Consider the following 51,890-nt stretch of genomic DNA (forward strand, 5'->3'; position numbering starts at 1 on the left):
GTGGTGTCAGCACGCAGCACTACAGCTAGAGCATCCACAGAGGTGATCACGGGGGCTTCTTTGGGAGCGATACAGAATAAAAGTGAGAGTGTCGGCAGCGCTTGCTAAAACCTTTAACTTCCTGACTTCCCAACTGGCAGAAGTAAGTTTTTTAAAGTTCAGCATAGCTTAAAATTCCTTCCTTACGGCAGCCCGAACACCTGATCCGCGGTCGCCCGTGTTCCCCTCCGCCCTGCCCGGGCACCGGCAGAGGAGAGAGCGGAGGGATGGAGGGAGATAAGGAGCAGGCGCTTCCCTGGGAGCCGGGCAGGACGCGGTGTCCCGGGCCGGGATTGCCGTGGCAGAGCGGCGCCCCGAGCCGGGATAGAGCTGTGCTCCGACCCGGGATTACCCGGTGACAGCAGCGCTCCGAGCGCGGCTCCGGCCGTAAACAGGAAACCCTGGGCGGGCCGGGCCGAGGCGGCGCCAGGCACGGCCGCCTCCCCCTGTCCGTCCGTCCGTCCGTCCCTCCCCCGGCCCGTCCCTCCCGCGCAGCCCGGGGCCGCTCGGCTCCGCTCGGCTCGGCCCGGCCCGCGGCGGGCGCAGCGCAGCGCGGCGCGTCCCACCAGGCGCCCGGGAAGCCGCCGAGGATGAAATTGCTGTGGAGAGCGAAAATGGTAACCGGCTGTCCTGCCCCCTGCCCTGCCGCGCTCCCATCCCGCTGCCCAGCGATGCCCGGTCCCGGCGATGCTGTGCCCGTCCGGTGCCAGCGGTGCCGTGCCCGGTCCCGGCGATGCTGTGCCCGTCCGGTGCCAGCGGTGCCGTGCCCGGTCCCGGCGATGCTGTGCCCGTCCGGTGCCAGCGGTGCCGTGCCCGGTCCCGGCGATGCTGTGCCCGTCCGGTGCCAGCGGTGCCGTGCCCGGTCCCGGCGATGCTGTGCCCGTCCGGTGCCAGCGGTGCCGTGCCCGGTCCCGGCGATGCTGTGCCCGTCCGGTGCCAGCGGTGTCGTGCCCGGTCCCGGCGATGCTGTGCCCGTCCGGTGCCAGCGGTGCCGTGCCCGGTCCTGGCGATGCTGTGCCCGGTCCGGTGCCAGCGGTGCCGTGCCCGGTCCTGGCGATGCTGTGCCCGTCCGGTGCCGGCGGTGCCGTGCCCGGTCCCGGCTGCCTCGCCCAGCGATGCTGTGCTGGTACCGGGATATGCCGTGCGCAGCGATGCCCTGCCCGGTTCCGAGCGGAGCCCCTACATCACACGTTCGCTGGAAATTCGGGAGACATTGCACTCTGCTTTATTCTTCTCGGCTTTTTATTTACGAGTTTTCACCGCTCTCTCTCCCCCTCTCTCCTCCTCTCTAAAGCTGCTTGGGTTTTCTTCTTGTTCTTGAAATAATAGGTTTTTGGAAGAGCAGATCACAAGCGCTTCGGATCCCTCCTTCTCAAGGGAATTAAAATGTAGCTGTGTTTTAAATGCCCTGTAGCTTCAAAGACTCAAGGCTGGCGAAGTAATTCAGCAGTTTAAAAGTGCGAATCCTTCCCTAAGTGAAAGCCAAAGAGATTAATTGCTGTAGAAAAGGAGAGAGGAAAGAGACGACTGCTAATCAAAACCAAACTCTTTCCTTAGAAGACTTTATGCAACTATTTAAAATATGTGCTAGTCTGGGAAAAATAGTTAAATGGAAAGTCAGGGTACCTCGATACCACAGGAAAGGACAGCTTGCCAAGAATATCTCCAGAGTTCCCTCAACCTAAGGGTATCCTGGATTGCTCTGATTGCTGTGTTTACTTTGTGCTGCCCACCTCCTCTGCTCTGTCTGGAGCAGCAGAGCACCTGGGATAGATTGCGGTCAGCAGGAGGGGGAAAACAGTCCTTTTCATCTTATTTCTCTTTCTCCTTTTCCTGGCAGACCACATTTCAGGATGGGGGTGAAGAGGTAGAAGATGGAGCTGTCTACAATGTCACCCTTAAAAAGGTGCAGATTCAGCAGGCTGCCAACAAAGGAGCGAGGTGGCTGGGGGTAAGTGAGGCTAGCTGGGGAACTGGGAGGGCTCATGGACTTCGGAGCCGTCTCCAGGCAGCTGAATTCCACGGGAATTGTTACAATATTAACTTTTAGCACTGACTGCTCTCATTATTAAAAAAAAAAAAAAAAAAAACAAAAAACAAAAAGAGCAAACCAAACACTGAGCTCGTCTGCCTGGGTCATCTGAAATAACATTCTCCTTGTGTTGACTCTTCCTCTTTTCTTGACCTGTAAAAACAATTTGACCAGCTGTGGCCTTGTATCAGGTGATTCTTGGTGCAGAAATAAGGATCCTAGTTTATGGCCCGAATAGCTGAACATTTAACAGTTATTTCAGACTTGTTATGGCTCGTTTCTGCTGTTAGGAACCTATCTCAGGTCTTCAAACAAATAGTTATGTTATTTTGACTGGTGAAAGTCCCTCAAAGTCAGCAGAACTTCCTCTGAACTTAAGGGAGTATTGACTTGGGTCTTATTTCTGTATTGCTTCCTTAGCTAGATGAGAAATTAATTGTGTTTCTGCAAGAATTACAGCAATGTACTGTTTTTCAAAGCATGAAGGCTTTAATGGTGAGTAAAATGACCTCAAATGCACAGAGTTCATTTGACATGCTGCTGAGTGCCTTCACCTTTATCAGGCCAAGTCCCCAGCTGATAAAAAATGTCCTCACTTCATTGGAAGCAGTGCAGCTGTGGCACTTGGGGCCAGGTCTGCAGGAGATGCCTATAACTTTCATGGTGTTTTGTTATGTTTATTATTTTTTTCTTTGGGATCAAAGGCAGTAATATAAGAAGTTGGCTTGATGTAGTAACCATGTGGGTATTTTAAAGGCTTTTAAAACTGCCCTGAGATTTATGTCCAGTCATTTTCTTGTGAAGCTCCTGTGACATGAAGCAGTACAGCAGAGATGAAACCAGAGTTGGGAAAAATAAGCAAATTCTGTCCTGCATACAGATAGTGCTTAGAGTCTCCCCTTCCCATGTTTCCAAGAGGTACACAGAGTACTAATCAGAACAGATAATTTCAAATGTGCTTCGAGTGGCAGATTTCCCATTTCTGCCTCCTGTTTTTACCAGGAAAAATACTACCAAGTATATTTGAGCTCCTGCAACTTTCCCAGCTGGTTTTGTGTAATAGGTGAAGATGATTTTGAATACGTCTGTCCCATAAACATAGTTTAGAAAAGTAGAATTTTTTTCCTGCTTGGGCTGTGTTGTTCCTTGTAATAGAAGGAGTTTTCCAGGCCTTGGTCCTGTTCTCAAAGGAGGGGAACATGCATGTTCCTGTGGTCATCCTCCCAGCTGATGCTGCCTGTCCCCATAGGAGGACCAGGGACTGCAAGGTCAGGGCAGGGACTGTCAGGTTCCTGTGGCTGTTGTTGATTTCAGGTTAGAATGTTTCTGGAGAGGGAGACAATGTGTCAGAAATCCACACCTGTTCTGGGCATAAATCTGTGACTTTGGCTTCCAGTTGTCCTCTTTCATGAGCAAAAAAACCAAATCTTATGTATTTTATTTAGAAATATTTTGGAACATATGGGCTGTTTGTTTCCCTTAAACTCTTCAGAACATAAAGTATTTTAAGCTCTTCTTGTGATCTTGTTTTATTAATGGCTTTTTTGTGGTCCTGAAATCAATAAATAGCCTCTAACCCAGAGCATTATTTATGAAGAGCCATCCTTGCCCCCAGCACTTTGGCTTTGAAAAGCTGAATTGTCTTTTTTAGAACTGTCATCAGGTGACCTTTTTTTTGTTTATTTGCTTTTTAATCTGAAGTTCATAAGGGTTTATGATTTTTTTTCTGTGCTTTGAAACTCATTAGCACTAAATTAACAGGGTGTTGGATTTAGCAATGTTGGTCTTAATTTTTTTGATGGTGATCTAAGTCAGGCTTAGGTGGAAGACTCAAGGTCAACAACCTATTTGTACATCAGCAATTATTGAGCCTTCACTAACAAACATAGTAACTCTTATCGATCATATGCATGCCTGAATTTACTTTTTAAAAAACTTTTTCTCAGTGTCAGTTTGCATCCTGTAAAAGTCTACTTACCTTACCCTTCTGAGGCACTGAGCTTCTCCTGGTTTGTTGTGGCAGGTCAAGTCTAATAAACCTTCCTTAAAATTCTCCATCCTAAGAATCCATCCAGGGTCACTGAATGGTTGGCCCTGTAGTGAGAGAATGGATTGTTTAAAGGCCAATCATAAGATTCCAACTCAAGCATCATAAACACTTGCCTTCTGAAACACAGAAGTGTCTTTCTTGTGTTCCAAACTTCTACATCTAACAAAAGGAGAAGAGAAACAGGCTGCACTTGAGCAGGCATCAGCAGTTCTGAAACTTTCAGAAGTGTGAGGCTGTTGGATAATCACTGAATTTCTTAGCTTTAAATTTAATATTAGACATCAAAGGATGTCAATAATAGCCCCTGCTTTTGTCACCACATACTTAGTCACTAAATATTTAGTGAAGCTTAAGACTTTAAGCACTGGAGTATTAAGGAATATTAAAAGCTCTAGTGGGAGCTCAGTATTGTCAGAGATGCTGCACTAAATCACTGTTTTGACTTAAAAGAATGTGCAGACGTGGTATTTAAAGAGGATTGTCTGTACATATGTCTTAGATGATAATTGGTGTCAAAGCTTCAAAAATCATGTGTACCTTCTTAGAAATATTGAGGGAGAATCCCTCCCAAACACAATGGATTCAACCAGAGAAAGCATGAAGGCATTTTTTAAAAAACAAAGTGGGTTTTGGTGTCTTCAGGATAGATTTTGAGAGGTCTCCAGGGTCCTGGAGAGAGAGGAACAAGCTGCAAAAGCCATGGAAGCTGAGATACATGGCCTGACACCTTTATGACACAAAAGGTTGGAGAAGTAGAGTTTTGTACATATGGAGGGCACACGCTCAGAAGTGGGGATGAGGAGGATTTGGGGTGGACAATCGTCATCAGTTTGAATGGCATTATGTCAGATTGATGAAAAAGGCAAATTGGTAACTGGAAGGGAAGGTTTGGGAGAGCAACAAGGAATTTGATGTGGTTAGAAAGAGAATGCTGTGTTTTAAAACTTTATTTTCAGAAAAAGCCTGGAAATTCAGAGAGCCTGGGATTCAGCGTTCCCTGAGGATGTGAATGCAGCCCATAGGGAGGCTGGATGTCAAAGAGGATGGTGCTATTGTGAAGAAAAGGCACCAAAGCATCAGAGACAAATGTTCTGGAGGGATTTTGATCTTGAACTGAGAGCCAGGTGCCCGTGAAATGAAACAGGGATCAGTTGAGTCATACTGTAGCCAGAAGTAGGTAAGAACAGCCAAACAGTGGATGTAAAAGCAGATCAGCCGCTAAATACCTGAATTTCTGTGGCCAGGAGCAGCGTGCTGACAGTGCAGTGGAATGGCACGGGCAGGTGGTGACCTATGGGAAACTGTAAACAGTCCAGGAGAAGGGAAAAGCAGCGGGTGGAGAAGTGCTGGGGGAGCGGGAGGAGTGGTGCAGGAAGAATAGAGACAGGGGTGTGGTGTAGGCAGATGGGCAAGACTGCTAAAATAAAAGCAAACGAGGTTTGAAAATGCTGTGAAGTGACTGTTGTGAGCCCCCTGTTGAGCAGCTGGAGTGCTTTATCTCCCCTTGCAGGAGTTAGGGAGGGATGGGCCACCGCCCAGCCCTGGGAGAGGAGGAATGGTGAGGAATGAACCCCTCAGACACGAGGGGCTCCTGAGTACCTGCAAATGTCTTTCCTATAGAGTCCTCCAGCTGGGAAGGAGTGAGGAAGAGACCTACAATGAATGGTGTGAGTATTTAGTGGGGCAGGTCCCAGGAAATGCAGCCAGGAGCTGGAGTTCTCCAAGCCAAGTGGTGATTCTCCACTCCTGAAATGATTGCTGAGCTTTGAGAGTCCATCCTCACCATCAAGGGTCTTGCTTTACTGATGGATGACAAGGACTCCTCTTCCTTTGGGTCTTAAATATCCAAATAACAGATAAATAGTCTGCTCACTTCTGGCCAGCCTGCCTGGCTTCATTAGGCATGGATTACACATCTAGAGATTTTAGGAACTCCTTTTGGCTACAGCTGAACTTCTGTCTCTGGGGTTTGTTCAGGCAGAGATGGATGCAAAATATAGCTTGTCTTAAAATGTCCTTAATATTATAATGCTGGGTGTATAGCAGAACATGTTCTTCCAAAATTGTCAACGAACTGCTGTTAGAAGGGTGCTTTTCAGTTCCTTAAAATGCTAAAAGAGGGAAAAGCTGAAAAGTAGCAAATCTGTCACTTAATATTTGTGTTTTCTTAGCACTGCTGTTATTTGATAATTACCTTTTCTGGGAATTAATTTTGTGGTGTTTTAAAATTAAATTTTGTGATGTTTTAAAATTAAATTTTTAATTTTTAAAAATTATATATATATATATTTATTTTTTTTTTAATTTAGTGTGAGTGATTTCCTTTCACGTAAAACTGCATGTGACCACAAGCTTGGCTTCTAAACACTTCCACTGTCACATACATTGGCAGGAAATTTGTGCTGGAGAGTTCAGACAGAAAAACATTGCAAAAACTTGTGGCTAACTAATGTGTATCCCAGTTGGGAGCTGGGACACAACCATCTCTCTGCCTTCATCAATCTGTCAGAAAAGAAGCTTTAGTCTGGATTTCTTTCTTTCCAGCACAGGCCTCGTAACTATGGGTTGAGATTTAAGTGGTGCCTGGAATCATCAACATTTAGGAAGAAGAAAAACCTCACATTTTCTCTGAGCCTGCTCCTGCCCTCCCACATACCCTTCAGAGCCAGCTCTGTGATTTCTTTCTCATCTTACCCTTAGATCCCAGATGTTCTGGTCGAGTGCAGTTTCCTGTGGAAGCAGCAGCCAAGGGCTTGGCTGATCATTGTCCTTGCTGCAGCTTGCTGCTTTGTCTCTTGATTTAGAGCCTGTGTTGGTCACTTTTGGCTAAAGCACTCTTTAATCAGGCTCCCTCAGCCTGTCCTGACTGTCCAGACCAAGGCCAGGGTATAGTTCTGGTCATATATTGGGCAGAAGTAGAAAAGGAGTGACAGGCTTCCTATGGAAACTGAGCTGTGCTGTGTCCTCTCCAGTGTCTGAGGGGCTGTCTTGGAGAAGGAAGAAGGATGGGGTGTGCTCACACTGGTCTTGCTTGGGGGAAGATGGACACCCACAAAGTAGCGTATTCAGAGAGAACTGGATGATTTTACCTGTAGACATTTACACAGTTACCCAAAAGAAAGCTTTGGCATCTCACTCAGCTTGTCTTCTGGTTTGGAGGAGGCTCTTTCCTCCTGTCCTTCCTTCAGTTGTGGGTGTAATAGTACCATGGTACTATTCACAGCCCTTATTAATGACTTCTCATGGAGTATTTTTCTCCTTGCTTCCTGGTTTAGGCTCCAGGGATATCCTAAGTAGCAGACTTGGATATAGTCATCAGCTGGTTAATAGAGTCTGTGTGTGCAACAGACACTCAAAAATGGAAACTGAGCCTATTAAGAGGTTTAAAAAGGAAGCCTGAACGATTACTGTCCATTACTTTCCCAGTTCCAAATCCAAAATGCATAATTAGAAGGGTGACTGGCTTTGTGGCACAGTGTTATGCTCTCAGTTGAGTGTAAAACCTCCCAATCCAAGCTGCCAAAGGGTGGCAGTGCTTTAATCCTGGGGTGTTACAAAGGCTGAGTTTAGGGCTGGGATACCCTGGCACAGCCATGAAGAGCTAGGGAGAGACAGGACAGCTTCCCTTCCTGGGCCTGTGCAGGGGCACCTCTTGCTAATGATTCTTACATGAAGTGGAATAATAAGAGTTAAGGGAGCCTCTTGAGTAAAGCTGCTGGAGACTGTTCTGTTGCTGCACTGGTTGTGTGTATCTGCATTTTGGATATCTCCCAGCCAGCCTGCTCATGGGCAAAACTTGCCCTTGGCATTTACCTGTGACATGCAGGATTAGAATGACATCCTGTGCTGTAATTGCTTTTCCCTGGGAATTCCTCTGACAGCCAGGATGACTGTTTTTTTAAACTCTGCTACTTGGATGCTACAGGTTCTCCCTAAATTCCAGTGCCTTAAGGTCTTGCTGCTGACATCACTGAATGTTATCTTGCTTGCTTTTTAAAGCAGTAAGGGAAAGGAATAACCCCCAAATTTTGCTTGCTCTGCAAAGGAACTGGCACTTTATTTCTGACTGCTAGATCTAGGTCACTTGTTTGGTTAAGGAAGAGTTGGCAAGGAATGTAGCTATGTGTCATTGGAAGGCCTGTGAGATGCAGCACATGAACTGGACTGAGATGTTGTACAGAGAACAGCCTGGAGAAACCATTAGTTTCACTGTTTGGGTTCTGATGCCTTCATTTAAGGAACAGGCTGAAGCATTTCAAGTACGTTAGTCACACTTGGATTTAAATTTAACCTTGGTAAAGCTAATTAAAAATATGTGTGTAAATGCATTGCTTTGAACTTTGCATCTTTGGCTACTGCCGTTTTTTAAACATATAATTTCCTTCAGCCAGCACTGTAAGGGGGTGCACCTGTGTGAAGAAGCCAGCACAAAGTAGCCAGATCATGGCTTAGCCCCCTGGAGAAAACAGGGTTATTTTGTGTAACAGGGTAAATAAATGCTAACTTGGTGTGGCTCCTGCTCTTGCTTTTCTTTGTGTAGTCACTGTGTAGTGTCTTGTAAAGCAGGGACAAAAGGTGTGTGATGTCTTAGTGTTAATACCACATTAAGATAGTATCAGAGATTGTAAAAGACGATTCCTAAAGGGAATTGGAACCTCATTACTGAAGCATTGAGCAGCTCACCAGCAGTTGTCTCTGGGAAGGTGTCACAGTTTGCTCCTGCAGTCTCCCAAAAGTACTTTTGCCCTTGATTCACCCAAAAATGTATGTTCAGTGGCCATACAAGCTCTTCAGAAGTGACTTGTAATTCTTCCTGGGTGGTGCATGTAGGGCTCAAGTACAAAGTCTGTTTTAAGTTTTTGTACCTTATGAAATAAGAATTTTATTGATATATGAGGATGTGTGGTTTGTGGGTTTTTTTTTGTTTGTTTGTTTGTTTTTAATTTAAATAAAGTTTTAAAGCCATAGTGAGGAATTACATGTTTTGGACAATCCATGCCACCACTTGGTGACAATTTAGGGACTGCAAGGAAAGCAGAAACATATCCAAGTGAAGTGATAATGGTCTTGCATTCTTACAGCACCTTTCACCCGGATAACTTTCAAAGCATGGCTGCAGATTTTCTCCAGACTGACTATGTTGGATGTTGTAATGCAACACAGCACCAAAGTAGGGTTTGGGTAGGGATTAAAACTCAGCCTCAGTGCTGTGACCTGGGTTTGGGAGATTCCCCTTTCATTGGGAAGGTGGGAAGGAGATGGGGGAAAAAAGTGTTTCTGGGACAATGTGACTTCAAAAAGACTGGGGTTTTGAGGCTGCTGGAGGGTTTGAACCATTAAAAAAGTTGGGGGAGATGGATTAGCTGTCAGAGCTGCGTGGTAATATTTATTTAGTGGCTTCATAGTGTTATCACATGTTATCTTCTTCACATGTGAAACATGCAGCAAGGAGCAGCTGCTTAGCAAGGCACAGCAGCACATGGAAACAATTTAGGACCAGAAGTGAGTTAATTCAAACCACCTGGGGAGAAGACCTGGCCTTCTGAGAGTCCAGGGTTCTGTGGAAGCATTTGCCCCCCATGCAACAGCAGTTGTGAAAGGAAGCTCAGATATTAAGTTACAGCAAGGAACAGGAGAGTGAAGGGAACCTTAGAAAATACTGTTAGGGAGATGACAGTAACTCCTCACTAGTTCCTGGTGCTTGTTCCCTCATCTCAAAGGTGGGAAAACTGGAATCTATGGGTGGAAAGGGATTTGAGAACACCAAAAATGTGAGGACTGTTATATTTGTGTCTTGGTGCAACTGGTGTTGATGTGTGAGTTTAACAATAAATCCTCACAGAACTGAGGCTCCATTCTGGCAATGAATAGGAAGATATAGGAAAAGCCTTCAAAATGGTGAGTAGAGAAGGGACCAGAGTGGTTTTGAAAACAAGGGGGGAAAGAAATTAGTGATTTGACATTGTGTGTAATTAACCTGAAGGGACTTGCTGCTGGCAGAAGTAATTTTGTGTCCAACCAAGTCCAGAAGGATTCAGAGAGGATCGAATGTTTAAATAATGAGAACAAATGCATGAGATTCAAAACACAAGACATTAATTTTTGTGATTTAGGGATAAAACAAACATATCCTGAAGCTAAGTATGGCCTTTTCCTTTAGACTTGTTATTCTGGATGTTATGGGTGTGTTATTTCTTCACCTTCCTCTCTAGCATCTGGCCATTGTTAGAGGAGGGAAAACCTCTAGTATAGTTTAAAATGACAATGATTATGTGTGGCTGTTTATAAAGTTCTGGTTTCAATTTATTTGCAGCAAATGTTTGATGAGGGACAATAAGATTGAACACAGGTACTTATCAAAAGAATCTTGAGGATTTTAATGTCCAGGAGGTGTCAGGGCCATATTGCCACATGGTCCAGGAGTTTGGTGTGGGTTTGTTTTCCAGCAGCCCTGCAACCTCCTCCTGGTTAAGGAGAACTCTGGGTGCTCAGATCTTGCTCTTTTTTATGTGTATAAAGCAAAAGTTTGCATCTGTGTAGTTTTAGACTCTGCAAAAGTAGGGATTGTGTGGGTTGCCCTTTGCTTTACCCCATTCAGCTTCACAGTCCCTGCTTTAAAAAGGAGGCAGCTTGAGCAGAACATGGTACTCTACGTGTGGGCTCCTCAGACTTTTTTGTGTGTGTGTTTTGTGTTTGTGTTTGCTTTTTGTTGTCACTTCCAAGCATTGTGCTGAAATATGTAATGTTCTACCTACTGTAAGCCTTCAGGTCTTTTCTTGGATCTCTGTGTCACAGTGGGACCTCTGAGAGTGGGACTTTCAGCAGACTTTTTTTCTGGCCTCACATTTATCCCCATTTAATTGCATAAGCCATCTGTTGTACATCAGAGCATATCTCACCTTCAGCAGCTTTGGCAATCAAAATGAGATTTTGGCAGCTCCACCTCAGCTGTGAAGCTTTGTGCCACTTTGCATGGTGACATTCACTAACCTTTTGATCTGCTGGGTTGCAGACTGATGGAGTTCTGACTTTTTCCTCTGTGCCACCTCCATGGCTGTGACAGCAGCCACCAGTGCTGCCCCTGGGTCACAATGGCACTAAGGAGGTGTAGGCATTTCAAGTGGACTAATCCTGTTATTATAGTGTATTTCATCTATTTCTTCTCTTATGTTCTTTCCACCTTTCTTGGTCTGAAAGCAATTTAAAGCATTATTTTCTTTTCTCCCACCCCTTCACCTGATTTGTACTGCCTTTCTCACTATGGAGACTCAACCTTTCTTCCAGTCAGTAGCTATTTCTTCCTTTCTGGGGAGTCCATGGGCTCTTTGTGCAAGTAAAACAACATGTTTTTATTACTAAGTGGCATTTCCCATTGAAATATCTCAGAATGATTGAACAACAGGGAATGACTAAATGCTTTGAGATAGCCCTTGGGCTTCAAACTGGAGACTTGTGGTAGATCTCATTAGACTGCCAGATCCCAGTGGCTCCTTGTTAGTATCTGTAAATCCTAAAGCAGAAATGCACCATCATGTAAGAGTTAGCTGGGGTTTTATTCCCTCCTAAATATAGTTTATGCCCCACACAAGCTTGCATGTATTGAGTAAATTGAGTTTGTTTTGAGTCGAGTTGAACACAGAATGTCCTTCAGTTGTTTAGAGAATTCCTGTGGATAGAGCTTGTCAGCTGAGGTTTGTAACATTTCAGAGATGTGTTGGTGTTGGGATGCAAACAAGTCAGTACACCCATCCGGATTAGCTGTTGTCTTCAGTGCAAAAGAGATTAATTAACTAAATACTCCTGAGGTGCATTTGAAACCTGGTTTAAATATTCCATGCAAATACAGCAAGAGAATTATTATGAAACTATACCTCTGCTTCTGTTTGCTTGGTTTGTAGTAATCTCTGGCTGTACTTCTGATGCATTTCGTGTTTCTTAGAGTAGAAGCCCTTTAGGGCAGGGCGGGTGTTCTGGTTTGGAGATGGCAGCCATTGTGCTGCTGTTGGAAATGCCCCATGAGTAACAACAACGTGTTTCACTTGGAAGGCAGATCTTAGGGCTTTGCATTCCTGCCGTGGAGTGCTTCGGATTGATTCTGGCTGTGCTCAGGCTGCTGGCTCCCTGGAGCACAGAAAATGTGAATGAACTCTTGCACACTTACTTAAAGCATGAGGCTTGCATTCTTCCTGCAAAAACAGGCACTTTGTTCAGGAAAACATCAGGTGGTCAGGGAGAACAGGACAGGGAAGAGCAGAGGTATGCTATTAACTCCTGGTGGGTAGTTAAACAACAACTGCAAAAAAGAAGAAAAATCAAACCGATGTGGACAGCTTCTGATTTATCTGGCTTTCGACCCCCCCTTACTTATAAGCTATACTTTGCATTCTGACTCAATACTTCCACATAATTATGTGTTTTGATTCACATCCATTGCCTAAGGATTTCAGTCCAAGTGCAATGCAGCATTCTTGAACCAAAACAAGTATCTGCAGCGGGTCCAGGGCCAGCTCACACCCTTTGTGCTGGGGCAGAAGAGGAGGAGGGTTCCTGGCTGGTGCTCCAGTCAGGAGAACACAGTCATTCGTGTAGGTGTGTGGTAGTTCAGCTGTCACATGCTTCTCTTGGTGTGGTGAAAAGCAGAATTCCTCACGGAGAAAATACCTGTACAACAGGGGCAAGGATGTTGCCATCCCTTGCAGACACACTTGTAGCCAAGCACAGTCACTCCCTGGTTCTCTAGGGGGGTGCATGCAGGAGAAGAACACCAGCAGATACCATGCTTCACCCCTGTGATGTCTAGATAAATAATAAAAATGCAGTTTGGCCTGGACTAGTGCTAATATTTTTGGATTCTTACAGCATGTAAATAAGTATTCAAGCTGGTAACACTTAATATTAGGAAACATTAACTTCCTATTGCTGCTTTTTCTCCTCAGACCCCACCCTGGAGAGGCCTCTTAGGTTTAAAACAAAGGGTAGTAAAAAAGAACAGCCATGGAAATGAAGTTTATAACACAGTTTAGGTATGTTTTCGTGCTACAGTCATAAAAGTGGTTACTGACTGCTAACCTATTTCTTCTAAAAAGCTTAGAAAAATTTGGCATTAAATATTGCTCACAGTAATTATTATGAGACGTGTAACAGCATTTCTTGGGTATCTGTTGTTCCACAAAAATACATTGTTCCAAGTTCAGTTTACTTTAAAATATGAATCAGTCTTCTTCTAAGTATTTTCTCCTCTGTCAGAGGGCATTTCATCTCCCCTCACCTACATGTTTAATTTCCACCTATTCATACTATTACTAATTTCTCTCTTGCCTTGTTGTTTACACTGGATACAGTGGCAGTTTACACTGATTTCATGACTCAGTATAAATTTAATTTCTGTGTACTGCTTGAGCAAGCTTTACAGTGTGAAAGAGAGCCAACAGTACAATTAGGATGAATAAAAGCATTTTTGGGTTATGTAATATGCATTTGTGCTACTATTATGCAACAGAATTATTACTTGTGGCATCCTTAAATCCATTTTGAATTTAGCACTGTTGCCTGCTGCCTCATACAGGACCTTCTTTGTTTCTACTGACTGAGCAGAAAGTGATGATGAGCTCCACAATTAATTTGAATTACATTTCTGGAAGGAGATAGAAAATAGTGTTACTTGTCACAGGACAAGTATTCTGTTGGTAGTCAAAAATCATGATACCATATGAAATCTGTCTGACTGTGTTAGTGCTAATATCAATCATCCCCTCTTTTTGCTATGCTTGATATTTATTTTAAAATGACAGCGTATTTCAGCATTTTTCATGAAAGAAGCATGGCAAAGAGCTTTGAACAATTTAAATAATATTTAAATAATAGCTTTCCTCTGGCATTTCTAAGGGTAGGCATAGAGTTGTCATTTTTAACATCAAGGTAGCTTAGAAACACTGTATATAAATACAGAATTTGCTGTGTGATGAGGTTGAACCTCTCAGTATTTGTCAGAGGGCAGGTGCACTGTACCTATCCCTGTAATCTGTAACCAGAATCACAAGAAGCTGTTTCAGACTCCAGTGAAATGTTTGAGCTGTCAGCCACCTTTTATGCTTGTTTTCTTTGCTCAGCACCTCTTCTCCCTTATGGTTCCAGTAATGGTTCCTGGGGCTTTGGCACCTCCAGATTTCCAGGAAGCTGTGAGAGTGTGGGGAAGGAGGAAGAGGAGTTAAGATAAAGGCTGTGAGCAGGAGCAGTAGTTACAATTTGTGAGGCACTGGGGAGCTGTCTCAGCTGCCTTTACCTCCTTAGGGACCTTCTGTAATCCATACCTGGAAAAGCTGTTAGTTGTTTTCACAATTAATCACTGCTTGCTTTATGCAAGTCCCAGGACACTTTGTAGAGCTTTTCTCTCAAGGAGACACAGTGTAACACTTCCTTTGGCTTCAGAAGTCAAAATATCTTAGAAAACGAGCTGATTGTACTGCCAAAATGGGCACTAAAACCCATTTCCTTGCCTTCATCCTGGTGCTCTGCTCACTTAGCTGTTTATTATTAAGAATATTTATTTACTGCTTGGTTTGGGGGTTGGACATTTTGGTGTTTCTGGGCACTGAAGAGAGGAGGATACTGAGTTTTATGAATAATTTTCTTCCAATACAGAAGGGCTTTGGAAAGATAGTATGGGACACTTGTATTTACTGGAGTGTTAGTAAATGTCATTTGATGACAGCTGTTCCTCTAACCATGTAAGATGCACATGACTAAGAGTCTTACCTGACTTACTGGTTTCTTTTTCTTGCTTTTCAGTTTTAAATTAGGAACTTGCTAAGCTTCAGTGTCCGATCAAAACCACCACAAGGAATATTTAATAATACAAGTTATGAAAATTATACATCCCTGGCATGCCTAAGAGGGAACAGTGTTATGGTGAACTGCAGATGTGTGAAACACGACAAACAAAAAAGAAACATCAATAATCTGATGATTCAGGTTCAGTTAACTCCATGATGACACCAAATCACAGAGAAAAGAGTGAGAGGCCTTGTATTGGTTTTGTTAAAAGTCTTTCTAGCAGGAGAGATGATAGGCAGGACAAGAGGGACCATTTGTAGGTAGGAAATGAGGGGAAATGCATAAATTGTACAAGGTAGAGATGGAGATCTGGAGCTGTTCAGGTGATTTTTATTTTCTTTAAAAACCTTGTATGCTGCACACTGAAGCTCCTGGATGACTTAATTCTCCGTGAATAATATGGCTCCGTTCCTTTGCTGCACAGATGTTTCTGAGTGGGTAAATTCAGGAATTTCTATGTTCCCGTGGCTGGATAAGCACCAACATTTGTTAGAGCTGCACAATGCCGTTTTAACCTAGACCTCTGTGAAGATTCAATTTAGTAATGCACTTGCTAAAACTCCTTTAGATGCGCGCAGGGAGAGGTGGTTTGTGAATTAGGCTTTTTTACTTTTGCTTTGATTCAAGTAGAGCTGGTCCCACAAAATTCGCCGATATCTAAATGAGTGTAAATTTGCATCGCTTCAGAAGGTGAGAGAATGCACAGCTCAGCACCATGGAATGCCTCGTTTCTTCTTTTCCGCAGAGTGGCTTTAAGTAGCTGCAAGGTCCGAGTGAAAAGCTTCTAACTGAGCAGCAGCATTTGTGTAAGAGGCTTTTTTTCCTTTTCTCTTTTTCCCTCTAAATCTGCCCCCCAGCTTTTGTGGCGGCGCTTGGGACAGACACCAGGCAGGCCGTGGGCTCTGAGAACAAACAAGAATCCTTTTGTGTCATGATCGTGGAATTAATTGGTGTTGGAAACTCTGGCTCGCTGCCAAGAACGGGTATTTATGTGGCAGGGAAGGAAAGGAAAAGGGTGGAGCTTTGGAAATCCAGGAATCCCCCTCCTTTTCGGAGCTTAGCAAAGAGTTCGTAAACTTATTTTGGCTTCTGAGTTTGGCGCAGTCAGTGTGCAGAGTTCTGGTTTTCGTGGGTCTTGTTTTTATTTTTCTTTTAAAATTTGTTTGTTTGTTGTTTGGTTTGGTTGAGAGTGAAGTGGAGGGAGTTCTGTGGGGAGCTCTGGAGTAATTTGATTTCATTTCATCTCCCAGTGTGCTGTAGGATAAAAGCATCTGCCTTTGTCAGCGGGCCGTGCAGCGCTGGCCACCCAAGCCCTGCAGAGCCGGCCAGGCGTTCCAAGGCTGGAATTCATTTTTAATTCCGCATTTTCCCGGTGCCGGCAGCGGGGCCCGGGGCGCAGCGCGGTCCCTCAGGCCTGAGGCGGGCGGGAGCGGCCTGCCCCAAAACCACACAAATACTTGTGACTCTGCTCGATAAGATTAACCCCGGCGCTGCTTGTGGCATTGTTTGGGCAAAATCGGCGCTTCTCAGAGGGGTTTTTTGTTCAAAGGTCATGTGGTGGAGTTGGGAGTCTGTCTGTCTGTCCCTCTCCTCCGCTATAAACTCCATCAGCGCCTTTGCTGCAAGGAAACGCTTGGTCAGAAAAGTTGTCAATGTCTTTGCAGTTGTTCTTTATCTAAATACTTGACAAAGACAACTCAATTTCATCTGTCTTGCTGTTTTCTTTAATGATGTGTGTCTGCATGTTAAATGAAGGGTATTTTATGGCATTATGGATGCTTGTATTTCTGGAGCTTTTCAAGTTCAATCATTCCATTCCATTTCCCCTATTTTTTTATTTCCCCCGAAGATGAGTGTAGATATTAAAGATGTGTGTGTAAGGAAGCAATGTGAAAAAAATAAAGTTTAAATCACAGAGAGCATCTAATTCCTACTTTCAGAAGGTTAAAGTAGACTCATATTTAGATAAACAGTGACAATCTTGATTGGAGTGCTTTATTTTGAGTTAATGTACATGTTACTGCACTTCTGGCACTTTTTTTTCCAGATAGGGTGCCTGTCCAGTAAGTTAATAAAAACAGAGTGGAAAACTCTCCATCTGGAAAAGCTGTAAGCTTCAAGGAAAGTGAAAAGCATTTAAATGCATTTTTACCAATTTTGACAGATTTTTAAAGTGTTAGTTAGATGCTCCTGAAAATAACTGCAGAATTTCTGAATAAAACAAATCTTTAGTGGAGTGGTAATGTTTCAAATGACTGAGCCTGAAGAATATTTGCTATCTCCTTTTCTTACTGTTCATCCCAGTTGTTTTAGTATTTTTTTCCAGTCTGCATAATGAAAAACAATTAGATTAATTTCATTCCACGAGTCTCACTTCCAGAATCTCAACAGATAATATTTGCATTGGAAAAATCCTGTACAGCAGTGGGTTTTTTTGGGTGAAAGCAATTGTTTCCAGTGCTGTCTAAAACAATCACTACAGTTCTGTATGCTTGTTTGGGTAGCAGCCTGGTTCTGTACTGAGCAGAGTTTTAAACTTTCCTTTTTATCTTGAGTCTCTAATCCCTCTTGCTAGGCTGTAGCACTTATTCAGGCAATGGTGGCCTTTATAGTTAATTTATATTCCCACTGGAGCTTAACAGGTAGTGTTTGGAGGAAGCTTTTCAGCCTGGATGTGTTTTGGTCTGCACAGAGCTCTCCTGTTTCAGCAAGAACTGTGTATGTAGGTAATGTTTTGTGCTGTAAAGCTGTAAGATGATCACCTTAAAGACAGTGGGCCCCTCCAAAGGTACAGCATTGCCAAGGGTTAGTAAAGTTGTTGGAATTACACTGCATTAGTACACACTCAGCCTCAGAAAATAAGGATTTGCAAGGATATACCTCCATTTAATCTTCCTACATTTGCTTTTGAAAGATGCTGTCTGTCTTGTAGGAAGCTACTTGCTCATCACTTACACTTGCAGATTATCAAGGTTAATCTGTTGCCTGAGAAATCAAAGTGAGCTATTAAAAGACATATATCAGACTAATAAATGCTGTATCTGTTTGTTTTATAGGACCGAGAAAAAGCCCTGAAATATTGAGTTCTCTGTTAGACTGCTGGAGACAGTGCTGAAGGAGACAAAGAAGAGCTAGAGAGCTTTTATTGTTCTTTAGATGCACAAAACAGTGCAAAACTGGTGTCATTTGTTGGTACCACTAACAGTGGTCACCCTGCACCGCTGTTAAAAATCGCAAAGAGCTTTAGGGATGTTTTTTCATGACAGTGAGTGGAGTGTTCCTCTGAGCAGAAAGCTCTAAAGCAAACATGAAAACTCCTTTGCCTTTGGGTAGCCTGGTTGTGTCAGTGAAGAGATGCCCTCTTGATTAAATCCAGACTGAGCAGTTTCCTGTTAGCATGAAACTCAGCCCACAAGGTCTTATTCTCAAAGCCTGTTATTCAGCTTGTCTGCCAAGTCCCTTTTCCTTTTACAGGCAGAATTGCTGAAATAATACAAATACAAGCAATCCCAAAACTCTCACAATGATTTCTAACAGTTTGATGTTTTGCTGACAAAGTTTTAGATTTTTCAGAAACTGGGTCGGTTTTGTTTTGCTTTAGTGGGATTTTTTTTGGATTTTGTTTCTTTTTAACATTCTCCCAACATGATGTCTTGGGGAAGTTCTAGTGTTGCAATTAATGGAAAATTTTGTTAGTGTATCAGTCTTGAAAGCAGATTCTGCCCTTGTTTTGGATATATTCACATGAGAGAACGAGAGAATTTTATGTGCCCTGAGAAAATATGCCCATAAACCATTACACTGTGAGTGGGGTAATGTGCTGGATCAAAAATAAAGAGTTAAATACAGTGGTGCAGACTTCCTTCCCTGTCTGAAAGTGGTTGTATTGTGTAACTAGTTATTTTCAAAAGTGTATCATAATTGTAAGAGAAAGAGTTAGCAAGAAAATTGCATTTTTTTTTTTTTTTAATGCAACCAGGTTTTGCTTAAGGAAAAATTTTAATATAAGAGAGTTACATAGCGGTGACAACATATCCTGTTAATAATGTTTCTAAAATGACAGTGTCATACATAATTCCAGGTACACTTTTAGTTAATTTTTATCATTCATATATTTCCAGATGCACCTTTAAGTCAGATATATTACAAGTTATACAACTTTTTAAAAGCCATTTGATCCAAAGAACAAAATGTAGCAAAATATTTCCCTGTCTAGTCTGTTTTGGTTTTTTTATTTTTTAAATACAGACAGTAATGTTGTGTTTTAATGTTGCAGCAAGGGTTTGTTGGATCTCATTAATCTGGGAAATGAGATAGCAGAGTTTTGTAAATTAGAGACAGAACTTTAGAATAATGTTAAAGACATCTATATTGTTTAAAACTGAGAAGGATATCTATTAGAAACAATACCAAAGCAGTGGAGGGTAGTGATGTAAATAGGAAGTGGGTGGGATATATCTTCTTAATTATCTTATTAATGATGATTTTTTTTTCCTTTGTCTTTGGTCAGTGTCCTGAGCCAGGTTTGGTAGTGACTGTTATTAACATGCTGTCTTCGTGCCCTCAGTATCAAGATGTTTGAGTAAATACTGGATGTTTTGTATTTATAATCCCATTTTTATCCCACATACTTTGCCAAAGAGGATTTAAACCAGTTACAAAAATACTTTCCTGAACTGCCTTCTAAATAATGGCATAATTTAAGGAAATGTTATTTCAGACTCCAAGCAGGCTGTAAGCATTTAAAACAAATGGTGTTTAAAAAACATACCCACACACAATCCCAAACCCTAGATTTATGAACAAATATTGTGGCAATTGGAAACTCTAAGAGAAAAGTGGAATGTTAGAATGCCTTGTTTGCAAAATAAGTTTGATACCCTGCTTGCAAAAGTATCTTGAAATGTTTTTGCACCAAATATGTTCTGACCTCAGGTTCTGTGTGACACCCCAAAGTTGGTATTTTCAGCAAGGGAATCACAAGTGCCAGTGCTTAAGATATGGTCAATTTTCATGTTTATTCAGAAGTTAAATGAAACATTGAATTATCACTTTTTTTCCCTTCAGTAATATTACTCTTTGTGTGATAATAGGTTGTCTTTTTATGGTGGAATCATGATTTAACTTGGTAATGGTCACACTGTAAAATGTCTTCTTGAGCATGTCAAAGAAATGTTTTAAAATAAAGAGTTTTTTTTTTAAAAAAAGAATTTAAAATAAAGAATTTAAAAATGCTTATTTAATACAGCATTTGGTGCTTGGAGAGCACCAAAAATTTGACAAAATCATTTAGTAACTGGTGATGGCCAATTCCTGTGCAAAGATTGGATTCAATCTGTGTCTCCTGCCTGATTTTTGCACTTTGTTTTTCTTTCCTTTTTAGGGTGAAGGAGACCAGCTACCCCCAGAGCACACTGTTAGACAGTATGAAACATCCAAGATCAGGGCTATAAAAGCTGGGACTTTGGAGAAACTGGTGGAGAACCTTCTCACAGCTTTTGGAGATGCAGATTTTTCCTACATCAGCATCTTCCTTGCAACATACAGGGCCTTTGCTTCTCCCAGGGCAGTGCTGGAACTTCTTCTGGACAGGTGAGAGCCACTGCTGTGCAGTGGAAATGGACCCATCATTTACACAACAGGGGAAAGTTGTCAGGAACTTCTTCCCTTGATTTTAGTGGGCATGGATTTAATAACCTGTTGTCAGTAATACTGCAAAATCCAGAATTTCAGCATAAGCATCCAGTCTATAAATGCATTGCTGCTCACATGCCCACTCATCAAAGCATGGGTAAAGGAAAGTGTGCCATGTCTGGCTGCTAAAGAACCTGCCTGGAGCAACACAGCAAAATTAATACAAGTTTCCTCCAAAAAACCCAACAGAATGCATGAGCTATGAAGTCATACCTAGAATAGATTCCAAAATTTTGTTGGATACCAGTATTTTCAGACCAAGCTCTTCTGTTTGGGGGCTGCTGATTTGGAGCAGGGATTGTACAAACACAAGAAAGAATTTGCTCCTGTTCTACTGTGCCACATGAATATGCAGCCATAAATTTTTGCAGAGAGCCCAAGAGCTGCTAAATGTTGTAGGAATAGCTTATATGGTCAGACTGTTAAATCATGGCTGCAGTGTCTGCATAAATGTTTGGACCACACAGCATTAGTTTCTCACACTAAATTCTAACTGGCTGGGTCAGGGGTGTTCTTATTTTGGAAGTATCATTTGTTGCACTTTCAGAATCCATGAGTCACAGAAATGGTTGCTCTGGCAAGAAGTAAGTAGAGCAGAGAAGTGGCATAAGAACTCCTAATTTAATTTTGTCTCTCTCACTAGGTAGATAAGGAACAAGGCATGGATAATTTATCTGTGCTTTTCTATCTGAAAAGGATAATAATAATAACCTGACAGTAAGGTAAGCAGTCAGCTGAGAGAAGAGCAGCAATCCTGGAGAGCTTACAGTATCTGCTTACAGTTACATTGACTGTTCTGTGCTTTATCTCTCAGTCCATCCAAGTTCTGGTTCAGAATGTGAGAAATTATAAAAAATGACACTGGGTGTGTACAAGAATATAAAAGCATTGAGGCTCTAAGGAAGTTGCCCCTTCCTTCCTCCTTTCACACTGATTTAAAGAGGTGGAAATGGCTGGAGAGGTCAGGAAAGCCCGGGAGAGCTCTCCATAGAACAGAACTCTCTCTTCTGAGCCCAGTTTTGATCTTGCTGGCTTGTGTACCTCTCTGAGCAGGTTGCAATACTCCCTTCAGAACATCAGGCTGCCTGATCTTGTCAGCATCATCCCCAGCCTTTTTTAATACAGGATCCACAGGAAAGCCTAGGAGGTTACCACTTCCTTCCCTTCTCACAAATCATAGGAGGGTAGTGCTTAAGAATCCATGGATGTGATGTTTCTCTTGGCTTTCTGTATATCATGGATAATCTAGAATTCTATGGGAGAAAATATAGATTAAACTTATGCTACAAAAGTTGGAATGATTTACATGTAGCTGAGGAATATGAACTTGTGAAGAAAAGCAGATATTATAAAGAAAAAAAACTGAAAAAAAGATGGATAATAATTGATTTTAACCAGCTTGGGTTTTATCTCTAGATTAGTTGAGAATAAGTAGTCCAGAGCCTGCATTTTTGCAACTTTGTTTTTAGTGATACTTGTTAACAATCAGAGTACAGAGACTAAAGTGGGTTTTAGAAACAGTTTTAAAAATCTGGTCGTTGCATTTTAAAATTTTATTTCCTCCAGGACTTCACCCTTTTGATTAAATTTGTGACAGAAACCCCATTAATTTTTTTTAGATTCAGCCTATAATGGTTTTCTTTTAAGATAGATTAGAAGTCACTAGACAAAATCTTGAGCATAGGCTGGTATGTTGAGAAGTGAGTGGGACAACTTGTGTTTCTGAAGCTTTTTAGGAATAATTGAATATCCACATCCCTTTAGCATTCATGGGAGTTTGGCATTTAAGTGCAGCAGACAGCTTTGGAAATCTGCCAAGTTTTTAACACTGTATGTTCTGATATTTTCTAGTTGTTTGGTACAAGTGGGCAGGGAAAGTTAAAAGAAAAGGATCCTGGTGGCATTTTGTTGTGGAAGCCTTCCATGAAAGTTCCTGGAAAGAAGGAGAATGGCTCTGGATGTGGGGATACAGTGTGGTATTCCCAGGGGGATATTCCAAAGTGTGATGGAAACCAGAGTTGGTTAACTATCCAGATGAGGTTAGAAGGAGGCCAAATTCCTCTCTTCCATAATGTATTTTGCCCTGATAACTGTGTTCCTCAGAAGTGGAGCTGTGCTGTGCTTGGCACAGGCACAGAGAAAGTAGCAACCAGTCCTGTCTGGAGCAGTTTGCAGAGGAGGGAATTGAGACTGTTTGGAGGGAGAGTTGGAGCTGGATAATGACAGCGAGGAACAAGTAAGATTGATGTTTCCCATTCATTCCTTTTGCAGAAGGATGGTTTGCTGGAGGGTAGATGGAGAGGACAGGGGAGGTGGAGCATTGAAGGAAGGGGTCCTGCAGTAGCAGAGCCACATGTTTTGGGACAGCAGCTTTCTGCTGTTTGACTCACTGCTGTTCCTGTGGCATCTATTATTTCTTTTTCCTTTATGTCATGTGGCTTATCTACTCAGCTAGAGAAGTGATTTCACTTCCATGACTCCATGTGTGTAGGATTCAAACCACCTTATCTTTCCTGAGGATCTGGCCTTCCAAATTGCTTGTTTCAATGCTTACAAGCTTGTTTAAGGCTTTGTTTGGGGCAGTTTTAGAGACCACCTTTCCTTATTATTTCTGAATTATTCAGAGTATTTTCCTCCTTCCCTCTTAACAGAGATGCAGGGATGCATTTTCCACTCTATTTTCCAGTATTTAAACATTCAGTATTACCCATTACATTCTGGTCTCATTTGCTTAGTCAGTCCCTTTGAGTGCAGTCTGTAACTTCCCAAATGCCAAGCAAAGCTGAAAAGTTCTGTGGGCTACAGGATCCTTTTGTTTCTTGTGCCTCTTTTTGTATGCAAAGCATTCCTACAAGGCTGGGCAGTGAAAGACTCTTTGTCCAGGAGCTGGTGAGAACAGAGTGCAGGAAGGCTGCAGAAAGGCTGTTCTTTACATCACTTGTGTTGTTAACTCCCCCTAACCCGTATTTAATGACCTGTTGTTCATGGAGAGATGAGAGATAGGCAGAGATTTACATTTGGCAACTCAAGGAAGTGTTATATCCTTCTCCAGTTTTGCACAGAAAACTGCCTGCTCTTTATTGCCATCCTACAGATTTCTCATGTAAAACTCAGCTTGTGTCTCTGGTGGGATTTAAACACAAGTGCTTAATGTTCTGCAAAGACATATTTAATATTTCATGCAGTAGTAGGACAGTGACATTGGGACTCAGTGCATTTTTCTCAGAAAATTAGTTTTAAAAACTGAGTATAAAAATTTATTTTTTATAAAAAAATATTCCCCAGTGGGGGAAAGTGCCTTTTGTCTATTGGCTGTGTTTTAGGCATCTTACAGAGTAGTTGGCAATGGAGAGTGAAATACTCTCCCTTTAACAACAGGTCTGTGATTCTTATATACAAAGCCTCAGACCAGTACTTGAGCATAAAATTATCCCCACTTCCATCCATTGAAACGTTTTTGGATGAATTTGTGACAGTTCTGACAGAAATAGCTCACCATGTTCTCTCTGATGTTGTAGCACAAGCACTTAAGGATGCACTTGTTTTAACTCTTCAGATTAATTGAGATGTAAAAACCTAAATGGATAAAACGAGCGTGTCTTATTCTGGACAGTGAGTAATCGTTCACCTTCAGTAAACCTGCCTGTCAGGAGCCATGGAATTCTTCATGGATAATTATGGAGCTGTATATCTCAAACAATAGACACTCCCACTGAAAATGAAGTGCATCATCCTGCCTGCAAGGCACAGGGTTGTGCCTTGTAGGTAAGAGATTTCCCTTTGGCACTGTGGGAGTTGTGCCCGTGGTTCCCTCTTTCCCAGTGGTGTTTTCACAGCACTGTGGGCTTTTCTCACTGATATCGGGAGTTTGGGCACAGAGTGAGCACTTGCCACCAGGAAACCTTGAAATAACACTTGGAGCTGTTAGGAATGGCAGGTGCTGGAGACACAGAAGCTGTTTTGGAGAAGGTGGTTGTGTTACAGTCTTGTTGGACACTGGAATATTGCCCTGGGAAAGATGGAGTGAAAACAGGCAGAAGGGTCTTGGAGCTGTGAGCAAAGACACTGTTTTGGTTGGTTTCTCCTGTGTCCAGGCTGCTTCATGTAAATTAACAAATTAGGTTGGAAGATACTGGCTGTCTCTTTCAGACTTTTTACCTCCTAAATGGAATAATCTTCAAGGTCCTTAATTCTGCCCACCTGTTAAGATTCTGTGTAGTTTGAGCTGGAAGTGCTTTTGGTAATTGTATATGAATGATGCTATTTGGGATTTTGCTTTTATTCACTAGAGTTTCTTCTAAACATCCATCTCCTTTTTCAGGTTTGGAAACCTGGAGACCTCAAGCCATGGAGAAGTGGCAAACCTGAATTCCTTGGAATCTGAGATGGTACTCAGGGCGTAAGTATGGATTTGCACTGTGGAGCAAGCCCCAGACAGGGTTTGGTCTTGGAGGAGGATGTGAGCAGCAGAGCTGTTGATTCCATTGAAAACTCACAGCACTGTTTACATGCCTAAACAAACTTGTGGAAAGGCCAAATACCAATTGTCTTGTAACATATTCAATAATACAATCCAGGCATCTTTTTCAGGGAACTTGTTTTGGAATGAAACATGATATTAACACATCTAGGCAAATATTTTGCTGATTAAACAGACAAGGAGTGTTTGTTTCCTCTGCCTTATCTGTGGCAGTAAGTGGTTATTGCTTATGAGTGATTTTATTGTCATTACAGCAATGCCTGCAGAGCAAAGCTGAGGGTGACTCAGGCAACTGTGTGTGCATGGATCTTTTCCATTAGTGCTCTGTGATTTACAGTGCTGCTTTTAGAGTGAAATTTAAATTCTGAGGTCATCCTCATTTGCAAAAGAAATAGCAAAGCTGTTTTGAACTGCAGTTTAAATGAGAAAAAGGCAGTTTGGCTATCCTCCTAGGGTTTTATCTTTAGACATTGGGTGTAAAATGTGCCTTAGGTCATCAACATTTGTACTTTGACATCTGTGGTTTGCATGCACTGTGGCATACATGGTTATATTTGATTACAGAATGAAGATGCTTGATTCTTGTCAGCATTATGGTTTTCTGTTCCTCTTGCCCCATGGGACTTGACATAGGAGCTCAACACTCAGTCTTTCCTGGCTGGTAAAATATTTTGCTCCCATTTTGCCATGAGAACTCCTCAAAGAACAGGTGGCAGTTAAAACTTGGTTACAGGCACCAAGGAGGCAGCATGATGTCATGGGTAGAAGCAGTAACAGCCAGTGGTTCCCACACTTCCATCTAGACTGAGCTCTAGGATCTCTTCTAACTTTGGGCAAACCATTTGACATCCCCTGATCTCAGTCATAAAACATGAGCTAAAGCTGTACCCTTCCTGCAGAATAGCTGAAGAATTTATTCTGGGGGTGAGGAATTAATTTCACTAGTATAAGCCATGGTGAGATTAATCCCCCAGCTGCCTTTTCGTGGACCCAGAGGACTTTGAGGATAAGATGGAGAAAAAAGAGGTGAAAGTAATCTTGATGTTACCTGTGTCACTTGGGCTTTGGGCAAAATGCATCAGTTTCTAGTTATACCTGCAGGTGAATGTGCAAGCAAATAATATTTAGTAGGAGAGTGTTTGTTTTGGTTTGTTTGTTTGTTTTAGTGCAATTCTTTTCCTCCTGACATATATACAGTTTACCTGTGGTCCCATTCCTGTGGTAGCTCAACTTCTGATGTTTTCTGACAGATTTTTCATTAATGTGGTTCAGAACAGCTAATTTTGATAAAAAGTTCAACAATGAAATTGTCAACAAAGTTATTTGTCAGGTATATACACATGTTTAAACAGATCCCATATAAATATGAATTCATTTTCCTTCCTTAAAAATTTCCATTGCTTTCAGTTGCTCTGGCTACTTGTCTCTTAGATACAATTAATGGTATCTGGAAAGTGTTTGGCTTTGTAGTTCTGTTGTGAAACATGTACTTCTGGTAGTTCAGGTTTTCTCTTGTCTGGAATAATTCCAATATAATTGCATTTGCCCTCTTTTCTCATAGAAGAGAAACATGATATAATTGTGCTTTTGGTTTTATATGACTTGGAGAAATAGGAGGAAGCAGCAGCAAAGCCGTGTTATTTCTTGCCATTAACTCTGAATTTCTCAGAGGAAAAATATCTCATGGGGAAGCCTGTGGTCTGTGGCCAGAGAGAGATCTTCTCCATTCATGAGACACCTGTTGTGACAGCTCAGAGGCTTTAAAAAACCAATTGGGCCATTAGAAGTGGGAATGCAATTTAAAGCATTTCCACTGGTTTGTCACAAAAAATTGATGCAGAAGTTAAGAACAACTGAAGGAGAGTTTATGACTCCTTAAGTACCTCATGGAGCCTGAAAGAAGGAGGAGTGCAAAAACTGAGGCTATGTGTGGAAGGAACATTGTTCTGTGGTGCACTGTAAGCCCACAGGTTACTGCTTTTTACCTTGAAATTCTCTGTTCTTTTTGCTCTTGAATTATATAGAGCTGTGGTGTATTTTGAGAAGAATGCCTGATGTAAATGATCTATTTTTTTATTTTTTTTTTTTCTTTTACATTATGTGAATGTTCCATGTAATGTTTATGTACCTGCTTCAGTGTTCAGAACCTGCAGATCCTAAACTAGGCTTGAGCACATTTGTGGCACAGGCTTGTTAGAGGGGCTTGTGGGAGCTTTAAGCCTGCCCTTCTGTTCCCAGATCCTGCAGTCATTCCAGACTGCTGCAGTGATGTGTAATTGGTACTGACCTAAGATCACTTCAGCTGTGTTCAGAAACATGCCTTCCTAGGACCCCTTCTGCCAAGGGGATTTTCTCCTCTTCACTTGAACATCACTCCTATCATTTTTTGGGCTGCTGGAGTGGTCAAAAAATTGTATTTTTCAACAGGGATCTTAGTTAGATCTAATATGTGGTTTAAACAAAGGTACCATACTTTTAAAAATACCTTGGATCTTCAAAACCTTCAAAAATTTTGTAAGCTTCAAACAACCTGCCTTTTTCATTCCCTATCAGGACCCACCTTAGCTTTTTATGTTCAGTAACTTGCTTTCCACACTTCTCACTACTTTCAGTCAGTCAGACAGTTCATGATCACAAGTAACAGAAGAATAAAGTCCAGAAAAGGTCATATATTCCAGCTAAACAACTGAGTTAGATGGACTTCAGCCTGTATTTCCAGAATTGTGGTGCTGTGTCTCTTAATTGTCTGATATAAGAGTTGAAAGGAGTAGCTTGTTTAACCCTCTACCTCCTATAAGTAATTTTTTTGTTCTTCCCATTACCAAATCCAACAAGATTGCATTGTGCTGTGTCTCATGCTGCATGTTTTTGTGTCAAGGGATGACAGACTTCCCTTCTTGCTGTAGGTTGTTGTTGTCTTTGGAGTTTTCTGTGTTCTCTGCTTGGTTTTTAGCTTAGGACTTCTGTTCACATTTAAAAAAACGTGTAACACACTAAGCCTGTGACACCTGGGAGCTGAGGCAGTACATCAACAAGAGGTGCTGAGCTGGCTGCCACCAGTTTTAAAATTTGTGTCAGTGCAGTTCCCAGAAGTGATTCATTCCTGTCCAGACACACAAAAAACTATCCAGGCTGGCAGTCCAGGCTTGCCTGTGATGTTTGCATTTGGGAAAGCCTAGTTTAATGTTCACCAAATCTAGTTCCTTGGAGATCTTACTCAAAAATACAGGAGTACAAACCTGACATTACCTGCAGGAAAGGTTTTTCAAAGAGGCAGACAATGTTGACATGTTGGTCTGTGGACTTGGACCATGATTATTTGTTTGCTTTTCAGAGATCTAACAAAGCAACTTGCAGCTAAACTGAAACCTTGTTTCATTCCACAGCATCTGGGGGAGATAGTTCAAATAGAGAAAATTAAGGAATTATTCAGTGACCACATGGCATGTCTTACATGTTCACTTCCCCTCTTTTGCATTAAAATAGCAAATACCAAAACCTTCACTGTAGTACCACAGCATTTGGAGTTTTTCATAGTGACAAGCAAACATTCTCCCATGGCTTTTTGTTCATGCAGATCTTCCTGACCAAAACCTTGTCTTTTGGTTTCTTCTGAACCAAACAGTCCCACTGGAAAACAATGTGCACAGTTACAGCAGTGCAGAAGTAAAACTGGGCCTGAAACATTGTACTCCAGGACAACAGACACCAAAAGAATGTGAGACAAATGGAAGAAAATTGGCTGGAAGCTTCTGGTGCCTGGGAAATCCATGGTGGGGAGCAGTTAAGATGCAATTGGGAGAGCAACAATCACTCATTCCAGTAAAGCAAATTAACCTCAAACAACATCAGAAACCAGTGTGGTGACATGAGTAGCAGAGTCAAATGCAGGGCAGTGAAAGAGTGGGAGAGTTATGAAAACAACCAGAACCAAGCAGAAAAGAATAATTAGAAAGAAAAATAATGATTGGCATCTCAATTGAAACAAAGAACAGCTAGCAGAGCTCTTCCCTTAGTGGCTTCACATGCATCCCAGCAGAAGTCTCCCATATGCTATTGAACAAGTCATCAGGACAGTATTTATAAACAAACTGGGTGTGAGAAGCCACTGTTGGAACAGCCTTTTATTGTGGCTTACTTACATTTTACCCTGTTTTAACAAGCAAAACCGAGAAAATGTAGGTGACTTAATTTAGTTTGTGAGCAAGCCTGAGAGTTACTGCCTGGACAGTGGAGGAAAAGGAATAGCCATCTATAATGAGTATTTTTTCAATAGACTTAAGTATGCATTTGGCAAGTTACAGCTAGTTTTGTGAATATGCTTATAGAATTTCATAAGAAATTAATAATTTAACCTCTTTTTGCTCCTTAAGTGTTGAGATTCCCTTCTCATTCTTTGGAAATAATTGTAGTGGAAAGAAAACACCTCTTTTTCCTTTTTGGTCAGAAATTGAGGTTTAACAAGTCCAGGTGCCAGGTCCTGCGTTTTGGCCACAATAAGCCCCTGTGGGGTTATTACAGGCTGGGGATGGTGTGGCTGGACAGTGCCCAGAATGGAAGGGACCTGGGGGTGCTGATCAGCAGCTGACTGAGCATGAGCCAGTGTGTGCCCAGGTGGCCAAGAGGGCCAAGGGCATTGTGGCCTGGATCAGGAATACTGTGGCCAGCAGAATCTGTAGTCAGCAGCACAGGAGTTAAGCATTGAGGATTTTTTGTATAGGCAGGAAAGGAAGAATTTATAACTCATAATCAACCCATGAAAAGTGTGGTCTGTAGTGTTTCTTTCCTGTCTGAGCTCTTGGAAGGCCCCTGTCCTATGTGAGTCTGTTGAATACAGAGAATTTCTTTGCAAAGGCAGCAAATATAAAGCTACTGCAAGATATGGCAAGTGTCCAGCCCATTTCTGGAAAGCTGCATTATTCCCTGACACTCCAGTAGAGCAGCTGGGCAGCAGGAGGTCACTAGGGCACAGGGTACCTCTTCTCTCTTTCCTATTTTCCCTCTTGACTGAAATGATTTTGCTGGCAAATTCAGTGTCTGTAACAGCTGTGAACTCTTCACCCTGCTCTGGGACACTGTATCTGTCTTAAACTCTGTTTATTGTTCAATTTAAGAAAGTGGCCACCATTCAAATCTCTGGAAACTGAGCTTAGTGTAGAAAGTGTGTGAACAATGTTAGTACAAGAACTTGCCCTGTGGAGAGGCTCCTCCTTCCAAATCATGGCTGAATTGGTGAAAGGTTGTAGGAATAGAATACCTAGCCTGGCTTTTGGTGCTGGGACCAGGGGGCATGAAGGTTTGTGATGTGGGTGGGGAAAGGGAGCATGGAGCAGGAGGGAGTGCACTGTTTGGGCATGGAGTGAAGCACAGTGTTCCCTGATTGTGGTGGGAATGAGATGAGAATGTGGGCATAGAACAGTGGTGTTGTGACTGCTGGTGCTGCAGTGGCAGCAATCTGGGTGTGTGTGGGGCTAGAGAGAACAATTGAAACTGGGAGGGTGGTGGGAGAGTCTGGGAGCATCAGTGGGAGCATCTACCTGTTGTGGTCTTTCCTGGCCTTGGGATGTGGAGCTGGTCTGGCACTGTTGGCTCTGCCACAGCTTGCAGTGGAACCTGAAATCCAGAACGTGTTTGCATGCTAATTTTTGACTGTAAATACTCTTCATAGCTCTGAAATTGTAATTCCAGCATTTCTCCTGTCAGCAAGCCTAACCAAAGAATATTACCAACAGATTTCCAAATACTTTAACTGAAAATTCAAAGTTGCCACATTATCAGAACAAGAAGGGAAAGAAACAACAGACTTAATTGGATGCAAGTTGTATGAAATCTCTCTGGTCTTAAAAGTTAATTGAGTTTTGAGGAAAACCTCCACAATTCAGATGAGACACAGAAAGTGGGAGAAACTCTCTTTACTGTTTCTTAACTGTTGGTTTATTTTGGATGCTGCTGAGCAGCTGAATTAACCAGAGACTGCTATGGTTTCCCAGCTTGCAGCAAGAATGTGCCAGTATTTGTACACAGCTCCAGCAGAGAGTTTCCTGCACTGGAAGAGACTTGAGATGCAGGAGTGATTTTGGGCACATGAAAAGTTCAGGGCCTTTTTCTCAGGAAGTTTGGGTGTGTATTGTGCCTTTTATGCTGAAATAAGGAGCTTAAAGTTTTAAGAAAAGTGGTTATTTTTTAGTGATTTTCTGTTTTTGCTACACTGAGTTGAAAATTGTCAACAACATTGCGAATTATTTCTGGAAAACCATACCCTAAATTGTCTTATTTTCTTGCAAAATCAAGTTGAAATTATGATAAATCCATGCAAATGTAAGATCTAAGGGCATTCCCACAAGCACATATTGTGCAGTATCTAAGTACCAATCTAATAGATGGGTGTGGATGACCACCTACACAAATCAGGAAAAGCATACAGATCACTTCCCCCTCTCCCCCCAGCTTCAGGCAGGGTGGAAACCACACTGAATCATCAGCTCTGCTTTCCCCTCATCCCCCTCAGTCTGTAAAGGATTATCCATGGGTTGGTGTTCTTTTAGCTGCATATATCTAAAAAAGTCTGGGATAATTTCCCTGAACAAGATCCAGTGGTCCTACAACTCCTTGAGCATCCTTTTCCTGCTCTGCCAGCATGAGTGGGGGACCCTTTTTGTGTGCTGTAATTTGACAGCCCCTCCTTGGTTTGTGCTGAAGATGAAATCAAAACTCTGCTGATACATTTTTGATCACTAAGGTTAGCAGGATCACTGTGTTTCCTAGGCTCAGCTCTCTTGGCACTCAGGCTGGCTCTGGCATGGGCAGCGTTGTGCTGCAGGGAGGGTTTTATCCTCCAGGATGAGGCAGTCCCACTTGCTGTGTGTGCCTGTGAGGGTTAGGCTCAGAATTGTCTCCTTTTTCCTCCAGGAAAGCCTCAGTTTCATGAGCAGGCAGGCTTTGTACCAAGACTGTAGATAAGGAGGAGCATGGCATGGGGGGATATGCAGCTCCAGTATGGTCCCCAGACTCTGCAGCTGATGAAAAGCCCCAGAGGAAGCATTTGATTTAGCATTTCCACTGGGAAGTAGCCATGAATACCTTGTTTCCTCCCTGCTATTTTCCCACAACATCCCAGGGAGTGGTTATGGAGCAAACATTGAGCTTTTCCCAGTGGCCCAAGAAAGAATGAAGAAATTATGTTGTGCTGTTGATGGCGTGTGTTATGTTGTTATGTTATGTTGATGGTTGTTAAACATGGCTGTGGTACAGCTCAGCACAGATACTTCAGGTGGCTGAATGTCTCATGTGTTTGTTGTTCTGTTGGATACAGGTACACTCAGTTCCACCTGGATGCACACACTGTTCTCTCTGTTTACTTGTAGTGAAATAGCATCAGTCTTACGGGCCTGGCTCGATCAGTGCTCAGAGGATTTCAGGGAGCCCCCTGACTACATGTGCTTGCTGAAGTTGCTGGATTATCTGAAGAACAACATGCCCAATTCTGACATGGAGAGTAGGGTGCAGAACCTCTTGAAGCAGTTTCAGAACCAAGAAGTAGAAGCTGTTGGTGAGTTACCATTCCCTTTTCTCTTTCTGTCTTCCCAGACTGCAAGATGCCCCAGGAATTTATGTGCAGTACATTTCACCACCTCTCATGCTTATCAATAATATTGTGAGGCTCACCAGTGGTTTTTGTCTTGTTTTTTTTCATTTTTTAAAAGGAAACCAAACCTCTGTGTGAGGCTGCAGGCTCTGTGAGGGATGAAATAGTGTTACAGTGTGAGATGTCCATGTCTGTTCATCCTGGGGTGGCTTGGGAAATCTAACACTTCTCTAATATTTAGCCAAAGCTTTGAGATTGCTGCAGCAGCCAACTGGTTAATTGCCAGCACACTTCCCATGCCACTGAGTTAAAATACACAGCTGTTCTCTAGCTGGGCTTCTCACTTAACCTCTTCCCCCCTCCCCCAAAACCCCAAACAAATAAAAAACAGAATACAAAGCTGCAACAAAATACAGCTTGAGTCACAAGCTTTGTCCTGCAGCTTTTCTTCCTAGTTACCATCTTGTCAAAGGAAGTGCCTGTGGGTGTTTTTTCCTATTGGAGTGGCTGGCTGCTGGTATCCAAGGACAGAGGAAAATCTTACGTTATTGGGGGTCACAGTCTGCTGGAACAATAGTGAACTGTAGTCACACAAACCTGACACATCCCCGTATCCTGGTCAGAAAGCTTCCTGTGGCAGAGCTGGGAAGTGGGGAGAGCTCACATAGGATGTGAATGAGCACTGGAATCAACTTCCAGCTTTCGTAGAGGGGTGAGAGGGAGTAATTCATGCCATAAATGATAAAGGAAATGCCAGAGAAAAAAACCTGCCTTCATTCCATGAAAGTCATATCTGCCGGATGCTCCAGAAATACCATGTCAATGCATAATACTGAGAAATGCCAAAATTACTCAGTCATGAACAGAAAGAGGAGTAATGCCCAGAGCCCAGGCCTTTATTGAGCACAGGTAAGGGAGCAGGATGGCTAAGATGTCATCAGTGCTCATTTTTTCTGGGTTGCCTTCCCCAGCTCAAACCAGAAAAACTCATGAGAACTATATTTGGGTTCATCTGCTCTTCAGGGTGAACAGAAGTTCCAAGCAGCCCTGCTTCTGTATTTGTTTCCTCAAGTGACAGCTGAAAATGCTCTTAAGTCATAGGTGGGCCAATAGGAATGATAACACTTTCTAAATTGTGGCAGAATAGAGGCTGGTTATTAGAGCAAAATAAGATGAGGGCAATGAAATTAAGCTGTGGGGTCTGCAAAGAAGAGTTTTAGGACTGCCTTACTTTTATCAGAGCTCTGTCTTCGTACATTTTCTTTCAAAATTCCTGATACATTGTCTGCAATTGATGTTGATAATTGCTGTCCCAAAGCATTCCTGCTGGGCTTCAAATTTTGAAATTTGGGCTCTAATCCTACTATCATTGCTTTAATGAAGGGATGGGACTAAAGATGATTTATTGCTCCAATTTACATCAGCCTCAAGGTGTGAGATTTAGAGAAGCAAGGATTCAGCCACAGTTCAAGAAGTAGTCATGGATTTATTCATTACAAGGCAATATATAACTTTTTAATCCAATAGAAAGTTGCTATGAAGTTTACTTTTATTCTAACCCATCACCTTTACTTAATTCTGCTGCATTGTGTATATTTTTGTCCAATGAACTACTGTCACATGTACACACATATTGCTTCTATAACACTTAAACTCTTAGCATACTGTGTACAATTAGATTGCTACACTACAAAACTTCACTTACTTAAGGCATATTCTTATTTTCAAATATAGAAACATAAATTTATAATTTTTCTGCTTAATGTCCGTGTACTTTTATTTTACATCAATGCAAGCTTCTTCCAAGGCTGCAAATCAAACCCTTCAGTATCTGTGGAAGTTTCTGTCTTTCTGTTTCCCACATAATCCTAGAGCTTGATTTGGGTAATCAAACCTCTGTTCTGTGCTGCCATCAGCCATGCCAGTAGATTAGATTGCAGTACCAGATAGGAAGATAAAAGCTGCTTCTGGCCTCAATTCTTGCAGGTTGAGCAAGCAAAACAAGGAGAGGCAGAGGTTGCAGGGTCAGGAGGGCCACGTGCTTGCTCTCCATGCAGTCAGACTTTGAGAGGGCTGAGTGGATCAGAGGGGTCCTAAGACAATGAGATACCTGAGCACAAGGGGATTCCAGCTTTGAGAGTAGGGAAAAGGCTGCTTACACATCTATGAAGGAGAAAAAGAGGGATGAAAAAAGAAAAGAAAAATTTACAGTGTCCTTCAAGACCTTGTTTTAAGCATGCTGTAAGGTTTGGGTAGGGCTGCAACTCAGTGGTGAGGATTTTCAGTTGAACTTCAAGAACCAAAAGGAAAAGGAGGTTTTACAAAGCCAAAAGGAGTGAAATTCTTGTAGCAGTACAGTCCAAGTCCATTTAATTATGCAAATTGTTACAAAACAGCCATGGAAAAGTAGCTCTACAACAGAGGTCTCCATTTACCCCACTGAGTTTTGCCAGTAAATTGTGCAATTCAAATGTACAGATGGAAATCAGCCTGTAGACATAACTTGTTACATCAAAACTGTAGCAATTTACATTGGTGATTATGCTCTGTTAATTACTGGAGGAAGGAACAATAAAGTATTTTGAAAAATAATGATTCTCTGTCACGTTATCTGCTGTTGTTGCTTTAATGCTCTGCTTTAGCTGGATATGAAGTCTTGCATAACACTCTTTGTTTTTGTAAATGAAATCTTACCAGTAAACTCAGTTCTTTGGTTCTTAGTCTTTGACAAATCCCTATTTTTTTCCTCCCTCCTTATGGAGTTACAGTTGCCTTTCAGTAAAAGGGATTAGGATTTATTTTCAAGGAGTTTCTGTTTGACTTCTTCCTCTACCATGGGAAACAAGAGCATATTTCTTGGTGTTTGAACTTTTTGTTCCCAACTTCTGGGAGCCAAAAGGTAACATGGCAGCAGCTGTGGAACCCTTTCCTTTCTGCACTGGGTCAGGTCCCTCAGTGAGGACAGTTCTGCTGTTCCATTTCCTGGAAGAAATTCCCTGAGAGAAAAGGTGAAGGCTGCTGGAAAAAAACTCTTTTCAGTATAGCCCATGAAGCCACAAAGGGTGCCAGGAAGTCTGGTATCTTCTTTTATTTCTGGATAGAAGAGCATTCCTAATGCACTGTTTTGGGGGTATACCTGCAGCCTCATGCCTTTGTAGTTTGAAGGGTTTTTTTCAGATTATAAATACTGAAAAGTAGATGAACAAAACTCTGCAGTGTCAGTAAGGGATTTTTGTTGGGATCGTTGTGATGTTTTTTCTTCCAGAAGAATAGTTAGCAAATAGGTCAAGCTACTTCTCTGCTAAGATATGTTCTTTCTATTTCTTTTTATTCCACCTTTTCTTTGCCAAATTAATCTTCTGGTCATTTTTCTCACTCAAGTGGCACAGTGGGGCCATTACATCAGGCTGGGCCCTTGGGGTGTTCTGCTGTAATACAGTGATGTTGCAAAATAAGCACCTGCTTTGATTCATTGTTTGCTGTATAAATTTACTGAGTGTTGTTTTCCATTCTGGACAGATGGGTTTTGTAGCACTTCCTCCAGTGACCTGGTTGATGGAGAGGAACTGGAAATCAGCAATCCAGAGGAATTCTCCTCGTTTCAAGACCACGTTGTAGCAGAACAGTTGACATACATGGATGTGGTATGTAGAGTGTTGCATATAATATAACTTCATAAAATAATACTTTTTTTTAAAGTTACATTGCTTTAAGTATGTGATTCCAGAAGAGGACTGCTGCTGGGACACAGAACACAGCTCTGTGGTTATCCCAGCTGTTCCAGTCACTAACCTTTTTCTGTTTTTCCTTCTATCATTTTGAAGGTGTTTTGTTTTGGTTTTTTTTGGTTTTTTGGTTTGTTGTTTTTTTTTTTTTTTTTTTTTTTTTTGGGGGTTGGTGGCTTTTTGTTTGTTTTTTGTTTTTGTTTTTTTTTTGTTTGTTTGTTTGTTTTTTGGTTGGATGTTATTGTTGTTGTTGTTGGTTTTTTTTGTGGGTTTTTTTATGGGTAGCCTCTTTGCAAAAGTAGTTGGCACTGAGAAATAGCATGTTTTATCTATATGGCTACCTGGCTTTAAAAATGTCAAGGTACTCTGGACTTTAATGCTCAGATTTTGCTTCATCTGTATGAATTCCCTTCTAAATATCATTATATTAAGAAAAATTATCTTGGTTATGCAGCTGATATAAAGGTGTCCCTTATTTTCCCAGTATTGTTTAGCTAACAGTTCTTTTGGGGCATCAAGCCTATAAAGAGTATGCCAAAGTATATTTTAAACTAAGAGAGAACAAATACTTACCTTTATGTACCATATTAGATTTAGATAAAATTTGTCCTCTAAGCCTGTATTTCTTCTTGTGGATAAAAGAAATTTAGGAGAAACCTCCTGGCTTACCACACCTCTGTTTCACTCTAGATGCTCTTCAGAAGAGTTGTGCCCTACCACTGTTTGGGATCCATCTGGTCTCAAAGGGATAAGAAGGAAAACAAGAACCTGGCTCCAACTGTCAGAGCCACCATCACTCAGTTCAATGCAGTCACCAAATGTGTCATCAGCACTATCCTGGGGACCAGGGATCTCAAAATCCAGCAGAGAGCCAAGATCATTGAGAAGTGGATTCATATTGCACATGTAAAGCATTTATTTTGTTTCATGTTTTTCGGATGGGTGCCTTGAAGTGAAGGAGTTGGGAGAAGAGAAAGGGGTTGTGCACATTGGTCCCAGGCAATCTTAGCTCTAATTCTTTCTGTTTTTAACTGATTTTTTGGTGATACCAAATGAATATTGCCCTTCCTCTCCTCAGTTCTTCCCCACCATGGAAATGATGTTGATACATGCCAAAGCTTTAGAGAAGTCCAGATAGCTGATATCAGTGGCTCTTCCCTGGTCCACTGATGGAATCACTCCATCGTGGGAGGCCACTAGTCTGGGCAGGCAAGACTTCCCCAGCATGTGGAATCACCTCCCTGTCCTCCATGTGCCTCAGCAGAGCTTCCAAGAGGATCTTGTAGCAGATTCCATGTTTTTCCTAATCTTTGCAAGAAGGGGTTTTTTCAATGCCTGCTTTATGTAACTCTAGTTTGCCAGTTTCCTAGGTTTTAATATTTTACTGTAACCTTCCTAATTCCCCTCAGAGCACTGGGCAGCTGGCAATAAATGAGACCTCTCTGGAAGAGATCATTTCAGGCACTTCCATGTGGATGTGTGTTGACTTCTAAGAATCACATGGATTCTTCTTGAGCTATAGGGAACAGTCAGACAAAGCTGAAGCCAGAGGCTTTCCAACCTTGGCAACTTCTGTGCTTCCAGCATTCAGTCCTGGCACCTGAGCTCTGGCAACTGCATGGTTCAGGAGGCTGGTATGGGGAAGGTCTGGAACCTCTCCTGTGGCACTTAGATCTGCTTGTTTTTATCATTATCTGATGGATGCTTTATTGCCTGTGTGAAGGGATTAGGAAGTTCCAATTTCAGCTCCAAGTTGCAGAGGGCACCAGCTATGAGGGCCTTCTTCCTGGGGCAAGCTGGACAGAACTCTGTCATCATCCCAGGGCAGAAAGGAGGCCTGGGGAAGTCAGGAAAGGCACTGCCCTCATCCCACTCCCTCCATGGATGGAGAACTTTATTCTATACCCCTGCTGATTCTGTGCTTCTCCTTTTACTTAATTCATACCTTCTGTGCTTCTGCCTTTACTTAATTCATTAAATGCACCAGTCATGGCATGAAACACATGAAAAATGTATGTGCACACTCTGCAGAATAATGGCACATGTACAGCAGCTGGGTGCACATCTACTTAGCTGCCCACTTCTGAAGAAAGCTGCTTGCTTTGTGCATGCAAATGAGTGTTTTGAATAGTTAGGTGCCTGAATTAGAAAATAATCCACTCATTAAAGTACAGTTATTAACTGACAGCTAAACTTAGCAGCATGGAGTTCCACATTTGTTATCTCTTCATGACTTTTGGATCCATTTTCTTGGTTCAGAAGATAAACTGAATACTTTGCCTACTGCCAGCCCTCTGCTCCACCTAGATCTAAGGCTCTTGAGTAGGAGCAGCCAATTTCACTCAAACAATATTTTCTTTAAAAATAAAAAGTAAAATTGAAATAGTTAATGTCCTGTTATGCTTAAATTTTTTAAAATCAAAGCTGTTTCTGCACAGGATTCTTTCTGGTTTTCCCTCTGTGAAGGACACAGCATGAAACAAAGTTATTAAAACCAGTCTTAAAAATTCTTCATGCAAATGAAAGCTTGCTTAAGTTTAGTCTGCAGTCAGTTGGATCACTGAGAACACTAAATCCAATCTTAAATTAAATTCCTACTGTGCTCTAAATTATACAGCGTGTGGTTAAGTCAGGATGGTTCCAAATTGGATCTTCCAGTTCAAACTCCTGCTGTACTGGGAAGAAAGAAGAAAAGCTGATAATTTGTGCCTCTAAATTCCTGTTCTCCCAAACCTAGATTTCAGGTTGAAGAAAAAGAAAGGTCTCATTCTTTAAGATGTTAGTCTCTGGAGAAGAGCTGTTATGTGGCTTTTTTTTGGCCCCAAACTATGCAAACATAGCTTTCAGGTCTAGTGAGTCCTGCCCTATGATCTTGAACTTAATCTTTATCTGACCCAGGTGTCCACCTGCTTCAGGTGCTGTTGGCCCAGGCTCTCTGCTTAAGCCACACTTTGATAAATGCAGTCTCTTCATGAGCACAGTTTTCTGTAGGTCAGTAACTGGGAGAGCTTGCACTCTCCTTAGGTGTTCAGCCACTTTTAATGGAACTCATGAACAGAGATGCATTAAAACAGAGATGCTGTTATATTAAGGTCTGACTTTTGCTTATGCTGAGATTGCTTTACATTTGCTCAGTCCTACAAATGAAATAACAGATTTATAATTACCATTATTAGGGTAAGAATCCAATTCATAAAAATGTTGATAAGCAGAATTGGAGTTTTAATACATTCTTGTCTCCATGCAGCAGTCAGATTGACAGGTGTTTTGTCTGCTGGATTTGCATGTACAGACACCTGTGCTGAAGTTTGTGGTATCCAAGGTCTTGTTCTTGAGCTATTAAAAGATTTCTAGGAATCACAGACCAGACTTTCCCTCTTGCTTCCCTCTGCTTTATGAGGAATCATTGCATCTTTTTTGAGTTTTTCATTACCCTTTTCCACCCAAATCACACAGTAGCTGCATAAGAAATGCCCATGAACCAGTCTCTGTTCACATTTGATCCCAACTCTGGAAGGGCAGGGAATGTTTTTAACAGTGTGCACATACTTGAATAACAGGTTATTCCTTTGCATGTCTTTATTTTTAATTGACACTGAGATGATTGAGGGTTTACATTTTAAATACCACATATAAAGAGGCAAAGCCTGGTTTTCTCCCTAAGGGGTAAAAGGGATTGGTAACTATAAAGAGCTTTTTAAGAAGTATAACCTTTGTGCCTTTTGCCATGGCTTCCTGGACTCAGTTTCACTTTTATTTTTACTTGGAGAACTGGAAGCTGTGACACCACAAATACATGAAAGTGAGGAAAACAAGATCTAAATGCCAAAGCTTGTGAAGTGTTTGGTGGCTGGAGCGGGGAGTGATATTTTTGATGCTCAGTATTTGCACAGCTGCTGCTCAGCAGTGAGAATGTGTAGCAGGCATGACAGGGCTGAGAGAGAGGAGCACTAAGGCCTGTGTAGTGCTGACATTTAATGCTCCTGTGTTTCCAACCACTCCTTTCACAGGAATGTAGGATCCTGAAGAACTTCTCCTCCTTGAGGGCCATCATTTCAGCGCTGCAGTCCAACTCCATCTATCGGCTGAAGACCACCTGGATGTGTGTTTCAAAGTAAGCCCTGCCCTCAGTTCCCAAGGGCCCCAGGGCTCAGTGCTCCTTCTTTTCATCTTCTCCTCACTCTTCTCTTCTGTTCCTTCACTGACATGGGTCCTGTCAGAAGAACCTCCTGTTCTTGGGAGGCTCAGACCCCTCCTTCCTGTTGAGGAGACAATCTGCCCTTGGGGATACTGGATTCTGTCCATTTTAGCACATTGAGTCTTCCACAACCTCTCTAGAAAAACTATGGCACTGGCTTTTCTCCCAGCTCATGCTCACCACTCCCAGGTCATCACGGTCTTTGCTTGTTTTCTTTTCTCCCATGAAGTTTGAGGAGATCCAGCTTGCTACAAATCCTCCCAACTCTTCTCCTGGTGCTGATATTTGCATAAAATATATTCCCAAACTACAAAATCCAGTATTGAAGATAATATTTCTTCCAGAGGAGCACTTTATTGTGTTAATAATACTTACTGCCTGCCCCACAGATGCCAGAAGTTGCTGTCTAGAAAAGATGTTGTTCTGCTCATTCAGTTTGGGGAAACCAGATTTCTTTGCCTTTGATGAATTAAAATATCACTCTGTTAGGTAATATCCTTCTGTATTTCCTCTCCATAGAGATGGGATTTTCATTCTGCTGCCCTGTGTTTCTGATCAAAATACTGCCTATCTTGTGTTTATAATGCTGGGCAAAAAACCACTCCTACACTTAAATGCTTCTGGCTTTCCAGAATGCATGGAATAGGGCAAAAATCAAGAACTTTGGTTCCCTCTCAGCAGCTTCTCTGTTCCTTTTAATCCCTTGCCCATTCTCAGGCTGCACAGACAGTTCAAAGGCCTGCCCAGGAGCTGCTGATGGTATTTCTTTGCTGTCAGATAAGGCACAACTTTACTGGGAGCACCAGAATATCCTCCAAGGCTCCCAGGAGATGTGCAGCATCTCACTGGATGCATTTTGGTGCTGTTATCTTTTTAAGTTGAACTGTTAATGACTGAGAAAGAAACAGAAACTTGATTGGATTTTGGAGTGCTTGCTAATGATGTAAATGATTTAATCTTCTCCTGTGCAGGGACATCCTGCTGATGTATGAAGAGCTGTCTGAGATCTTCTCAGACCATGACAATTATCTGACAAGCAGGGAGCTGCTGATGAAGGTGAGAGCCAGTGTGAGTTCAAAACTTGTGATCTCAATGAAATTTGAGGTTTAACCCTTTTTGAAACCAGCTGCCTAAGATCATCTCTTCCTCAAGGATCTTAGGTGGTGCTTTATGGAAGAGCAGGCTGTAAAACCTGGAATTTTGCTGGGCTGAGAGTTGATTTCCTTGTTCCTGGAAGAATCAGTAGCTTTAGCCTGGACTGCCACAACCAGCAGGCTTTGGCAGCATGATCTGGGTGGACAGCAGCTCTTGCAGCCCCTCAGCCCATGAAGTCACTGGAACACTGCCACAGCTTCAGCTGAGGAATCAATCCAAAATGTTCATCCCACTGTCCTGTACCTTTCTTAGAACTAGGAAGCAGGGCTGGGAATTCTGAAGAATAGGCTTCCTACTCTGTGTGTGGCCAGATGGACAACAAAGCAGGCTCTGTGTGGAGCAGTTTGACTTATGCCCTCTCCTGGGTGAACCCCAGTAAGCTCAGGAGCCTGAAGAGGGTGAGGAAGAATGGCAGGGAAAGGTTATGTTCTGCAAACACGAAGGAATGTTTGTGGCAGGTTTTTTCCATTTACATAAAAAAAGTTCCTATAAACTTGCTAACTATTTCATTCTTTGGCAGTTCTGTCCAGCCAGTCTGGCATTTGTCCCTCAGCCTCTTGCCTTAGGATCTGAAATCCTGTTTTGCTCAAGAATGGTGGGTGAACACACATGTGTCAGTCACTTTTGTTTATCATCCATTTATCAACATCTGTAGGTAAATTTTAAAGCAGTGAGACCATAGTAAGAGAGAAAATGTGTGTTCAGAACAGCCTGTTTAACTAAGTCTTAAAAGACAAAACAACTCAGGCTGAACCCAGACCTCTGACTCCCAGCAAATCATCCTCCAACTGCCCTAAGCAGATCTGAAAAACATTTTTGGAAGCACTGAGAGGAGAAAATTCCCACAAAGTAGAGCCTCTCCCTTACTTTTCATCTTGGACCATTTGGAGGATTAATATCCGCTGAATCCTCAAAGATTTAGTTTTCCTTCACTATAAATAGCCCCTGTAAGGGAAGCCATGTTTGACCTTGCCTGTCCATCCTGCAAATCCAGGTACTGAGCAAACAAAATGCCACTGAAAACAGATTGGGTGGCCTGGAGAGAGAGTAGCATTCTCTTCTTCTGAACATTGATAATGATGTGTGACACATCTATGCCACCACTGGAAGAAACATGCAACTTCAACATCCCCTGTGCATCCAGGGGAAACAAAGGTTTGAAGAACTATGGTGAAATATCTTATCCATTCATAGGAAAGCTGGAATTGTGGGGATGGAAACCTATTCCTTTAATTTCCTGCATGGTTTTGGATTAGTCAGTAAGCCACAGTTGCTGGATCTTGGTGTTGCAGCATAAGAAAAACAACAAAGCATTACATAAGATGGAGATGTTTACTTGTAGCAGTCCTGATCAGGGAATTAACCAGAAATCCTGACGTCAGCAGTGTTGGGATAGAGCATCTGGACACCTGAAGCATGTCTGAGCTTCTCTGATTTAAACTCCCAAGAGTTTTTCAGCAGCACTTGGCTTTGGCCAGAGCCATTCTGCAGAAAAATTCCCTCACAGTCATCTTGTGTGATTTTTGTCCAAAATTCCCAGTCAGCATCCAAGTCCCAGGAAATCAACATGTATGTAGACACACATGTGTCTGCACAGCAAGTATTTTTTGCTGGCTTAACTTGTCGGAGTAAATGTACTTACTATTTTGCATGCATGTAGTTGCCATTTACCACTTGGATCCTCCATTAATTGCCCTTAATTCTCTTTCACCTCACAGGAAGCAACATCCAAATTTGCAAATCTGGACAGCAGTGAGAAAGAAAATCAGAAAAAGTCACAGAAGCGACTGCAACTTCAAAAAAACAAGGTGTGTTTGGGGGTTTTCCTCCCCTTTTTGAACTGGTAATATGACTAAGCCTAATTGGTCAATTCTATAAGAAGCAAAATCTAGAAGGTCTTCACCAGAGTGAATGGTTAGGAGGAGATTGATAAACATGGTCATCACTTCCAGCTTTCTTGTTTTGGTCCTACAAGGAGGAGTTCCATTATCTACTCTTGTTACACATCAGAGAGAAACACAATTTCCATGTAGTAAAATACATGCTGCTGTAAATACTGGAGTTCTTGTGATCAAGAAAATCAGCTCTGTCAGAGCAGAAGTCTCATTTACTTTCAAACATTCTGTTGAAGCTACTGACATACCAGCTTGAAATTTGCACAGGCTTCTACAGAGATTGCTTTGTAAAATGTGTCTGGGTTCCAGTCTGCTGGTGAAAATGGTTTTTGTCTCAAAGATGGCAAAGATCTAAAAGGATAGGAGGAGAGAAACCTGGAATAGGGAGACAAAAGTGCTGAATATGATTTTTGTCTGTGTATTTGTTTGACTGGAAAAAATAGAAATGCTTCTGGGTGGTAGAAACAAGTGTTTCCTTCCCAAGTGTAGGGCCAGCCTGAACTCAGCAAGTGCTGGCAGACTAGAGGTTTAAAGTGTGAATAATTAGCATTAAAATGCAATGGATGGCTGGGAAAGATGGTCGCTTCTTGGAGAGAAAAAAATTGTGACTTGATTTGACTTCACTATCACAAGGGATAATCACACATCATTAAGCAAAAATCCACAGGGATGAAGCAGAATCTGCTCTCACAGGCTGGCCAGGACCAGCCCCAGCTCCTCCTCCTGCAGCAGGTGACAGAGGGACCCTGTCCCTGGGACTCAGTGCCTCTCCCAAAGGTTGGCTTTCCTGGAGAAACCACTGCTGGGAATCAATGGTGGCAATACTGTAATACAAAACCACTGGGTGATGCCTGTGAGAGCATCCTGGTCTCACTGGAATTGGATTTAAACCCTAGATTATCTAATGAAAACGATGTAATGAAAGAAAACATAATTATAAGACTGATGCTTGGTTAAGCAGATTACTTTCATTTTGGTTTCTTACCCAGGCGTGTTCTGGAACTCTGATTATTGTCATTTTCCAGTTAATTAATGGAGCACTGCTCTGCTCACTTGCAGGGAGTGATGCAGGGCACAGTCCCTTACCTTGGCACCTTCCTGACAGATCTCATCATGCTGGACACAGCCCTTCAGGACTATGTTGAGGTAACTTGGGGCAGTTTTTTGGAACCCTAAAATACCCTCCCTGCCTGCCCAACTGAGTTTACTTGTTTCTGTATCCTCTCCTTCTGCAGCTCTGAAAAAAGGGAAGCAATATGCAGTGTTATTAACTAGAACTTGTGTGAATTTTTGTGCATTTATCTCAAGGTACAAGTCTGGCTCTTCTCTGATCCCTTCTGTTTCCTTCCAACAGGGTGGCCTGATCAATTTTGAGAAGAGACGAAGGGTAGGTTGAATGTTCTGTGATTTTTGGTTTATTGATACCCTCTGGGCAAGGGCATTTGTCTTCATCTGCTGAGTCAGACCTGGTGGCAAGAGACCTTTGCTTTCCAGAACACACAGTTAGTGAATATCTTCCTTCTCCTGCAGGAAACTCTTTGTAGGTAAAAGGCTGCAGAGAGCAAACCAGGTTCAGAGGACTGAGAAATAAATGCTGTCAGTTTCTCCTTTCAGCTGATCCTTGTTGGTCAGAGATAAGTAATGTCCTGTAGGAGTAAAGGTGCTGGGGTTACTTTGGGCTGAATGAAGTCAGGCCAAATCTCCATCCTGGAGCTTGAAAGCAGACCTGGCCTTGGCTGAGATGGAGCCATTTCCTCTCCTTAACTGCTCAATAACCTGCCCTAAACAATGCAGGGTGATTCTGCAAAGTCTGTGTACAAGTGCAGGTACAGAAGGGCAGCACTCTGCTCACATGCCTTAAGGGTAGCACTTTACATTTCTCTGGAGCAAGTGTGAGGGCACATGATAGATCCCAGGGAAAAAAATCCCACCTTTATTGTTAGAAAACTGATTCTTGAAATAGTTACTCAACTGAAACTGAACTTCACATCAAGCTAAGTTTGTCCTGGATCCCTTGTCATGTGTTTTTAGAGTATGAATGAATATAATCTTGTTTACTAATTAGACTTTCTATTTGATTATTTCTTTTCTTAGGAATTTGAAGTCATTGCCCAAATCAAGCTCCTGCAATCTTCATGCAACAGCTATTGCCTGATACCAGACCAAAAGTTCATCCAGTGGTTCAGGAGGCAGCGACACTTAACAGAGGAGGAGAGGTGGGTCCTCAGTGCAGCTGGCAAACCTCTGTTCTCACCCCCACACTCACCTGGGCAGGTCAGGGCAGGGACATACAAATACTGGAGAGCACTAGTTTTAAAACCTATTATAAGGAGGTGAAAAATCCCCTTGGCCTCAGTAAAATGCAGGCAGAGCAGTGTTCCTCTTTGTGGTGCTGCAACCTTCTGTGGGGTGAGGATAACTGAAGGATTCTTGGATTTCTTGAATGTTGCTGCTGTGAGATGCACAACTAATAACATTGTACAACTAAATAACATTGTCTGCAAATGTTCACCTGCTGGCCTCTGCCCTGCAGTTACAAACTCTCACGTGAGGCTGAGGCAGCTGCTGATACCAACATCCTGTCTCCAAAATCCCAGAAAAGCATGGTGAAGAGGATCAGCACGTGAGTATGATGGGGCAGAGGGCTTTTGGGGTGGGAGTATGGACCTGTCAAGCAAGCAGTGCTCATTTAATCAGCTGCAAAACCTGGCTGGGGATCCACAACCCTGCATTGCTTTCAAGGGGAAATGCAGCCTTGTGGCTGAAGCTGTCTCTTTGTGTTGCTAGAAACAGTTATAAGAATTATTAAAGATAGAAGAGACTAGAATAAAGAATCCTTCTTATGGTGTTGAAAAAAGGAACCATTTTAGCGCTGGATTTTAATTCAGTACCTATTGTGTAACAGCTTTGCTGAATGCAGCAGGAAAACAGAGTAAGTGAAGATAAAGTCTGGTCTATTATTAGTCTAAATTGCTATAGACATGCAGAAAGTTCCTTGCAGGATTTTAATACGAAAACTAAGGTTAGCAAAAAGGCATTGATAGTGGAAACAGTCTGCCTTCCAGCTGGAGAAGGAAAAAAAAAAAAATCATGGGGATGTGTTCCAATTTGGTGTAATACCACAAAGATTCAGACAGGAGGTGGGTAGAGGACAGGACCATGCAGCTGGGCATGGGAAACGAGCATAAAGCAGAGCTCAAAGACTGAAGTAAAAATATGTGTTGTGCAAATGAATACTGTAAAACAGCAGTGAGTGACAGCCCTCTCAGCTGTATTAAATCATTAACTGCACACTGATGCTCCCTGCTCCTCCTCTTGGTGGGTCAGACCAGCTTGTTTCCTTTGACACTCCTTTCAAGACACCTGGCCTGCATTTAGAAATGAGTCTTGGAGAGGGAGTGCCTTTAATTTACACTTTATAATCTCCTTATTGTGTGCATGTCCAGCCTTCTAGAGAGAACTTGGTATCTGTGGCACCGTGGCAGAGGGCAGGAATTGGCAGCAGGGTGAATTTGCCCTTTGAAGCCCTTTTTTCTATTAAAATGAAACCCTGAAAATGTGAAGAGACCAAAGGGGGGAGTGTTATTATAGTGGGGCACGAGCTGGTTGTGAGCTTGCAGCTGTGGGCACTCTGGGTCAGGAAGGTGTTGTGTTAGCCTGTAACAAAACCTCTGGACAAACCACAGAGGAAATGAAAATAGCAGACCACTCTAGAGAGGAAAAAACTCCAGAACGTAAGAGTTCTGAACCAAGGGACAGCTTTGCTCAGCCCAGCTCTCACTTCCTGGCTTTTATGCTTTCTTTCTTTCTGTACTAGGCTTTTTCTGGGCACTGATGTGTTCACCCCACCCAAAGAACAGCCCCTGAAGAGCTCTCCTGTAGGAGGGAGCTCCGGGGAAAGCACGGATTCAGCCAGTGTTTCATCGTGTGAGTTCAATCACTCTGAAACTGAGGATGTGTGTGTGACTCCCATCTCTAGTCCTGAGGACCCTCTGAAAAAGGTACAGCTGAGGCTTCTGCATGCTGCAGGCGGGCCCAAAACACTTGCCCAAGGATCTTGGTCCTTACTAGAGCACTGGTTTTAGTGAAATGGAGAGAGAAATGTGTAAAAATGGAAGTAATCCAGTCAGAACTCTTGCACAATGTTCTGTGTTGTTCCTTACAGTGTATTTGTTCCTGTCAGGAAGCTTTTGAGCAAGGTGGAGGGAGAGAAAGGCAAATGCTGAGCAGGGGAAGAAAGGGGGCAGTTTCAAGGAGAATGGCAGAGAGGGAAGGGTGTGTGTATTTTCAGCTATGTAAAGGCTCTCACCTGGAGCAGGAGTGCCTGTGACACCCTCTGCTCCTTCCCAGCCAGTCCCAGCCTGCAGCCTGGTGCTGTTCCTTGGATCTGCTGCCACCTCCTGGGCTGCTCTCACTGCAAAGCCAGAGCAACGCCAGCAGGACAGAAATTGTCATTACCATGCTGCAATCAGTCAAGTGAAGTTCAGTTTTCCTGGAGGCAGGGAATCCCCCTGCCAGCAGGCTGGGCACAGTGTGGGTGACTGAGGTTCTGTCTGTGCCTTGTGGCACAATGACACACCAAATGTCCCCTTTGTGACAGCACTTTCCTTTCTGTTGTGCAGATCTCTGGCTACCCCTTATCCTCCTGCTCTCCTGACTCTTCCATGAGCACCCCTTCCTCAGGGCTGTCATCTTCACCCTCGTTCCTGCTGGCCTCCAGCGACGACAAGAGCTCTGTGGGCTCTGACAAGGGCTACGACTCCGACAAGGGCTCTGTCAGCTCCGACAAGGGCTCCAGCTCCAGCAAGGGCTCGGTGTGTGAGGCTGGCTCGGGCTCAGACAGCAGCTCCATCCCGCCCAGGGAGCCGGGCCCGGTGGCAGGCAGTGCCCCCAGGGCGCTGCCCGTGTACAACCGGCAGAGCGAGGGCTCCTGCATCATCCGCGTCAGCATGGACGGGCTCCAGGCCAGCGTCTACAAGAGCATCCTGGTCAGTGCCACGGCCCTGGGCTCACACACGTGTCCCTGGGGCTGACTGAGCCTGTCACTGTGCTCTGACAGCACCCCTTCCCTCAGCTGGCTCAGCAAACCTGCCTGCAAAGGGAACGTGGTGCCACGCAGAATGTGTGGAGCCTGGTGGGAATGAGATGTTTGAGAACAGCTTTAGGGGAGTTTCTGGTCTGGAAATTGAAGTTTGTGTTTTATCAAAAACTCCAGGTGAAACACTGAGGTTTTGACATAAGATTGTATGTTTTCCCTGGAGCAGCTTTCCCCAGGAGCTGGTTTCTGGAAGCAGGGAGCTGCAGGGGAGGGAGCAGACATGCCCTTTAATTCTGCAGCTTCTCCCTGTGAAGAAGGGAGACTCTCCCTCCTCTCCTCAGACCAGCAGTCCCAGAATTCAGGCATTTCCCTCTCTGCTTATTCCACAGACCTATCCCAGCAGTGCCACTGGTGCTGGATGATGGGTGATGTGGCTTAGCTCAGTTGGGGACCTTCAGGGCCTGCTGGGGGGAAACAAATGCAGGGTAGTTCTTAGCACCTTTAGTTCCTGATTTTAATGGTCTCCCTTCCTCAAATCTAGCAAGTTGTTCCCTGAGGACCTGGTGGATTTGGCTCCTGGTGAGACTGCGGGAAGCTCTGGAGAAGCCCTTCTGTCTGCTCCAGATGCACTTCCACAGCACACTGCAAACCCAGCTACAAGACAGACAGACTTTGCAGGATGTCCAAAGAAGTGCTTAGCACAGGAGCCTGCAAACAGCAGCTGGGGCAGCTGTGGTTGGTGGGAATGAGGTCTCTCAAAGGGAGCAGACACTGGGATTTACTGCTGTCTCTACTAGTAGGACAGCTATCAGCTTGATCTAAAAGGCCACCACCTCTAAATGTCATAAATACTAAGTTTAGTGTCTGTCAGCACCTGCCCCTTTGTTACTGTTCTTTCAGTTCTCTGACATCTCCAACAACAAGCAGACTTTCATTAACTGCTACATCACAAGAGTGAATGAGCAGAATCTCTCACTGCACTTATCTCTGCAGATAACCAACCAAGACAGAATCCCTGATGTCACCCAGCGAGCCTTGCTGAAGCACAACCTCGAGCCTGATGCAGTTGAAGATTACGAGCTGGTGCAGGTCATCTCTGAGGACAAAGGTAGGGAAGCAGAACTCTGCTGCTGCTGCCTGGAAAGTTCTGTTGGATTTCAAAGGGAAGAGTAAACCAGGAGGCATTAGAAATGCTGTTGACAGGTCACAGCAGCCAGTGGGAACGCCCTGCCTGCTGAGGGGTGGTTTCTGTCAGCACAGGCCCCTTCCCACAGGCAGAGCCAGCTCCTGGCTGCCAGGCTGACTTTGTGTGACAGGATCGTGGGTGGGGGTGATGTTCTGCCTCCCTGGGACCAGGCCCTTGGATCCCATCCATCATCAGCCTTCTCCCAGAGAGGCTGCCAGGGCCTTTGTGACACTGAGCATGGTCTGGGCCTGGCCTCCCCTCCTGCCCTCTCCCTTTCCTGCAGGAAGCTGCTCCCAGTGCTGCTCTGGCAGAACAGGGAGATTGCCCTGCCCACACCATCCTGCTCCTGCTCCCTGTCCCCTCTCAGCCTTCCTGCTGCTGTGCAGCCCTCCCCACTAATGCTGCTCTGGCCTGTCCTGCAGAGCTGGTGTTCCCTCGTGATGCCAACGTGTTCTACGGCATGAACAGCCACGTGAACTTCGACTTCATCCTGAGGAAGAAGGCAGAGCTGGTGGGCTGAGGCTGCACCTGCACTGCCCTCCTGGCTTACAGGGAATCTGATGGAATTCCCTGCTGAAAATGTGCAATTGGAGCAAGGGGCAGCCCTGGTGCAAGGGCTCCAGGCTGCTGTGTTTGCCTTCAGGACACCCCATGAGCCAACTCTGAGAGAAAAGTGTCTCCTTCATGCCAGTATTATACAGAAGATCTTCTGAACTTATTTTTATAGACCTGAAGCAAGTCCTGAGTGTGTCTGCCTGAAGCAGCTGAAAACCTTTTGCACTTGTTCTACGCCAGAGAATGACCCATTTTGGCTCTTGTTTCCAAAGAACTTCAGAATGAATGAACTGCACTTGCCTTTGTATGAACACCATGAATGGGACAAACAGACACTGCTTTGTGTTGGATGGAGGTCTTAATGTCACGACAGGGTGGTTTCCCTTGGACTTGGTTAAGCCATGGACCAGAACTAGATGCCTTTTGTATGTACTCCCATGTGATGGATGGATGGATGGACATCCTCCCAATGTGCAATTCCTCTGCTGGAACTGAACTTTGAACCTCTTTAAAAGCCATAAGTAAGACGTTGGATTGTAAGCAGCCCTGACTTGAGACACATGAAATACAGACAGTATTTCTTGTTCTGGTGGTAGCACTGTGCATCCCTGTGCAGATCTAGGAGTTATTATCCAAACAGCTTAGAATTGTTAAGGATCATTAGTTAAAATAACTCTATCCATGCCTGGGCCTTTTCCCCCAGTTCTGGGCTCAGGTAAGTTTTACACTACATTTGGATTTGTCACTTGTGTTTACAGGTAGGTAAAAGCAGACTGACTGTAGGTCTGCTGTACATCCAAGAGTTCTATGGCAGGTCCCACAAGCCTGGTGTAGGTCATAGTCTGAACAATTTATGAACTCCAGGTGTTTGTTTGTTTAGAGGGTGACAGAGGCGGGGGTTGTTACTGAGCCTTAACCTTTGCCCACAGTTAGGGCAAAACCAGAAGTTCAGTTTTCTCTGCTTTTGATGTCTGTACAGTGCAGTTCCTTTGTACATAGCATAGCTCCTAATGTATATAGTACTGCTCACTCAGAGGGTGGATGGCAGTGTTAAGCTGAAACATGAATGTTCTGGATTTTAAAATTACACTTTCCAAATGTTTATATATGTTATGTTTTTAACTGCTTACCTGTAATCTTTATATGATAAGTATAAAAATTGTTTTTCATTAATATTTGCCTGGAATCAGTCAATTTCCTTTAATTAGTGCATGTCAGGTGTGTAAAAACACCTCAAACCACTTCCCTTGATGTCACTTTCTTGAACTTCTCCACTTCTACTGTTACTTCTCAACAGTAAAGCCAAACCCCTCCCAGAGCATCAGCCATCACAGAGCCTGTGAGAGAGATTTTTGTGCTATTTCTTGAGGTTTCACCTTAAAGATTTCTGTAACTGGATAATTTAGATTGCACACCAGTTTTCTG

General features: G+C 43.0%; 1 protein-coding gene across 1 annotated transcript; it reads left to right on the forward strand.

Annotated features, from left to right (window-relative positions):
- The first annotated feature begins 492 nt into the window (after positions 1-492).
- On the forward strand, positions 493-51,638 carry RGL1 (ral guanine nucleotide dissociation stimulator like 1). Its single transcript, XM_056497281.1, has 18 exons — positions 493-656; positions 1,880-1,990; positions 20,338-20,546; positions 24,970-25,047; positions 32,493-32,677; positions 36,233-36,357; positions 37,129-37,344; positions 40,449-40,552; positions 41,608-41,692; positions 43,510-43,599; positions 44,746-44,832; positions 45,041-45,073; positions 45,781-45,902; positions 46,220-46,309; positions 47,504-47,687; positions 48,309-48,674; positions 49,718-49,832; positions 50,333-51,638. Exons 1-18 carry the CDS (start codon positions 630-632, stop codon positions 50,428-50,430), a joined length of 2,325 nt encoding a protein of 774 aa, XP_056353256.1. The 5' UTR covers positions 493-629; the 3' UTR covers positions 50,431-51,638.
- Positions 51,639-51,890: the final 252 nt, after the last annotated feature.

This window comes from Oenanthe melanoleuca, chromosome 8, assembly GCF_029582105.1.
Source record: "Oenanthe melanoleuca isolate GR-GAL-2019-014 chromosome 8, OMel1.0, whole genome shotgun sequence".
Taxonomy (NCBI): domain Eukaryota; kingdom Metazoa; phylum Chordata; class Aves; order Passeriformes; family Muscicapidae; genus Oenanthe; species Oenanthe melanoleuca.

What these genes read in the sequence shown, in the direction of transcription:
- RGL1 (XM_056497281.1), top strand. Translation starts at nt 630, where the DNA reads ATGAAATTGCTGTGGAGAGCGAAAATG. An exon ending in AGTTGACATACATGGATGTG is followed by an intron (nt 36,358 to 37,128) that starts GTATGTAGAGTG and finishes GTTTCACTCTAG; the next exon opens with ATGCTCTTCAGAAGAGTTGT. An exon ending in GGTCATCTCTGAGGACAAAG is followed by an intron (nt 49,833 to 50,332) that starts GTAGGGAAGCAG and finishes CCTGTCCTGCAG; the next exon opens with AGCTGGTGTTCCCTCGTGAT.